The 72,089-nt window shown below is 43.2% G+C and overlaps 1 protein-coding gene and 1 long non-coding RNA gene across 8 annotated transcripts in view; both read right to left on the reverse strand.

The window, feature by feature from the left end:
* Window positions 1–3,560: 3,560 nt before the first annotated feature.
* Window positions 3,561–33,308, reverse strand: GPATCH2L (G-patch domain containing 2 like). 7 transcript variants are annotated; one of them, XM_081173904.1, is made up of 10 exons: window positions 33,160–33,308; window positions 31,246–31,913; window positions 24,867–24,931; window positions 23,013–23,189; window positions 22,243–22,322; window positions 18,189–18,256; window positions 17,431–17,470; window positions 15,091–15,176; window positions 9,577–9,674; window positions 3,561–3,929 (listed from the first exon to the last, which is right to left on the reverse strand). In XM_081173904.1, the coding sequence occupies exons 2-10, from the start codon at window positions 31,902–31,904 to the stop codon at window positions 3,859–3,861; spliced, it is 1,344 nt and encodes a 447-aa protein (XP_081030030.1). In that variant the 5' UTR covers window positions 31,905–31,913; window positions 33,160–33,308; the 3' UTR covers window positions 3,561–3,858. The 7 variants fall into 7 exon arrangements, 5 of the variants coding, with proteins under 5 accessions (XP_081030030.1, XP_081030028.1, XP_081030029.1 ...); XM_081173902.1 differs by having other exon boundaries at window positions 3,561–3,932; XM_081173903.1 differs by lacking the exon at window positions 33,160–33,308 and adding an exon at window positions 32,814–33,102 and having other exon boundaries at window positions 3,561–3,932.
* Window positions 33,309–71,757: 38,449 nt separating this feature from the next.
* LOC308576056 overlaps window positions 71,758–72,089 on the reverse strand; it is an 8,327-nt gene continuing 7,995 nt past the window's right edge. Inside the window, exon 2 of the long non-coding RNA XR_014003033.1 lies at window positions 71,758–71,959. This is a non-coding gene — a long non-coding RNA (uncharacterized lncRNA). The remainder of the gene's footprint in view (window positions 71,960–72,089) is intronic.

Consider the following 72,089-nt stretch of genomic DNA (forward strand, 5'->3'; position numbering starts at 1 on the left):
CTCTTAACCACTACACCACACTGGCTCTAGTGTCCGGAATTTTCTAAGAGTTTCATTGAATGCCTCCAAATTCTAGTGTCATGAAGGAGAAACACTTCTTTATCCAGGTTCTCCACACATGCATCAGTTTAGAAGCCTTGTGCATGAAATAAACGTCTTTAGATAAGAACAAAAATGGCACCTGATCTAGCAAGAGAGATATACACACAGTATCAGCCTATCCCATGCATTGCTCATGGCAATGCTCATCTGGATGTGTGTCCCCATGCACAATATTTATCCAGCCCCATTTAATTGGCTAGTTCATCTTTGATGCGGCTGTTGTTGTAGGGAATTAGTAGCCTATGATTATTAGATCCTGTCATACAGTATAAGTTAAAAGTAACTTGTATCTCCCAAATGAATTGTCACAATGTGAGCAACTATGTTCAGCTGATTACATTATTATTATTATTATTATTATTATTATTATTATTATTATTATTATTTGGGGGGGATGTCACAAGCTCGGTATACAGGTTAAAATAAAAAAGAAATACAGTGGTACCTCTGGATGCGAACGGGTCATTTTGAGCGTCTGCACATGTGGCAAAACCCGGAAGTAACGTGTTCCGTTCCGCGGAGTGCAACCTGAAAACGCTCAACCTGAAGCAACTTCAACCCGAGGTATGACTGTACTGAAGCACACATCAATCCTACACACTGATTTGAAGGACTAGAGCAGGAATGCTCGAAATGGACTTTGGACATGCCTGGACTAGAGAACATGCCTGAATGGACCCACAGTGTAATACAGAAAACCTTTTAACTTGTTACATGGTTGTAATTTTTCAAAGACTTATATACAGGGTCCTGTGGGTTCCACAATTGTGTGATCATATTTTAATAATAATAATAATAATAATAATAATAATAATAATAATAATAATAATAATAATAATTTGGCAGCTGTTACAGATGCCCTCTAGATTCTGTTCACACTTTTACTGCCTCTCGTTGCTTCTACTTTGTTACTTGCCACCTCCTCCACCTAGTAAAACATTTGTTTTAAAAAGAAATCCATATCCCACATTGCAGTCAGAACTTGGCACAATATGCATTACTTGCATAAATGTATTTTAGTCACAGAATTGAGCTTCTTCTCCTTAAAAGAATATGCATTCCTTTAAAGAAGAATCTGCCCTTTATTCTGTGGAAATTATTGTGTGGAATTCATAAGGCCCAGCTTACACGGTTCACATGCTAAACAATCATCCTATTTTGAGTATGTGGCCCATTAAGTATAGCAGTGACTGTACACATCAATATAAGCATTTTACATTCTTACAAATTATTTCTTTTAAAGGAAATAAAAATCTCAGAGCTCAGTAACAAAGCCACACACTAGCAAGTTTGGGCTGCGTTTGAGACACCTTGAAGCAACCAGGTACAGGTTTTTGTTACATTTTAAAAGTGTTATATGGGGAAAGCTAGTTTTAAGTGCAAACAAAATAAGGAATTGGTGACGGTGCAACTCATCATCACTTAATGCAACTCAGTTACTGAATATTTTCATCTGAACCCCATCTTAACCTGTGCTCCAACAACTACTGATTCCGTACTCTAGACACAAAAAAAGCTTTACAAGATATTTGGGACACAGGCTAATGCCTATTGTGCAACATAGGTGTGTCTGATTGGCTACAAAAAACAAAATGGTAGCTCACATTCATTTACATGGGAGTTTGCACAGGAGACAGTAACATGAGTAACACAGATGTAATGTATTGATAATGGTGGTGCTCTCCAAGGTCTCTCAAGACTTCACCGATTCATTCAAATAAATCCTTGTCTTGTGCATTCTTCACACAGGATTAAAAGGCTCCTTTACTCAGTCAATTTCAGAGTATTTAGGACTCAGAGCATTTGAAGATCAGAGCTTGTGCCTGGGATACATGGTTGGTGCAAAAGGCTCAGACACAGGCAAGGCATCACTAATGTGACTCTTCTAGTAAGGCATGCGTGAGTTGCTCTGAATTATTTGATAAACCCAGATCAAATTCACTAACACAACCAGAAATGGTCTCCAGGGCTATCATTTTTCTACAGCAAGAACATTTTCTTGTGCCTGTATCACACTTTCCGTTTTATGAGTTGTAAGGCAAAAATAAGGGAAACATGCTAACCCTTCATCTACATCGAAACACTGATTTGCTTCTCATGAGAGGTTCTGTATGCACAAAAGCAAGCCCGATTCCATTTGCTCTGGCCTTAAGAGCGTATGAAAAGCCCGGCTGGATCAGACCAAAGGCCTATCTAGGCCAGCATTTCCAGAGGCCAACCTAATGCCTACAGAAAGCCTGCAAGCATAAATCACCCTCTCCTTATACGTTCAAGCCAACAGGATCCAATCAAAAATATAATAGTTGACTCTGTGTGCGCGCACCGAGGCGCATCTTGAGAAAACAACCCCACAAGGGAGGCTCCAGACAATAATCGGAGGAGGAGGAGGATGTGCTGTGCTCTAATGTAAATAGTGCTAGAAAAATAACATGGTTATCTGGACTTCTCATTTTGATGCTGGCATCTAGGAATTGGGACCATTTTGCAGCCTCGTTCACTTATACTGGAAAAAGGATAGCAATGAAAGAGTTGTTGGGAGAAGGCACCACTCTCTACTATATAACACATCTACATCATAGTGAGTACACTGTAATCAGGAAATGTAGAATAAAACACAGTATGCACTTCTGAGGACATACTGCCAAAAGGGGAGATTCCTTTTTTATACTGCAGGAAACATCCCAGCTTGAAGACAACAGAGCAAGTGGTTGTCATCCACAAAGGCTATTTTGAAACCACACATCTAAATGGCTATTCTCATAGCAACTTATGGAGTACAGGTTACTGTCTCAAATGATTTTTATACTGTAATAGTTTCCAAAACAGAAAAAGCTACTGTTGGCAGAGTCCATTTCATTGTCATTCGCTTTAAGGTTATATATTGGAAAGCTTCCTGACATGACAGTCCCATTTTTGCATTTATGGTTCTACTGGCTCATGCAGTAGGATACACAGGAAAGAGGATCGCAAGGAAGGAACCATAGTTTAAAAGCAATACTAGGATACCCCAGTGATACAGGAGGAAAAGCTGAAACAATAATGCTATGTTAAAGTGGGGGGAAGCAAACCTCAAAATACTGACCAACACGTTGCTTTTGGAAATGTTCCCAATATAAAATTCAAGTCACCCAGTTCAGATAAAACAGTTTATCCTCTGTTAACCTCCACTCTAGCTCAGGGATCACTGCTGGCTTCTTTTTGGGTCTTATGCTTACAAACAACACAGGCTCAGCTTTCCGAAAGAACTGCAAATAGAATTTCTTCTATTAAACACAGGACTCTGCTAACAACTGAGATGTGTCTGAGAAATGAAGAGCTTTGCAACGAAGACAGGGGCCTGCAATAACCAAATACCATTTTGCATATGCCACCAAGCAGCTTCTGGGGCTAGAAATGAGAGTGTGCGACAAATACTTGCATAGCAATAGCAGGAACACTGGAAGTATGGAAACCCCCAACACTGATTATGCGTTTTTATATAGATTTACAAACATGATTTGCAGGATGAGTGGGGTAAACATATCATGCTGACAGAGGTGTGTGTCACATGCTAACACCGAAGAGATAGCTATTGCCGGAAGGAAAATTCTGACGTACTCCAAAGTCGAACATATTAAAAAGCCCAACTAGTTGACAAAGGAAGAGCTGCCTCCATCTAGTGCAGTCAAGGACCATCTCCTGTGGCATTTTCTTAGAAAGCTGCCTGGGGTAGTAGCGCTGCAGCTCGTCTCTGATGAATGGCTTCTGCCTGTTCAGTCAATTCTGGTGCCTCTGGGAGTGTGGCACAGGCGGGCCTGGGTCTGAAGTATCTATGTGGATGGATAAAGCTGCTGGAACATCACAATAAAAAAGGAAGAGAAATACAATGAGCAAGAACATCAAAGCAAGGTACAATTTGCACATCAAATGTTAGGTGCCAAGCCCCACCGTATGCTTCCACTGCCATGACTGCCTATCCTATTCGTTTACTTTCAGCCAGGTTTACAGGGCTCTAAAAGACTAGAATACTATGTAGATTCCAAGCATTGTTTCATTTGTTCATTATTTGCATTTCAAAACGCTATGTAGAAAGCTACACCCTCTGCCAATAAATGCTCTGCTCATAGCCAGCGTGTTGCTGAGGAGGGAAGGGGCGGTCAGTCACAATAAAAACACAAAAACATCATCAATGCACCCTCCTCTTTATGCAGACTGCAGGGTGCCATGGGGGTGGGCAGAAAGGGAGAACAGTGCCAATTTATAGCATGATATGGATAACTCCAGAGCTTCTGAAAACCATTGCTGGTTTCAGCACTAGAGAGCTCCCAGCAGTTAAGACTTTCTTTTGCTCTAACCCAGGAATGGGGAACCCATGGCTCTCCTGAAGTTGTTGAACTACAGCTCACATGAGCCCCAGTCAGCATAGCCATTGGTTGGGGATGATGGGAATTGTAGTCTAGCAACATCCAGATACTCACCTCTGCTCTTAGCTGTGGAAGTGACCTGACAAAATAAATAGTCCCTGTTCTGTGTTTAATATACCCAAGGTTGTGTTTATTCTGCGTCAAACGGAAATTTGAATTCTCTGCCCAAACAGCCAAAATTCTGTGATCAGGCTTGGACAAATTTGCATCTACTTCCTTGCTTTTGATTTTTTATTCTGCTTCTAAAGACCCATGTTTCATAGAATACATGATCTGCCACAAATATGCAGTCGGCAGAAAGAAATAACGCATTTTCCTTGTGGAAAAAGGGAAGCGACAACTTTAGGGATAAAGGTGGGAACCTGTCTAAGCACCATTTTAAATTCGTCAGAAATGGAGCCAGACTCTTCTGGCTAAAAGAGAAATCAGCCTTGCACAAAAGAAAATGGATGACGTTCACTTGATTGTCACTGAAGCAGCTTGAGCACACCTTGCAGTGTCTACCCACGCTGCAGGAAAGCGGTGGAAAGAAAACTAGCAATGCTTTTATTCGTCCCATTGAAGTGACTGAAATAAATTGAGCAAGAATATGTTGCCTAAAAGGCCACTAATGAAACCACCTCCTCCGTGAAGACAGCTGGACCAAGAGCAAATGCAAGGCCAGCTGTAAGAGGGTCCAAATGCAGCTCACATTCTTAAAAGCTAAGGGGACCTGTGAGGCTATGAGACATGCCTAAAACAAGGGAACATAAAACTGTTTCTCAGGTAGATTTGGGAGGTATTTTGAGGGGGCGGGGTGGTCTCCAAGTCTAGTTAAGAATCAAATTCTAATAAGCCTGCTATAATACCCTGCTATTAAGCCTGCGTAATATCCTAGACCTCAACCACTGCCCAGCAATAGAGTAGGTAGAACGTTACCATACTTTCAATTGAGGACTATTTGTGGCATCTGACCCACACACACAGCTGCCCCAGGAGCATGTGGAACTGCAAAAGCCCTTGTGCAAGTGTGACTTAGGGTCTCCATGGTGGAATGGCAACAGTGGTGTATATAATAACCCCATTTTTAGGGATGGCAGCTGCTCTAGAAGCGTGAGGTGGTCACATAGGGTTCTCATGTGTGAACCGTTTCTTAGGGATTGCCAAGGAAATGTAGTTACAGATTCACCCAGAGTAAGTGGGCATGACCTTGTACAGGTGCCATTAAATATATATTAGGTTAAAAGAAAAAACAACCCTCCAGATTGCAGCTTCCGTTGCCACCACTGGATGCATCTTAAGTGGCCTGACTATCATCATCTAAATTCAGTCAAATTCAACAAAACTTTCTGTAGGTGGGGAGGGGGAGGGGTCTACGACAAAGGAAGATTTGTTGCTGCATGTTTAAGAAAGAAGCTAAATTCATCACAATGACAGGGGAGAGTGTTGGCAGAGATTTGAGCTATTTATTCTTTTAGGAAAATCCTATAAAGAATGACATGAGGAAGCCTCTATCTGCAGTCTTGTTCATCACGGTGGTGAGGAGTCCGATAACAGATGTATGCAGTAGCGTGATTTAGTGCCGGGAGCTGGCCCCTGATGTGTATTAATACAGCGGCAAAGCGGAACGAGCCTCTCTTCATCACTCATCTCTATAAAAGAGGTGGAATCCGAGATGGCCCGATGTTAGGCAGAGCAAGCCCATTTGTTCTGCTGACTGATGGAGCCAGCTCAGGCTGTGTCCTTCACCTCTCTGGGGCACACGGGTTGCATAAAAGGAGTTCACTGAAGCAGGACCTGGTCAACAAGTGAGATGAGAGCTGTTGGGCTCAGCCAGAGATCTGTTTTGGAGGCACGGTCTAGTCCAAATGGGGCACCCTTGCTTGTACAACCCCCCTCGTTCTCAGGCCTGGGACTGAATGGTGACTCACACCAATCTTTCACTGCCAACACAAAAAGTCGTCACGTGAAGCTAGAGCTACAGTGAAAGAAAATTGAGTCCAACAAGCTAGTCAGAGAGGAAATGTCCAAGTCAGTGCTGACTGAAAGCATGCCAGGGGGAGAAGAAGCTTTGGCCAGAGATGTGCATGCCCCATGTATCACACAAAAACACAGAAAGATATCTTGCTTCCTTGGAATACTGGCTCTCATCTCTCCCCTCACGTTCTTTTCTAATAAAGAAGAGGGTCATTTCTAGCTCAGCTGACTGTAAATAGAGGTGGCCAATCTGTGAGCTTCCACACACTGTTGGGCTCAAACGCCCATCGTATGCGACCATTAACCATGCTGGCTGGAGGGAAGAGATACACACAGGCAGCCTATATGTCTCTTTCTGTCCACGCTACACTGCGACAATGTCCTCCATCTGAAAGCCCTGGGTTGCTCTGGGTGGATCTGAGCTGACCTGGGATGATCCAGAGATGCCTCAACCCAATCTAGCTAAATCCCAGGTTGCCCCAAATCGATCTAATTCAGTTCAGGATCCAGTTGCATCCAGTGCACAAACCTGGTTTCAAATTGTTTTGTCTTATAACAGTGTATTGTTCATACTTTGTACGTCCTTAGGACTGAAAAAAGGCACGATAAAACCATCAATCTAATTCAAGCCACTTGCCAGCTTGCCTGAGGCCATGTCTTTTGCCAGGCACAAGCAAACTCAGCCCTCCAGATGTTTTGGGACTACAATTCCCATCATCCCTGACCACTGGTCCTGCTAGCTAGGGATGATGGGAGTTGTAGTCCCAAAACATCTGGAGGGCCGAGTTTGCCTATGACTGTCTTTGGCCCTCAGTGTGGTCCCTTCTTAACACTACCTACCCTGATGCTGGTGCACAGGGGTTTGGCTGTGCTGAGCTTCGGAAAAGACAAAATCAGTTTGCAGCGCTTCTGCCTGCTCCAAAGCTCAGCACAACATGCAACACAAATCCAGAGTTCTCTAGCACACAGAGAATTTCAGCGAGTGCAACCACAATATATGGCTGGCTAGTAAGTCCATAGAAAATTTAAGGACCCCTATATTAAAAGAAACCTGGAAAACTAAAAAAGTTGCTAGAAAAATTGAGACAGATCGCATTAGAGCACACCAGGGGCTACCTTTTTTGCCTTCTCAGAGAGAATGATTTTCACAAAAAGGAACAACACAGAAGGAATATTTAATATTGCAATAGCTGTCTGCTCCAGATAATTTGTACGTAATTTGTTCCAAGAAATACAGCAGATAGCAACTGAGTAGTCGCTATCTAATCCTGCATTTATTTCAACTATCACTGCACTTCAGGTTTCTTAGTGCAAGACAGGATCCATAAAACCTTCCTGAGACAACTGCTATGGACAAATGTTTAGCAATACTCTTCTCATTCCACTCACTGCCTCAGTGACTGCTCCTCCTCTTTGCTATTCTTTAAGAACTGTGTGCACATTCACGTATGCAGAGAGATCCATGAGTAGACATTTTGCTTGTGTCAGGACACAAGGTGCACATGCAGCTCTGTGTTTCAACAGTTCGCCCCCTCTCTACATATACACCTGCATCATCTGCTGCCTGAGGCAGTCACCTCACTGTAGTTAATTGTAGGGCCAGCCCTATGGTAGATATGCATTGCAAGATTACTACGACCACCCACACCAACATTTTATTTTGTTACTTGAGCCTGTAGGAGTAGTACAAGGGTAGTAGATCTGCCTGCATGTGCATTTAGAGTGGAGGAAGCATGCCTGAACAGAACACACACAAAGCTGCGTAGAGACCGGAAACATCAAGGGGCAAAAGATATGGGGGGAAAACATTAAGACTGGCAATGAAGAAGGCAGCAGTGCTGGCAAACCAAGGAGCTGGTTCTATTTAATTAATCCTTATTAGCTGATTAATTGCTACCTCATTCTGTCCAAGCATTTCCTAATCAATGGGAGTTCACTTTTTTTGTTAAAATTAATGCTTTTTCTTTAGGGACCAGGTGAAGATATTTCTCTATAACCAGGCCTTTAGCTGATGAATATTCTATGGCCTTTTAAATGTGTTTAGGGAGGCGGGAGTTATTGGTTTGCTTTTGTTTTATTATGCATTTTGTGTTCTCATTTTGTATTTTTAAGTTGTGAACAGCGCTGTGATTTTGGATGAAGGGTGGTATATTATTATTATTATTATTATTATTATTATTATTATTATTATTATTATTATTATTATATTGGATTATTCTTATGTGTGGGTGGCCTTCAATCCAATAACCTACATTTTCTTGGGGTACCCGCATACTCCTCTCTCATCCAGAAATGTTGTTTCTTCTGCTTTAAGAAAATAAAGCATACTCTCAAAGCACAAAACAGTTTCTCTCAATGAGTAAGATGCTCTTTAGGCAAAGTACCAAGAGATTGGCACAAGGGAGAAGCCAGCATCCATGTCCTATTTCCTTTAAGCTTTCCAAACACTTCACTACTAGTAGTTAGACTGTGTCAACCAGACTTTGCAACTGTTGGCCTCCAGATAGGTTGGACTACAATTCCCATCAACTTTAGGCGGCACAGCCGCAGGTCACTAGGTTGGAAAAGGCTGGGGTAAACTCTCTGCTTTTTTAAAAAACAGTGATGTTAATGTGCAAAGGAAGGCCAAGTTCTGCAAACTAAATTACATGAGCTAAATTAACATGCATATACTTGGTTGCATGACCAATTCTGCCTCTGCTAGTCACAGAAGGCAGAAGAGCAAGGAAATATTATTAAGCCCTACTCCTGGACATCAGGAGCTGAGTGCCCTCAATACCTTTTGATTATTATTTTCTAAATATTTTTACTAAACTTTTTAACAGCAAGCAAACTGCAGCAAAGCTGCCTTTTGATGATTCATCAGGCATTATCCAGGCATTTCCCAACTGACTGCCACAGTCACAAGGAGTAGAAAATGAACTTTCTGCATCCAATACTAAATGTGGCATTTGTGCAATGCAAGTGATACAACCCTGCCCTGGGAAGCCTCCGTATCGCACAGGGGAACAGCTGAAAGGGCAGATCTTTCTTAAAATTCAGGTGTTTTCCTGCTCCTTCAAAACAGTAGCCCCCTAAATCATTAACCATTTATACTGAGGTTTAGCCAATTTACCTGAAGTTGGGCTGGAAAGGGAGGCTGTTGCCATTACAGGCTTCCTCTTCCTCTTTATGTCCCTTGAACATGGGGGTCCGAGATGTATATTGGTCTGCCTAAAAAGGAAGAAATAAAGTATAATGATTAAAAAATTAAGGCAACAAACACCATCTTGACAGTCCCTTTATTTATTATTTATTTTTTAAGTACCAATTGCAGGGCCACCACCAAGAAAGACTTGTTTCATGCACTCACAAACCTCACTGATTTCACTGGCAGGCACATAAAGCAGGACACCATACACAGATCTTAAGGTTGATCTGCAGAGGTGGAAACTCCCAACTGCAGGTGAAGTTTTACTCTCTTGTCTAATAAGCATTAGGTTGGAACACTAGAATCATCATATTTAGGCTGGCAATAGAGCTCCCTCCACTCCCCCAGAAAAGTGAGCCTTGTTTTCCCCTATGCATAATGCAAACAAGATGGAAACAGGCATCTCAAGGAATCCTCTACAGTGGTACCTTGTTTTGAGTCCAGGATCCGTTCCGGAGCCCCGGACGCTCCACGAAAGGGATGCTTGACAAAGTGCCGCTCTGCGCATGCGTGAAGAGCGATTTAGCACTTCTGCACATGCACGAGTGGCAAACCCAGAAGTAACCCATTCCAGTACTTCCAGGTTTGCCGTGGACATTCGCTGAAATGGACGGTCGACAGGACAGACTTTCACAGAGGTATTATTGTACATTAAACAAGCACCCTTCTTGAAATGTACATTTAATTGCAATTGATCTTCTGAGAGACAGCCATACAGAGCATTCCCTTTAGAACAGAAAAGTGTTTCAGTTGAAAAATATGATCCTTTGTTATTATAATATCAAACTTAGGAATTTCATGAGTTTCCTAAGAACCTCAATTTTCAGGCCTTCTCTGTAGATAATACAGTTGAAGACTCTTGTATTTTCCCCATTTTAGAAAGCAAAATATATGGATTGTACCAATGCAAATAAGGAAATGTGCTTATTAACTGATCGCCTTGAAAATGATTAGCTCAGCTATCCTCATGCAGAAGGAAACATTCAGTAGAAGACACTTCCTATCAAGGGTATTGCTACTGTGACAGTATTCAGCTCAGCTGTTGCAGTTGTATTTAACAGTTTCCACTGCAAATACCAGATGCATAAAAGGTGCTTTTTCTAAGCCTTGAGGTACCACCTGGGGCTATTTCTGATGCCTTCAAAGGTCAAAATTAATAGTGAGAACAGAGATCCTTCTCTTCTTTGAAACACCACCAGCCAGCTGGGCACCCAATTCTGATCTGCACATCATAGGTAGAAATCACTACAAGTTGCTCATCCCATCCAGCGAACACAACATCTTTGCATGCAAGGATTAACCCATTGCACAGCACAGAAAAGGGTCCTGGTAACAAATGATAACCAGTTCATTAAAAAAAAAAAATTCACTACACATGTACTAGAGAGACTGGCAACCAGACTGGCCTATCCAAAATGTAGCCCTAGGAAGATTATCTCCACCCTCTTCTCCAACAGTCAGCATCAGATGTGTTTATAACAAAACAACAGCATGGAACCATTGCCATCCATGTTCACATTACTCACGGGCAACTTTCAACAGAGGTCTCTGTATTTCTTTTCCATTATGCTGGCCACTAGCACCCGTCAGTGATTAATACACACACACACACACACACACACACACACACACACACACACACACCCAATATGGAGCTACCTATGATGATGCAACACCTGCATTTGGCAGCACAGCAGACACAGATAAAGAGATGGTTTGGTTGTCTACTTGGTGTCCCTCCTTAAACTACATTTGCAATCACATACCAGAAAGATGGTGACCCAGGATGAGAAAAATGTTTTCCAAGGGCTCAGAAAGGCACCTAATGCATTACCACTGTATGCAACTCTGAATGTGGGCTTCATGATGTAGGTTGATGGTATATCATGCTGCAGTGAGATTTTCATCTGTTGCCGCCACAGTATGGGCTCTGCTTTAGCATTCTTCATGGGTTATATTTCCTCTGGCGACATGGGCCACATATTAATCCTGTCTTAACTTGAACTTGGCAGATCTCATACTGAGACCAGACTCTTACTAATACCTGGTCTTAATCAGTGGAAAGAATTGGGACAGGAGGCTTGGCTCAGCTTAGGAAATCTTGAGCTATACTGAGAAATACCATCCCATCCCAAATGGTCAACCAACCAACCACTAAGGCAATGAATGCCCTAAGCCAGGAATGAGGAAGCTCAAGCCCAAGCGCCCAATGTGACCCCTCCCCAGTCATCTAACTGACCCTTGGGACTCTCCTGACATCACTGGCCATGCTCTGTGCTTTTGCCTGCCTGAGATGTCTTTTACCTCTGGCAATGCCTTCTGCTTGCCTGGATGGAGAATTGTAACTGCCAACTTTTGCATGGGCAATATATAGCTAATGTGCACGGCTGCCCCATGTACCACTGGAATGTGGCACCCAGAAACTTGCCCAGGCTTTAGGCTAAAAAAGCTTCCTGCTCTAAGCATTTCCAAGGAAAGCGAAGACAGGGAACCTTTATTCTGCCACCTAGATACACGGAATGCAGTAAGTTCAACCTGCTACCTCAATGCAATTCACACTGGTACTGAGGAACATATTCTCAATGCCAACTTCTTCATGCTTTCCACTTTTAAAAAGTGCATTGTCAAACAGAAGCTACAACAGACATGGCATGATTAGTAAATGCTTTGTGCTCTTAAAGAGCCGCAATTACAGGCATGTGGAAAGAAGGAAAGCGGTCCCTGAGATGCGCTCTCTCACATGCCTCCCAAGAAGCGGCAGGCCATTAAAATTCCATGATGAAGAATCAAAACAGCCTGGGAACAGCCAGGAGGCAATACAGCAAATTAATACACCAACTATCCCCAAGGAGGATGGCAAAAAGGGAGGGAAAGGGGGGGGGCTCTCGTCGCTTTGCAAAATAAAATTATACTACTAATGATAACAGAGTCACCAAACCCACCCCCCCTCCCACACCACTTCTAATGATGGGTGTGGAATTCCCAGTGCTGCTTCTGACACTTTGAGAGAAGTCTCACCACATCACAGACAGACAGCTGAAAAGAAAGTCTTGGTATACTACAATTTATACAGCCTTTTAACTGCATCTTCCAAGGAACCCTCCATGCAGAGCCTTCTCCTTGACACCAAAAAGCCGCTCCTCGCACACCCATGGCTCTACACTCAGCAATCTGGCTGGCGGCTCTGTTTAAATGAAGCAATGGGTTACAAGACAGTGACTATGCTACCTAGATGAATTTCACCGGAAACCACTAGGGAGGTAAAGAAAACATAGGTTAAGGCAGACAGGTGAAAAAAACAGAATTTGCCTGATAACAGTGCTTCCAATTGCATAATACATTTGTGAAAGGCTTTCCGGAGGCAGACAGTGCTTATAAGAACTGGCAGTTTGAGCAGTAGGGAAATAATTTACATGGCATAGAGCTAGTATGGGCAACTATGGCCCAAGGTGCTGCACTTTTTGAAGGATGCTTTTCTTTCTGCTACATGCCAGAATATTATATCTCTCAAGTAATACAGCCTCAATAAGCTTGGAAATTATGGGAGGAATTCACCTTGCGCTAAGCTGATCAGCTGTCATTTCAGCTTGCCTGAAGGAACAATTCCCCCACCCCTTCCCCTGAATGCTATTCCAGGGGTTCTCCAGACTGACCGCCCCTCACAAGCCAATTCTGGAAAGTGGAGTTCCTTATGCAGGTCCTCCACTGATGGGGCTAATTGATTCCCACCCATTAGCAGGGCCCACTCATAAGTTACAAGCCCCAAAACATGTTTACTTGCTCACCTAACTGCATATATACATAGATGTCCGTCATTAGATATACAAAGTAAGACCTAAAGCAGGCACAGGCAAACTAGGCCCTCCAGATATTTTTGGGACTACAACTCCCATCATCCCTGGCTAACAGGACCAGTGGTCAGGGATGATGGGAGCTGTAGTCCCAAAACATCTGGAGGGCCGAGTTTGCCTATGTCTGACCTAAAGCTTAAAAAATCACTTGGAATCAAATTAAATTCACTACCAGAAACGTGACAAGTAGCTATTTACAAGCCGAGCTCAAGGCTCATCCAAGTTTAAGCTACTGGCTTTCATCATCATAACAGAATAAGAGCTGCAGAGAATATTAAGGTTATCTAAGCAAGTTCCTGCCATAACGTAAGGTACTTCCAACCACACACCTCTACAGAGTATGTGTGCCAAATGACAAAAAAATGAACAAGGTACTGAAGCAATAGGTTTAATAAACATTACAAATGGCTCAAAAAGGACAAGACAAGCTACATATTACAGTAGAATTTGCCCACCCAAGTCTGGGTTGTTAAATAATACTGAATCTTTCCATTTTAGCAATGCAAATGAAACCTTCTTGACCCTCTAGCACAGGGATGCCCAACCAGTAGGTCGTGATCTACTGGTAGATCCCCAGCTGACCCTGGTAGATCACGGGATCCTTATCGTGTACAAAAAGTTATGTGGGGAAAGCTAAAATAAACTCTGCGCAATTCTCCCCAAAAAAGCTCAGCAATTCTGGGCAATCCACTCACACCACGCACGCTCCTCCTCCCTCCAATGACAATGGGTAGATCACTGTCAGTTTTTTATACTGGGAGTAGATCACAGTCTCTTGGGAGTTGGATATGCCTGCTCTAGCACAAGTCCACTCCACTCAACATTTCATCACCAGTCATGACCAGTTTTCCTGCATGGCAGGGGGTTGGACTCGATGGCCCTTGTGGTCTATTCCAACTCTATGATTCTATGATTCTATGACATTCTGCCAGGACTATAGAACAAGAGTGAAAACTTCAAAGATTTCTAATGAAAATTTCTTCCTAACCTCACATATCCCTCACTGAGGCACCAGATTAAATAATAAAACATCCTTCATATAAAATATGTTGTCCGCTCCCATGACAAGAATTTGAAGTGGCTATTTTGGATTTTTACATTTTCTACTTTTAGTTAGCATTTTCTTCAGACTCCCAGGCTAAATTGAATAATGGATAGAGCCATTCCTCACATTTAAAATTTATTTAACCTCCCTATTCAATTATTCCCTTGCTATTATATTGAGCTTTCTAATGCACAACACAAAGTCTGCTCCTTGTCCAGGTATCAGTCATCCAAATTCATTGGCCCAGTTCACATGTAACACTAACAACATATACATAAAATCAATTCAAATTCAATACAGAAACCAACAGAGTATTATCATTTTAATGGGTATTTTTAATGGTATTTGCTTTATGCTGCAGCGCAGTTCTGCAGTTGTTGTAGTTTGCTGCCTTGGACTCTTGAGGAAAAGCAGGATAAAAATGTTTTAACCCAAAGAAGTAGAAAAGGAAGTCACCTATGCAATTTGTTTCTGACATGCATAATCCACAAACCAACAGATGCCATACCATTCCTCACAATGAAAGCAGAAGGTGATGGTTACCTGGCTGTGCAGTGTGCTGGTGAGCACCTTCGGTGGGAAGCATCAGCAAGAACATCCAAAGAATAGAGAGGAGATAGCGGATTGAACTGGAAAGACAAGAGAGAATTGGTTAACAACATGTGAAGTAACATTAACTGAATACAGACAGTTGAACTATCCTTACCCAGTCTCTCTCACATTATCTGGAGTCTTACATTCCATATGTAGTGGCAGCCAATTTCTGACCCCAGGCCACACTGCTCACTCATCTGGAGGAGAAAACCAACTGGACTTCGAACACACCTAGTCAAGAAGGCAACACCTTTCTCCACTCTCAAGTAACAAAGAAAACCTCTACCAGTTAAGTCTGTTTTCATTTGTACAGAGCTGTGTACAAAGGAGACTGACATCCACCTTCACTGCGAGATGTTTCTTTGATCATAGTCAACTTGAGAACCACCAGCATAGATGCCACTTTAGCATCACAAGATCATCTGCAAAACTCAACTGCAGAAACAAATTGTTCTTTACAGAGATGTGAGCAACTGAAGCAATCAGCTTCACCAGTACTAATGATCACAGCATACTGCATTTATTTCTCCAGAAAAAGAACAAAACTTTTACCACAACAAGAAATATTTTCTTCTAGAAGGCAAGGGAGCAGCACTTGAGGTTCTAAAAAAAAAGAACAACCTAAACACTATTCAAACATTAACAGAACATATGATATAGTCCATGTGGTCCAGAACGAGTGAATTAAACAGTTGGATGCTAACACACATTCTTCCTGCATGTGCAAAACTAACATGTCAATGATACAGCTGACCTCAATGGCTTCCTCCCATGTGCATGAGAAGACTAACATGCAACTCCCCATCAACCTATCTGTTGTAGCGTAGTCTCAGGAAGGCCCTGCTAAACAGCAGGATCAGTTCAATCTTCAATCACAGAGAACTTAAATAAATAGTAAGGAAAAGCACCAATAAACTACAGCATTGCAAGATGTCAGTTTTTACCCTATCAGCTATCTTTATGGAAGCCTGCAAATTCCAATCTTCTAAACAGCTGTAGTGCCTCTTACCACTTGCTTCCAACCAAACTTCAAAGAAATTCAAATTGCTAGATTGACTGGGTACTGCAAAAAAGCACTATTTCCTTTAAAAATAGATGCCCTCTTACTTTAATTTTGAACAATATAAACATATAAGTTATCCAGTTACTGGAAGCTCACTATAAAACCCAAGGAACTTCAAAATAATGTGAACAGCTGGTTGGAAAAAGTTTGGGCATACTGTAATCAGATTCACTTTCAGATGGATTATGAGTTCAAAATGAAGTACCGGTATGTCACTGGAGATTTTTAAACTACACTTTTGAGTTTATTAAGAGATTTTTTTTTGCTATCAAATGAGGAACACAGACCTCATCTAATTGATTAAATTGTAACTGAACTAACAACTACTCTGTACATTCAGGAGTTAGTCCATTAACCTTTTGCACTGGTGTAAGTTAGTTGAGGCTGCAAATTTAATTGAGAGAACAGAAGTGTAAATATTCAGTGGCTCTCCCTATTAGCAGTGGGAAACAGAACATGGAAAAACCATCTTTAAATATACTTGGAATTACCAGCTTTTTCTCTGTCTTACCTGCACAGCTAAGAAAGTACCAGCATGGCTAAATAACCAAGTTAAAGCAACTATCAAATGCAGTAAGACTTCTTTTGAAGACAGGGAGAGAATGTTGTTGTTACTGATAATGAACAAACAATTAAAAGGGGCAGAGGGAGAAGACACTATGTTCTGGAAAAATCACATGAAAATTTATAATTTATTTATTCTTACATTTACATCCCACCTCTCCTTCAAGGAGCTCAAGGTGGCACATGTTTCTCCCTCTCCTCATTTTATCCTCACAATAACCCTGTGAAATAGGTTGGATCAGTCACTATTTCTCAGCCTAAAAATCACCAGCTGAGCCAATGGCCAAGAGGGGATTTGAACTATGGATTCTCAGGTCCTAGTCTGATGCTCTAACCACTACACTTTATTGGTGATTCAAGATGAACCAATAGAAAAATGCACCCCAAAAATGCTTTAAATAATCAGAAAGCTAGATGGAAAGGCAGCTAGAAAGAGGGAAAATGTAGGAGAAGGCCAAAGTTTTAGGCCCTAGGGCACTGTTTGATACAAGGAGTCATTGTGAAGTAAGGTCTTCCAGTATACAGTGTATGACCAAAGGAAGGTCTTTCGGCCTTGCACACAGGCTGCAAACGTGGAAGAAATTGGAGGCCACGACTTCATTCTTTCTAGAGACAGAAATCAAGTAAGAATACACAAGAGAAGCAAAGTACAGCCATCTTACCTGGTTGCGATCTCTCATTCCCATTGACGGCAACCAGAAACTAGAGAGATAGTAGAAGAGACGAAATTGGAGGAAGCATGAGAAAAGAATTGGAAAAAAGGAGGGGGAAACAGATGCACAGAGAAGAAAAGAAGAGGATTAAACATCCATGTAAGACAGGTGCATTAAAGACAGGTTTAAGACAAGGGGAATTAATCTAGGTATCAATGGATGAGAGAAACTCTATCCAATGGATGCCACACTTAAATTAACAGCAAAAAGAGTAGGGAAACCAGCACCCCATAAATAAAAGGGAAATTTCAGGCATGCTCATCCACCCACCCACATCTGTGATGTCCAAGAGGATATACTAATTCAGAAATGTAGATAATTCATTAGTAACAGAAGCTGGTGACTACCTTGGGTACCCTCCCTACCATAGCCCAGCAGCTCAGGTACTTCTAATACTGAAGTTTCTTTTATTAATCTATGCTGGGTTCTTGTGCATTTTGCCAATTCACATAGTGCAAGAATGAGGAAGATGATTACATTGACAGGAGCATTGCACTGGCCTTTTTTTTTTTAGCACAGTGGGAAGAGGATAGGAAATGCAACAGGAATACAGAAAGGCAAGCACATCACCCCTTCTATAAAAGATGGCTTTCTAATAAAATGGGAGGATCCTCTCTGCAAGTTAAGAAGGGACAAATTCTGTATTATGAGCCTCCCCCTCCCCCTCCCCAGACTTATAGACCTGTCTGCAGCATTCAGGTGCTTACTCTTTTTGGCAGGAATCACCAATGATGTGGCTAATCCTCTCAGTGCCCATAGCACTCATGATGGTCTCCTGAAACACAAAGTGACAGGGGGGAGGGCTGAGGCTACAATGGCAGATGACAATGGATGCCCTATTTATTTAAATCTGGGCCTGCCTCAATTGGGTTTTAAAAAGGATGCAGTGAAAGGCAGATTTTAAGAGAAGAAGGGCACACAGGTAGTGGGAGCTGAACCCTCCCCCAGCTAATCCCCTATAGTATGTTACCTGGACTGTCAGGGTTGGATACTGAAGAGAACCTGGCTGAGAGGGACTTCAGGAAGGTAAGCTGCAGCAGAAAGGCAGGTTTGGTTCCTCTCACCAATGTTTCCCATACGCTCTTAAAACTAAGTCTCCTATCTCCATTTCTATGTGTGATTGGGGCAGACTCAGGCTTAAACGAACAGGTCTGCTGCTATCACATGAAATATGAGCCTCAGGCACTCTCCCTCCAAAAATCAGGCAGCACAGACACACATGACACACCCATAAGACAGTGCATTCTTGTTCACATGGGGTCAGAATAAATGCATTACCCTCTGAGCAATCAAGAAGTGTGACTCCAGCAGCCTTGCAAGAAGTTAACATCTGAAGACAGTTTAGGGAAGTTTTTAACGACTGATGTTTTAATGTATTTTTAGTATTTTGTTGGAAGCGGCCCAGAGTGAGGAAACACAGCTAGATGGCTGGTGTATAAATAATAAAATATTATTATTATTATTATTATTAACCTTCATGTTGATAAGAGAAAAATGTAATGGAAATTCATGTTTCCTACACTGCATAGAACTAACACTGTCTCTCTGTTTCCTATGACATAGTTATCCAGAAGGGCCAAAATATTACTGAACTGTCCAATAAGCATATAGCTAGAGGTCGCAGTATGGTCAATGTCTCAAGAACATGATGGATTCAGTCTGAATATTGCTGGGAGTGATTTAAGAACTGGAAATTTTACTCCTAGATAAAATCTCAAACATTCACATGAAGATGTTAAAGTTTCATACATTCACTATCCCTATTAAAGTTATTGTGCAGAAAGTGAGGAGGATTTTATTTCCTCTTGCTTCAAGTTCCTTCTGTGTTTCTTTCATTGGCTTGCATTTTTTCTGCTCTGTTTAGGGAAGTAGGAAAGGAACGTTTAAGACCACCCGCTTTGCTCTTGGTTATTTAAAAGCTCTGACCTAAAGCCACAAGAGTCTTAATTCACTTATTTTCTGCTCCAGTTCATTAAGGTCAACAGATGCTGAAGTGCTTCAGTGGTGCTGCGTGTGGGGGTTTTTTTTAAGTGTATATATGTCACATCATGTTCTACCTGTGTTAACCAGAACTACTTAACAATCTTGAGTAAATGAGCAAGTCCCATATAAAAACCTGATTAGTTTGCTCTTGTTTGTGCATGTAAAACAACAAAAACCTAGGACTGGATTAGAATATAAGAAATGTGGTCACTCATCCAAGATCAGCCCTCCGATCTGAAACATTACCCATCCCTCACAAGTGATTAATCACATGAGGCAGCTTGCAGTCATTTCTGGTACCCCCAGCCTTATTATTTCACATGAATAAAAGCAAAGGTACCCAAGACATAGAGGGCAATGGTATGTTCTTAGTAGATAAAATAGCTTTCAGAAACTCAGCTCAGTGTCCTGTAGTTGCATATACTCACAGTTCTGTGCATGAGATTGCTTGCCACACAGAACAAATTGCCAGAAGATTAGGATCAGGATCTGATCATCAATGGGTAGCTTATGGCCAGGAACTCTGAACACTATCACATGCAAGGTTTGTGGGGAAGCAGCAGCAGGGGTGAAAGATAGGCTATTTGTTACAGTAGAGAAATTATTAACTTAAAGTGCCGTAATGTTTAAATTTACGGTTTATTACTGTGTAAATTACAAGTCGTACTTTGGGTAATTAGCAGCTCGCTGGCGGGGAGCTTTGAATGAAACTCATTATTTATTATTACAATTTAGAAGAGAATGGGGGAGGGAGAGCAGTGACCTCCACTGCAAATGACATAGATCCCTTTAAGGTGATGAAGATAAATTAAACAAGTAAATATTATTCTTATTTTGGTTCATTAGAAGTGCCTCCTAAAAGCTTAGGGCCCTAGGCTCTTACCAGTGGCCTAGTCAAAGGCACTGTATTCACCACAACTAAATCTGCAATTCAACAGTATTTAACTTAGCAAGATTAATAGAGTTGGGGTGTGAAAAATCTGTCAAAGACAGAGAACAAAAAAGGAAGGGACACCACCCTCCTGTACAGATGAACCAGCTAACATATAGGCTTTATGAACACAAACTCCCAATGCACAGAACTAGATCTGGAGTTACACTGAGTGGAATTAGTAAAATTCCAAGGAGGGAGGTGAGAAGCAACTTTTGCCCATTCTCCCTTCCCTTTGTGCATCTCTCCAAATATCTGCTATGCAGGTTTGGGAGACCCTACACTCCAGTGTTGGAAGTGGTAGAAGAGGAAAGGGGCTAAAATGAACACACCCTGCCTCACTCTGCCTCCAGAAGAGTCTACATCAGTCCTGTCCAAAAACACAAGGAATTATGTTTACAGAGGGAGATGCCTGGATCCAACCCACAGAGCTTCCAACTTCCACTCAGACAAGGATTAATTTTCCTTCAGCGAGAGCTCCAGGTGAGTAAACTATTTAAAGGGTCCAGCTTCCCACAACAAACTCTGCAAACTATATTCAACCAGCCCCTTAAAGTTTAGAAAGCAAAGGTTGCAGAACTCCAGCTTTACCATACAAATGCTTATGATGCATAACTCAAAACCAGAATCCCTGCAGTCAACAGCCTTTACCTTTCAGCATTTAAACACAACACACGTTCCACACTATATACCAGTGACTATGTATTACAAAGTATTACAAAATCTTCCACCCCAGCTAATAATACTGCATTTCAGGGAATCCTTCCTTGCACCTTACAACTGGCTCTTCCAGTATTGTTTTTAATATTTGGTTGGAAGCCACCCAGAGTGTCTGGGGAAACCCAGCCAGATGGGCGGGGTATAAATAATAAAGTAGTAGCAGTAGTAGTATACTGCACTTTTATAGCCAGCCACCCTCCTTTCCTCAGCACTGTCCTATTGTCTAGTTTCCTGAAGCTTATGGACTTCTTAAAATTAGCTTTACCATGACTATTTACAAGTAGCTAAGAAGTTTGACATACGTCAACATATGAAGCAAATTTAAGGCCCATTCAAACTTTTCTTTGTCCTGTGATTTGGTCAAGTATTTTGTATCGATCTATCATCAAGGGTCCGAGACGGTATTTTGTCCCACAACTTTCCCCAGGAAAGCCAGCTGTTTACTGCTGAATCAGACCAAATGTCAATCCAAGAAAAACCCAAAGATAAATTTGTTCCTCTTCTGAACCAGTTATAAAATAGCTCCTGAACAGGATTTCATGCTCTTTCCTGGGAGAGGTGTTGGGAGTGGTTTGCTTCTACCTCCTTTCTTTCTTTCCCTGCCTACCACTGCAGGATCATGTTTCAATTTGTCTCTCCAGCTTCAAGCAGTGCACTTCTGGTTTTCTTGGAGAGCTTGCATTTTTTATTTATTCTACTTTCTCCAGCTAAGCAATCATATAAAAACTACAGTCAAATTATATACATGTTCCCGCTTTGGTTGGACCCATCATAACCAATCAAAGCTTTATTTTCTGTCTTTAATAATAAGTATTAAAGAATATGTATTGGAAGGGTTCCAGCTCCTAATGATTATTTTATTATCTGGTTTTCTGATTCCCCAGTTTTCTGATTCTGTGACTCTCTGCTACAGGTGGGCAGAGTTGAAGGTGGAGACAACACAAAAAGTGGACTGGGGCAATAAAATCACAAGTAGGAACATACAACCCCGAACTGAACTGAAAACAGGTCAAAGATGGGAAATGTGGCTGGGCAAATTGTTGTATGGTCCACTTTCAGCTGCAGGTAGATCTCCTGCAAGTGATGCAGCAGTCACCAACAAATTACTATTCTCAAAAAAGCAATACCTTGCTCACCAGCCTCCTACGGCCCTTCCTGAGGCAGCGGGTAGGAACACTGGGAAGACGGTTCAAGCGGGCATGAAACCCTGGGTGGGGAGAGGAAAGAAGAGAATGCTGAAGACAGAACACTATCAAAACAAAGACCACAATTAACAGTTAGTTGTAATACAGAAACAAGAAACTAGACTGCATTCCAATTTCCAAATCTACCTACAATATTGAGCTTGGGCATGCTGTTATGCTCTCTGTATTTCTCTCTATTTACATAACCTATATGAAGAGTGACCACAGCCATATGGCAAGAAGGCAGCATGGGTTAAAGCACCCTCTTCTGACACTGTTGTAATGCATGCTAGGTGAGTAGTATTCTCGCACCAAGAGCACTGAAAGTTGAAGGTACTGACCAAGCTACTTAGGATAATAGGCATAATCATACATAGTCAGAACACCTTTCTGTAAGTCAGCCTGCATTTATCCACAATAAATTAGTATTTGCTTCTCAGCTACATGGTGAGTGACAAATTTCACACATCTATTAAGGAATCTGACTGACATACAGTGTCTGTCTGACTGCACAATGAACCTCCACTTACACAACCTCTCTCCCCCACTCCTCCCCTTCTAGCTCCATATCATCTCCAGAGCCCCACCCCCAGCAGATTTTAGAAGCTACAAGCAGGAAAAGGAAGGAGGAGTCTGCTCACACAAAACCGGATGTTACCCGCAAGCATTTCAACTGTGTCAACTTTCTCCACAACATTTATTGAGAATCTCACCTCTCGTAGCTGGCCGAGAGGGCAGAAGGAATGTTGGATCAGAGATTTTTTCAAGGCTGGAATCCATTCGTTCCATGTCAGACTGGCGGTCAGTTCCCCACTTGGGCAGGAGGTTGGGAACCGTGAATCCTGAGACACATTCTCCCTCATAGAACCAATCACTCTGTTCATCATCACCTAAAGGAGAAGGAAAAAGCTGATCCAACACTCCAAAAATCAACATCATTTGAACACTGTTGGTTCTCTCCAAGCTATAACAATGAAATAAGCAGCATTCACTTGTATGAATATTCCTTGCTAGAACCATTATGTTTGCTCTTGTACCTAGAATGCAGAACTTTATCCTACATGTATAACAAAATGTCTGAACATTATTGCTTGTGTTCCAAGGTGAATTTGTTCTTTTTGTTTGAGCACAAGAACACGTTTAATTGTTAACTCATTGTCTATGGTAAGAAATAATTTGTTAGCAACTGCACAGCTTTATGATACGCTCTATGTAGGGCTACCTTTAAAGGTCTCTACCCCCATCATCCTGCTCGGACACTGAGGTCTAGTGCCGAGGGCCTTCTGGTGGTTCCCTCCCTGCGAGAAGCCAAGTTACAGGGAACCAGGCAGAAGGCCTTCTCAGTAGTGGCACCTGCCCTGTGGAACACCCTCCCACCAGATGTCAAAGAGAAAAACAACTACCAGACTTTAGAAGACATCTGAAGGCAGCCCTGTTTAGGGAAGCTTTTAATGTTTAATAGACTATTGTATTTTAATATTCTGTTGGAAGCCACCCAAAGTGGCTGGGGAAACCCGGTCAGATGGGCAGAGTAGAAATAATAAATTATTATTCTTATTATACAACTATATATATGTTGTAAAAAAAAATCAACCTGAATTTGAAAGCTAGAGGAAGACCCCTCAGCCTTCAAAAAACTGGGGGGGGGATCCAAACAAGACTCACAAAAGTGGGGGGGTGTCACATTTTCTCAAATACACACAGTATTTCAATGCTGAGACAATGCAACTGCCCCATGAGAAAACCACTGCTTTGAAGGAAGGCATAGATTTGTTGCAACAGAAGAACAATTACAAGTTTACTGAACAAAACCAAACACAAGACATAAGCATTTAGAAAAGGCATACAATTTTCTCTCAAGACCAATTAAGAATACATGAAACCCAATATTCTCTGGTACTCTTATTGTCTAGCACTTACCTAATTAGGACATTAACTCTGAGTAGTGGTTTTTTCTACTTCATCCTTACACATCAAAAAAGAAGTGCTGAGAGCAGTTGGCCATTTTTTTCTAATATTCTATATTTCTCAACATGGATGCTGCTAAATATTCTCTGAAGCTTGCTAGCTCTCCAGTTTTATTATGATTTAGAAAGTAACAAAAAAGGACTGTTTTGATACTGAACAAGAGTCATGATCTAAATTAACAGAAAGTCTTGTAGCAGCTTAAAGACTAACACATTTATTATGCAATAAGCTTTAGTCTGTGATTATCATCCAAGGACCTTCTTCAAGTGCCTCCTCCTTGAGAACAGGCCTTTTTGGTGGTGGTTCTTCATTTGTAGACTGCTCTCCCCAGGGAGGCTCAGCTGGATGCCTTCATTACATATCTTTAGGCACCAGACAAAAACGTTTCTCTATAACTAGGCCTTTGGCCCTTTAAATGTGTTGGGTGGGTGTGTTATTGTTTTATTATGCACTTTGTGTTCTCATTTTGTATTTTGAAGTTGTGAACAGCCCTGTTATCTTCAGATGAAGGGCAGTATGCAAATTTAATAAATAAATAAATAAATGTATAAATACTTTAAGCATAAAATTAAAGAACAGAAACATAAGAATGTAGTTACCTTGGCGACCTTCATCATTGGTAAAAAGGCCAGTGTCACTACTGCTGCACACACTACTGGTTTCACTGAAAAGAGAACAGAGAAAATTAAGCACAAATGCAATTGATATAATCCACTTTGCAAAAACTCTTCACTGCAAGAGGGTCTCAAAGCACTTTCTAGACAGCACACAATAATGGTATTGCTTTATTCATCTTTACAGCCTGGTTGACCCACACATGGGATGCCAGGAGACACTTATTTTTTTATATATATGATATTTATTAAGTTTTCAAAGGGGAAAAAATTACATAAGTAAAAAGAATAGAAAAAAGACAAAAAGGAAAAAAAAGAAAAATACAGGGAAAAAATAAAAAACATTTAAAAAGAAAGCACATCAATCTTTCCATGTCATATATTCATATCCTTACTTCCCTGACCTCCTCACACCCCCTTTTTTGTATTCCAATTTAGTTAGTTGATTCAGCAATTTCTTTCCCTCTTTGTTTTTATCTTAATCCTTTAACTTAATATAATATAACTTTAAGTTCTCACCTGTTAATAATCCATTTTTCATACACCTTTAAAACATTACTGCTTAAACCACTTAACTTCATTCTGACATCATTCTAACATTCATTAATTTTACAATATTTCTGTAAATAGTCTTTAAATTTCTTCCAATCTTCTTCCACCGACTCTTCTCCCTGGTCTCGGATTCTGGGATGTCAGGAGACACTTAAATGAGCGGCACAGTGGTGGCCTATCAATTTAGATGAGTATCACATATGAATCTTATAAAGGGTTTTGATATATAGTAATCCTAAAAAGCAAATTAGTTTAGAGACATTGATTAATATTCCTGCAGATGCTATTTTACTAAGAAAGAAACCAGGAGAGGGTAAGAAAACAGGTGTTTCAGTTACCCAATTATGGGAGAGTAAGTGTTGTTATTATTATAAATTAAATTTGTATGCTGCTCTTCATCCGTACAGGAAGGGCGGTTCACAATATGAAAATACAATATAAAAATTGTTAATGTGTGCCAATGACATCTAGCTACTTTATACGCTATTTCTTCTTCTCCTACAGTCATAATGAAGAATATAGTGAAAACACAATGGTAATACTGTGTATTAACACCTCCACTGTCAAAAGTAGTATGTTTCTGAATACCAGTTTTCTGGGAATCACAGGTAGACAGGATGCTACTGCATTCAGGTCCTGCTTGTGTGCTTCCCACAGGCATCTGTTTGGCCACTGCAACAAGATGCTGGACTATTGGCCTGTTCCAGTGACATAACATACAATATTTTAGCCTCTCTTTCAAATGGCATCATGTCTTATAAGAAAGAATTATATGAAGCACATAAGCAGCTGCCAGTTACACCAGGCTTTCAATTTGGTCACTGCAATTCTATTAAGAGATAGTGCTCCCCTGAACACCAAAGTTCAACTTGAAAATGAGTAATACAGATATCTGTAAAATGCCTGGCTTCCAAGAACACTAAATTTGTATGGGGGGATTTAATACTGGGATTAGAACAATTCAATTATTGTGGTGCATTGGGAAAGACAAGCACAAAATTCACTTGGAACGCGTTACATTTCATGATTTAAACTACAAGAAACAGCAGAGCATAACAGCAAATAAAAACCAGAAGAATCAAGAAAATAGGAGTAGTCAACATGGTGCCTTTCAGATGGTTTGGACTACAGTTCCCGTCAGCCCCAGGCCCCCAGCCAACATGGTCTATTGTCAGGTTTCATGGGACTTGTAGTTCAAAACATCATGTTGGCTATCCCTGCAATAAAACCAGTTATTGTAGGCCTGGGCAAATAAAAAAGGGTCTTCACATGGTGCCAGCAAAGACATCAGACTTGACACTAGGAAAGCCCTTTCTCTGGCTGCTGCCCATCTAGCTTCAAAGTATGCATGAGTGTTGTGGGGAGACTCAGAGGGTGACATCCAATAAAAATAATAGCCTCTGGGCAGTCTCATGCAGCAGAAAATGGTCCTTCAGGTAGCTAGATCTTAAACCATTTAAGGGTTTAAAGGTAATCATCAGCATTTTCTATTTTGCCCAGAAACCAGTAAGTTGCTTCAGGACTGGTGAAATACACTCCGTTTACTAGCTTTCAAGAAGTGTTTAAAGGCAGTTCTACATACTTCCTTCAATAGTCATGGAATGAAGAATGTTGGTTCTGCAGTTATTTGGCACTGTTCAATCATGACACAATGAGCAAATAAGAAGATGTATTCGAAGAAAAATAACTGTAGGGAATGAAATTATATTCTCCTCCAGACATGCCAGCAATCTGTTACAGAATAATTAAGAGTACAAAGAAAATGAGAACAACTGATTGGGTGTTTGCAAGGCAAAGTGAATGATGATATGAGACATGTTTTATGAGCAGTGGAAACATTACAGAATTTCTCAGCCTTACAGTCATTTTGTCACTCTAACTGATGAAACTTGAATTTTAACCAGCAGATGAGTATTAGATTAGTTAACTAGAACAAAGGGACACCATTGACAAAATCTGATGGATAAGAAGATGCAGTTGGAAAAGGGACTTACATTTCTTATAGGATAGCGGTGTATGTACAGTGATTAACTTTCTTTGCCTATTAATTTCATTAAAATGCAAAATAATTTGATTATTTCTGAAGCTCTATAGCTATTCATTGTATGTCAAGCAAACAATTCCCAGTACCAAACAGACACTTAGACAATACCCTGTCAACTATTCTGCTTTCTTTCACTTTCATAAAGTATTATTTCACAAAATGAATCTAAAAGATATAATCAGGAGCCTCTCGGGATATTATCCAATGAAGTAGTCCCATTTGCGCAACAGAATTTCCCCTACATCTTCCTCTCCCCATCCACCCCCTAACCTGCTTCAGAGAGTTGGGAGAAATTCCCAGAATAGATTTGGGAGGACATGGTAGGGGAGGAAAAGAGCAGTTACAGAAGAAGTTTTGCACAAACAGGACAACTTTGTTGAATACAACTCAGTTTCTTGTCAACAACTCAAGATAATACAGTAGGCTAAGTGCTGCTAAGTGTGAGAACCTTTGGGAGGACAGATGGGATATAAATTTAACGAACAGATAACTAATGAACCCAGGGTAGAACAATCCCTGCTCACAAACTTCTAGTCATTCATCTGGTCATCTGCAGTGAATTAAAATCAGCCACCAGACACAGCAGTCTGGCAAGTCAGCCATGCTACAAAGTAATAACATATGCCCAAACTGGCTTTTTAAAAAAAGGTAACAAGTAACATTTACAGTGGTACCTTGGTTCACAAATTTAATCCGTTCCAGAAGTCTGTTCTTAAACCAAAACATTCTTAAGCCAAGGTGTGCTTTCCCATAGTAGCGGGGGACTCAATTTACAAATGGAACACACTCAACAGGAAGCGAAACATGTTCTGCTTCCAAGGCAAAGTTCGCAAACCAAAACATCTACTTCTGGGTTTGCAGTGTTCTTAATCCAAGTTGTTCATAAACTAAGCTGTTCTTAAACCAAGGTACCACTGTACACTTATTTGCAAGGCTGCATGCAGCCATGAACTTCACTGGGTTACTTGCACAAGTTACTGTGTATATAATCCGCCTTTCAGGATTGTTGTGAAGTTAAACTTTCATTCTGGCCTATTTTAATGAAGCATGGAATACAAATACAATAACTCTTATGTACTTCTTATGTTCCTTCTAACTTCTGAAAACCAGCTTTTTACTACTATAAAACTTCAAGAAGCAATCACACTATAGTCTGAGCTACAAGAAATACCACTCCAAATTTGCACACAGGAAATACCAACATATTACACACAGGAATGGGGAACGTAATGCCTGACATCAGCTCAATACCAGTCTTTTATTAAAGAGGCTTTCAGTGCAGCCACAGAAGACAACATCACAGAACCAGTGTTTGCAATTCGCTACTTGCCAGGTGCGTTTTGTGACAGGAGTGGGTCCAACTGCAACTATGTGGAGATCTCTGGATGCCAGATTGGCAACTGACTTCTCCATCTGGCTGACTCCCAACTTTCTTAAGCAGGTAAGCAGAAAAGCTTTATTAAGTGCATTTATATCCCACCTTTTTCTCCAAGGAGTACATGGTTCACCCCATCCTCAGAATCCTTACAGTGATCCCGCGAGGAAGGTTAAGAGGCTATAACTGGCCCAAGGTCGCCCAGTGAGCTTCATGACTGAGTGGGGATTTGAACCCTGATCTCCAAGGTCCTATTCTGACACTCTTAACCACTATAGTCTGAGCTATAAGAAATACCACTCCAAATTTGCATCATCATTTGTAATATCTCCAGGAAATGCAAATGTATTACACACAGGAATGGGGAACATAATGCCTGACATCAGCTTAATACCAGTCTTTTGTTAAAGAGGCTTCCTAGAGCACTTCTACTATGGAGCAGCTATATAAAATTTAAGTAGGTAAATAAATACAGTGTAGGGAAAGCAAAATGTCACTTAAGAGAAGGATCTGAAATATTTTCCTTGAAACTTTTATTTGTTTTATTCTGCATTGTTTTATTCGATGTTTTAATATGCTGAAAAGCGCTTCAAGATTTTTTTCTTTCAAATATAAAGTGGTATAGAAATGAATAACAACAATAGTAAATTACACATAAACCCCACACAAAAAATGGCACCTAGACATTCTGTGGCTGTGACCACAACCTAGGTTTAAGGTGCCATTTGGTAATTAGCTCATATATATGGATATCTAACACTTGACAGCGTTGGGGAATCTTCCAACCAAGGCCTTCTTGTTTGGGCATGTTGTCAGGAGTTCATATTGTATTTCTTTTATATATTTTATATATAACGCTCTGTTTTAGAAGCACCATCACCTACTCCAAATTCCCAAGGTACAGTGGTGGAACTAAACTAATAAATCACTAGATGGTTGTTACAGGTCTACAGAATTATATATCTTACTGTAGCTTCAGCGCAAAGGTTCATGCAAGGAAACCAGAGTTTCTTCAACCTGCACACAGATGGCAAAGCACACTATCCTTTAGTATAGGCCTTGCAGTCCAGTAAGCACTGATTAATGACCTCCAGTTACAATGGAGGCTACTTACTTTAACCACAAAATAATGAATGCTATTGATCCGACAAGCTACTGCTATAGAGTGTTATTGATCATCCAATCTTTTGTTAAAATGGCCCTCATTTAGCAATTGCACTGTTGCAAACACCTGGAGCAAAGCATGCCTATAATTAAATAGCCTGGAAGAGTTAAATTGAGAGGTGATGGACAGATCTCAGCTCTCCCCCATTTAGTCCTGCTCCTGAGCTATTGTTTGTGTCAGGAAGGATATTGATTTTCTATAAAAATAAGAAAACAAGAGGCACAGAGGGGGTGCAGAAGGTCAGGCCGGGCTGAAGGAGGTGGGGGAGGCTGACACTCTGTCTCTGTCACTTGCCTTCTAGGAGTAGGGATCCCCCCCCCCAGGCAACCTCTAATACATTAGCTCAACCGGGCTCTCAAGAGCTACTTCAGGCTATCACCAAACAAACTGCCCGTCAAAGGAGAAAATAAGTGAACAACAAAGAGGGAAACAAGTGGGTGGTCTGATAAGTCTAGTATTTAACAAGCCATGGAATGCAGCAACTAAGGTGGTGATTCAGCATGGTGTTTTAGTTAGAATCAAGCACTACTAAGAAAAATCTATTTAGCGTTACCAAAAGGAAGTTAAGATATACTCAGCAAGTCTAAAAGACCTGAATCAATTTTGTTAGCCCTACTAACAGAAGTACAAATTTACTGTTCCTATGAACATTGGTTGGCTACAGTTTTACTATTGTCCCTCCAAAACATGCCTGTGTCAGCCTTACAAATGGCAACAAAGGCATTTGACAACACAAAGCTTTGAACTGCAATCGTAAACACCCTTCTAGAAAGTAGGTTCCATTGAACACAGTGGAACTTACTTCTGAGTATATAAGCACAGGATTGTGATATAAATTAATGCAAGAACTCAGCTAATGTCCTGCCTGGAAAGAACACAATTGCTACTAAAAAAAAAAAATCTAAACATTAAAGGCTCCATTTCTACAGTGGTTCTATTTCTTGTGAGGTTGTGGACAGGTTTTAAAGCAGAGGTGTGATGGTCATTTGTCTTGGTTGCTTTAGTTGACATTCCTACACTGCCGGGGGTTGGACTAGATGACCCTTGGAGTCCCTTTCTATTATTCACAACTCTACTGCAATCATCAGCATGTACCGTTAATTTGTATGCCCTTTCTTTGGAGGATTTTGCTCCAAGTAGTTCACAGCTTGTCAAATGAAACACAGTATGTTATAGCAATATGCACTACACAGCTACATGATACAAAAGAAAGGCCTAGACATCTCACCATTCTGACATGTTTTCATCAGAGCCTTGTTTCTGTTCATCTGCTTCACATTCCATCCTCTCATTTCTTCCCCCTTTGTTGAGGAAGGCTCTCGTCTCTGCCGACTCACAAAGTCCTCGGCTTGATGATGTCCAAGGAGCATTCTCCTTCCAACGTGACAAGCGCTGCTTCTTAGCAGATTTGAACCTGCAACCCTTCTCATAACTCCATTCAGATACTCTGAGTTTTTGCTGGAGGCTAGCAGCCACCTCTGAAGTCACACGCTTAACTTTTCGACGGCGCCTTAGCGGCCGGCAAGGTGCATTCTCAGTGAATGAGTCTGACTCATGCCACGAGTGCTGCTTACTTCTCAGAGTTGCACTGAGCGTTGGATGGCGTTTGGCTACTGCCATGTCATCTGAGTCACTGAAGTTAGCAGTCAGCACTTCACGGCAGTCCTCAACAACTTCATCCAGGCTGGATTCAGATGCTCCACTGTAGCAACAAGCATGCTCTGCTTGGTGTGTTAGGTCTGAACGCCGTTTGCGTCCTCGCCTTTTGCGAAGCTGCCGTCGCTGCTGTCTTGGGCTAAGAGTCATTTCTTCCCACAGCTCATCCAGCTTGTTCTGTTCAGAAGTCTGCTCAAGGGCTGAGGCCAAATCATGCACCAATTCATCCATGGGCAATGTCTGCCAAAATAAAAGTAAACAATTAGAACTAGCCATCATGTTAGAACATAAAATTCATATCATGTACTTTCAGCCGAGTAACCAATGCACATCTACCAAAAACTGTTTTTGATTCTATACCACAATTGTGGCTTGCCTTTTTAAAAATTATTCACCTTTCCAGCTAAAGGTACTGAAGTGTACTTTGCCTCATACACACCCCAAGACTACTTTTCTACTTAAGGAAACATGGGGAAAGAAAACTGACCCCAAAAACTCCTCACAGGAAAGAAAAGCTTTGTTCAATCTCTCCAAGACAAGTAGGAACTACGGCCCAAGGAGCCTTACGAAACCATTTCAGCTATATAACCAGACTGTACGAGTAACCTGGATGAAGTACTGTACACAACAAGAGTTATCACATCTCAGTCTAATATATCCTATGGGTTTGCTGCAAGAATAAGTGAAGTGAAACAATGTTCACCACCCCTAAGCTGCTTTGAGGAAGTGTGTGGTGGGATTGTGATCCCATCTGGCACCCTGTAGTCTTTAGAACCGTTTTTATCACTACACGTACGTGACCATCCATAAAGCATGCCACATATAGTATCAAAAAAGAGATGGCTAGCAAACTTGTTACAAGGGACAAGTTAATAAATAATTTTCGGTTTGCAACGCTGCTCCTAACTTGCTCTTACATCCATTTCACCCGGCCTGCCACTTTGCATTAGCGTTTGGTGAGAGAATGGAAACAGGAGAGGCTATTCCTTTTTCCTAACCCTCATTCTTATCCCAGCTGCTGCCTGAACCCTAACGGGCAGGCAGCCCCAGGTTCGCTCCCTAGCAAGGACACCTGCCTGAAACCCAGGAGGATGGCCGCTGACAGCCAATGCAGGCAACACCAGCTACTTCCCTGCTTACCTTCTCCTTCAGAAACTGCCTCCCCCTTCAGCAGGATGGCACCGAATACCAGCGAATGGCGAGCAACAATAGGAAAGGGGCCTATTGTCCTCGTGTCTCTGCCTACGTCGACGGGACGGCGAGATGGGCGGACTCGACGGGAGCCCAACAGTCTTCCCTGCGCGGCGGCCGCCTCCGTAAACAACCACCGCACCCCGCCCGCCTGCTCGGGCTGCCTCCCCTGAAGCACCAAGGGCCTCTTCGCTCTAACCAGCCCGGCTGGCCTCCCCCCCCCCCCCCGCGCCCGTTTCCGCAGCTCGGCCTCGCTTTCCGGAGACTTCGCCCCCGGCCCCTTCCGACGGCTTACCCGGCTCCCGCGACGGCCTCTCAGGCCTCATCCACCCCTCACCACAGCCGCCTCTTCCGTAGGCCTCTCCAACTCGGCGCCGAGTCCGTTCCACACGCCACTTCCGGTTCTCGGAGCGGAGATCTGCGGGCGAACGGGGTGGGGGTCTTAACGTCACTTCCTCCCCTAGCAGAAGCGGTGACGTCACACCCTGACCGGCTTCGTCTCTCTCGCTCGCTCTCGGACGCCCCAGTGCCTCGGCTGAGGCGGGAGGAGGAGGGGACGGCGCTGAGCGGGTTGCCTCCTCTTCCCCACTTGCCTGTCATGTCCAGACATCCTTGGGGTGGCTTCCGCGCGGAGCTGGAAGGCGGCAGCCCAGCCCAGCAGCATCCCCCTGTGAGGGAGGTGGGGCTCTGTCCTTCTCGACAAGGGCTTATCCACGCCCAGCAACTACGAGTTAGGTCCCAAGGACAAAACACGCCACCCGCGTGTCCAGATCAGTGGCGAGGTGGAAAGCGTTTTTGGTCCTCCCCGAGGCTTTATTTTCCCGTCTGATGAAATGGACGAAAGCTTGTGCCATAATAAGTTTTAAGATGCCACGAGGTTCTCGTTTTCACTCCTTCAGACTACGGTAGTAAAGAGAGAGGGGGGCAAACGTCGCATTTTACGCGCGTGCCTCTTTCGCAGTTCAGAAGGTACGCGTGTATTTTGTGCTTAGATGTCCTATGCAAAGTGAGCATCAGCCCAAGCGGTCCCTTTTTTCTTTGTTCCATTTATATTGTGTTTTTCCTCCTCATGGATACTCAGATCGGGGTACAGAGCAGGTTCCTATGCAGGCACTGACTACACCTGCTTGACTGCAAAAAAATTTAATTGTTCGGTACATCTGCTACCAGAAGTCAGAACATCAGGACTGTGGTTCTTTCACTTTAGATGTTGTGTCCAGAGCAGACTATTGCATTCAGTCAGGCTCTTGTCTTTTCCACCTATGTAGAATAAGTTGGTACTGTTCTTTATTTGGGGCTTTGAATATTTAACGAATCCCCATTCAGTTATGGAGCTCCTTGAGTGACCTTAGGCAAGTTACTCTCAGTCTCACATACACCACAGAGCTGTTTTGAGAATAATGGGGGGTGGGGGTTTACATCACCTTGGACTCAGTAGAGAAAAGGCATTAATAAAGAAGTTACCCCACGCATTCAGCACAAACTTGAAGTTTAGAATGGTGAGTTTAGTCTACACAATTATGAGAAGATTGGAATTGATGTAGAGCAGAGTATAATAACATGGGGGCAGTGAAAACAATCACGTCTTGGAACAGGTGGGGGATACCACACTTCCTCCCACACTGTAGAACTGCACTCTTAGCCAGCATGACTGTACGAAAAGGTGGTGGGAAGTCAGCCTTGTGTTTAATGAGTCACCTACTAAGCATTGGCAATAAGGAATTCCATGTAGGCAAGTGAGTGCACTAGCATGGGGTGGGGACAGCCCGCTTGCCAAAGAGGAAGGGAAAGACATTCCTTATTGGCCTGCATGGAAATGCAACAGGCTGCTCAAGGATTTTGGACTGCAACTCCCATCATCCCTGATCATTACCCATTTGGACTGGAGTTGTAGTCTGAAAGATCAAAAAGGCGCTAGACAGAGGATGGCTGCATTAGAATGCTCCGAGTTGTGAGGCAGTTCATCACTTTATTTGGTGGTATTCACATGGAATTGGTGAACTGGATACACTTTTATTTATTTTTAATGATTTTTGGTAACAAATTTAACAAAGAAAATGTGACGGGGAAAACCAATCAGCTCCCATTAGCAATACAGTAACCATTAACAATTAATTTATATAAAAATGATATAAGCCTTCCAAAATGTCCAGATATGTATCCACACAAAGTTGGAATTTGTATAAAATATGTTCAAATGTAGCAAGGGCAATGAGGTACTCAAGCCATACAGCGGTGGCAACCACAAGGGCTCACAAAATCCTCTTTTGTTGTCCTGCTGTTAATCCCCATACTACAGGAATATAATCTTAAAACACATGAACCGTGAACCTCTGAAAATATCAAGGATACAAAATGGATATGGACAACAACTTTAGTCAAAAAATATATATTTTATGTCCACATAAAAACTATAGACTTTTTATTATGGAATTGTCTTAGAAGGTGAGAATTACCCTATTATTTGGGTTGTCAAATCTGTTTCTCATGGAGTGATTTCCATATAAGTGACTAATCTCATGCCCGATCCCTCCACAGAACCATAGAAATCCTCCGACCACATTGTTATAAGAATGGCTAAATATGGCATTTGCTTCCTGACAATTCAATGAAGGCAGTACACTTTTCAGAGAGCTATCTGACTTTTAGAAGACACTTGAAGGCAGCCCTGTTTAGGGAAGTTTTTAATGTTTGATGTTTTATTCTGTTTTTAATCTGTTTGGAGCCACCCAGAGTAGCTGGGGAAACTCAGCCAGACGGGCGGGGTACAAATAATAAATGATGATGATTATTAGTTTGTGAGGAACAAACTAAATACTCGATGCCCCAATCCTACCTGCTCTTTGGTCCAGGAGTAATAATATCAGGACTGTGATTCTGGGACCTGAACCCTCGCAGTTGCGCAAGGGTAGCTACTAACATTCTTCTACTAATGGCAATAACCTGTGCTTGCCACCACATACGCAGCTATGGCACCTCTAACTTATGCAATACCTTATTGACCCTCCTGGACTACAGGAACTACCCCTTATGTGGCTATTGGTTCTGCCCTCATTTGCAGGGCACATCTGCAATGCTCCAGGCCACTGCTTATGTTGCTATAGCTAAAACCAATCTACTGAATTTCACCCCCACGCTGCATATTTCCACATGGACCCATTTAGCAACATCATGTTGGGGAACCATATTGTGTGTAGAAATCAAGTCAAGTGACCTACAGTACATCTATGCCTCTAACCTTCAGTTCACCTGCCTGATTTACTAGTGTATACAGTGTCTTGCCACAGTTTATGAAGTTCGTATTTATGAAAATACCAGTGAGTAGTTCTCTGACCTCTAGCCTTTATATAACTGAAAGTAACATTTCTCCATATTGAAGTTCTGACATTCTTGTATTGATTCACTTAAGATTTGTGCTTTGGCAGATCCTTTGTTTGGACTCTCTTTTCCTTCCTATCTTGACCTGTGCATAGAAATCATAACTTCAGTGGTCATTGTGCCCCCATATGCTCACGCCCAGTCTGTCATATTAAGATTACACACCTTAAATCATGGGTAAGTGAAGAAGTTATATCCACAAATTCAGATAATGTGTGGAAGAGAGGAAATCTGGCTGAGAGGACTCGTTTTTGAAGAACAGAAATGCTAACACAGGGGTAATCAACCTTTTTATACCTACCACCCACTAATGCATCTTTTTTGATGGTAAACATTTCCTTACCACCCACCAGTGCTCAATGGAAGGAGAATTCAGCTTATGTCGTAGAACCCCCTACCGCCCACCTAGAATCCTGAAACGCCCGCTAATGGGCAGTAGGGACCAGGATGACAACCCCTGCTCTAACATGTTCAGAGCTTCACTTGTCCAGCCTGCTTGCATATGCAGATAAAATTAATTCTAGATAATGCATTTGAGACATAGGTTACACAGGTTTCCTTGGTGACACAGAAATCTATCCCAGATAGCAGCATTAAGATATACCGAAGTATTTCCCAATTTATACTTCTCCTGGCTACCATCTTTTAAAACAGGTGAAGACTCTGTCCTGGACTGTGTTGTGAGAAAGGCTAAGAGTTCTTCACTTCTAAAAATGGCTTTAGGTTCCAGTACCAAAGACTTATTTCAGAAGCAGGTTCTTATTTCAGAAGCAGGCCTAGTACCACCAAAGCAAACCCATTATTAGAATTAAGTATTCAAGCAAACATTTTGTATTTCAGGCTGTAAAGCAAGCTAGCCATTTAATTTTACTTGGATGAATTTATTGTGGTTCCCTGGGTGACTACTGACCTTTAGGACAGGTAAATTCTGTTACATTTACTTGGATGCCCTTCCCCAGAGAATAATAATTACTGTTTGGGAAAATGTGTCGACATCTGGCGACTTCTCACTTTTTGAATTGGCTTTTTTTTTTTTAACTCCAGAAGTGCATCTTACAGTATTAGGTTCTTTAGAGACACTGCCAGAAAGAAGGAACCTCAGATGTGACCATCCCTTTGCACTTCCTCCTAAATGGAAGTGCAAAGACTTCATTTAGCTTCTGATTTTCCTATGTTCCCTCAATAACACTTCTACACTTTTGTCAGTTAGCCTTATTGCCTCCCTAGCTGATTTCCGGCTTCTGATATATTTCATATACATTTACCCAATCTCTTTGAAAACGGCACACTTAATTATTACATTTATTCTTTCACTGCATTCCCAGTCCTTTGCATCCATATAATTTCCCAATACTATATTACAAATGTACAAAACAGTATATTTGCAATAGGTTTTTTTCCTAGTAAATATTATACGTTTTATGTACTTATTTTAAGACAGGCGCCATCTGCTTGCATCTTTCTTACCATTCAGCCCTCCCGAGCGACGTGAGTATATTTGGACAGGCCTCGTTGGCCAACACTAGTCTTTCTCTCAGCTAAGCTTTCCTGTGAAGGCCTAACTTTTTATTAGCAAGTAGGGAAAATGAGCTGGTTTGCTCTGGCTAAGTGAATGTTCTGCAACCCCTGGTGCTTCCCAGCTAACCTTTCAGGGGTTAAAGAGAAAGATAGAAAGAACAAGAGACAAAGGGAGGAATAAAGTTTAAAAAAAAAAATGTGCCATGAAGCTTCTTGCAGCAAAATGCAGAGAAAGTCATTTCCAACTTCTTTCATCTCCGAGATGAAGCCACTAAATAAAAGGGCAGTGCAGAACACAAGGGCTTTTAATCTGTCTCATCTCCTTCATAATAACTGCAAATTTTCCCTGGGCTCCTGGGAGTGAGCCTCTTTCCTCTGTCTTTGCCTTATCTCCCCCCTCCATATTTCACAGCCGGCTCAGCTCCCCTCACTCGGCTGCCCCCGGCCTAGTCTCTGCGAGGCCTGTGGGAGCTGCCAGCTCCTAGGGCCTCATTGTTCCCGGCTTGGGAGGAAGCTCAGAGAGGGAATTGAAGGCAAGTCAAAGGGAAACGGCATCATTGCTGCTTCATTAATGGGAGCCTTTCAGCGGCAAACATATCAGAGAGAGGTCTTTTCAGAGGCAGTAATTAGCAATTTGGAGCTTTCCCCCCTCAGGAGATGCAGCTGTGATCTAACGAGCGGGAGCAGCACTCGCCTCCTTTTACACTTCATATTTATTGTTTTTCATTTTCTCCATCTTCCTCCCATTGTCCAGACTCCTCCTCGTTACCAGATAAGGCCCTTTTATTAATCGCTCCCTTTTAATTCTTCATTAATGATAATAACTTTCTCTGGCGCATGGAGAGGAGTTAATCTTTCCTGGGTATTGAGAAGGACAGAGCTGAAAGAGAGAGAGAAGGAAGGACTGAAGACTGGACAAAGCAACAATTGCACCTCTGGCTTCTTCCTCGCCGCCTTGAAGAAGTTTCCGAAGTCTTTGGATACAGGATTGTCAGAAACGCTTCAGCTAACTGCCTAGCTAAGTTATGGATTTGATGGCCCATGCCAGGTTCTCACCTAAGGGAGAAAGCAACACTTGAGGAGAAGGAGACACTTATGGAGAACCCATAAGAATGGCCCTCAGTTCAGCTGGCAATTCTGGTTGACTCCCAGGATTGATAGATATGGTGTCCTGCAGAACAAACAGTGATAAGTAGTTGTTTGTTCACAGTTCATCCCTCAGTCACTAAAAAGCCTTCTAAGAGAACCACAGATGATGCAGGACTCTCTTCTGGAGTTCTTGTTCCCTGAAGCACAGTGCATCTTATTTTAGAATGCTCTTGGGATCAAGTTGGTCCTGGTTCCAAACTTGGGAAGAACCAAGATTGCTCTTGTCAAATGGCTTCAGATTGCATTCTACCATGTATACGCTTGCTATGCCACCATTCACTAGAGGAACCTCTCTTGTCATTTAAGACACTGCTTCCATTGGAAGCCCTGTGTGGAAGCTACTCTGAGCTTCTCAAATACACCCTGCCACCTCCTTCCCCTGCCTTTTAGGATCAGGAAGCAGTGAGGCAGTAAGGTTTATCGCCCATTTCAAGTGCTGCCCCTCTGATGTTCCTCTATCCAGTGGGCAGTAAGTCAAAAAGGAAAGGGGCATGTTCATTGGCCATGATCGCTGCCAAGCCCCGTGCAGGCAATAGAGAGCTTGATGGCAAAGAGGAGGCAGTAGCTGAGCAAGCGTTAGGATGGAGCTGCCGTGGGAGGGGAAAGAGAGCGGTTTGACAATCTCTTCCGAATTATAAACATATCCTCTTTAAATACATTTCTAAGGATAACATTTGTATTACGGCGTCCTGTGGTTGCTGATAGGGCCTTGCTTATCGCCTTGGTCTCTCCTCTTTTCTCTGGGCTCTGCTGGGAAAGGTTCCTATCTGGATCTGAGCTGACAATCCTCCACTAGGCAATTGTTTCAGTCCCGGGGAAAAATTAATTTCTGCCTATCGTTAATTGAGAGAATTGTGTGGAAAGCTGGGAGGGGGCTGGAGAGGGAGGGAGATCGTGTTATTAACAGTGTCCCTTTCATAACCAAATACCCTGATTTCCATCAGCGAGATGAGAGACTCATTACAGCAGGAAGGTGATTAGAGAACTTGGAAGAGCTAGCAGGCTGAGCAGCAAAAGAGTGAGGAATTTGGGAGGGGCTTCCAGCAACAGCCATTCCATCTCATGCTAGATACTCTCTTCCTCTGCCCCTAGTACCAGGTGACCCCTTTGCAGTTTCTGGCCGAGGATTCAGCAACGGAACATAGGAAGCTGCCTAATAACAAGTCAAACAATCTAGCTCAGTATTGTCTACATAGACAGGCAGAAGCTCTCCAGAGTTTCAGGCAAGAGTCTTCGCCAACCTTGCCTGGAGATGCCTGGGATTGAAGCAGAGACCTTCTGCATTCAAAGCATATGTTTTACATGAGAACTTGGGAAGAGTTTTGGATCAGACCAAAGGTCCATCTAGTTGGCATCCTGTTCTCATAGTGGTGAAGAACATAGTGATGAGCTTTCCTAGGGGAAGCTCAGAAATGGAACATGAGTGTGAGAGCAGCCCCTGCCCTGGAGGTAGAACATAGTCATTGTGACTAGTAGCCACTGGTAGCATTAACCTCCATGAATTTGTCTAATCCTCTTTTGAAGACATCTAAGATGGTGGCCACCACATCACCTTGTGGGAGCAAATTCCACAGTTTAACTATAAGCTGTGTGAGGAAGTACTTTCTTTTGTTGACACTGGTTAAGAAAGTGAAATATTTAGGGGTTAACATGACTGCTAAGAATGTGAATTTATTTAAGGATAATTATGAGAAATGTTGGATTGAAGTGAAAAAGGATCTAGAAATATGGTCAAATTTGAAGTTATCGTTGTTAGGCCGAATTGCTGTGATAAAAATGAATGTATTGCCAAGAATGCTGTTTTTGTTTCAAACATTGCAAATTTTGGATAAAATTGACTGTTTCAAGAAGTGGCAGAGAGATATCTCTAGATTTGTCTGGCAGGGCAAGAAACCTCGAATAAAATTTAAGATATTAACAGATGCTAAAGAAAGAGGTGGATTTGCCCTGCCAGACCTTAAACTTTATTATGAATCAGCTGCATTTTGTTGGCTGAGAGAATGGATGCTTCTTGAAAACACGGATGTGTTGGATTTGGAAGGTTTCAACAACGTATTTGGTTGGCATGCATACCTGTGGTATGATAAGGTTAAAGCACACAAAGCGTTTAAAAACCATATTGTCAGAAAAGCACTGTATAATGTTTGGATAAGATATAAGGACTTGTTAGAAAATAAAACCCCAAAATGGTTGTCACCAATGGAAGCAAAGGCTCAGAAAAAACTCAATATGGAGGCCAAATGGCTGAAGTATTGGGAAATCTTGGAACAAGAGGGAGACAGATTAAAATTGCAGAGCTTTGAAAAATTAAAAAACAGAGTACGAGATTGGCTCCATTATTATCAAATAATGGAGGCATATAATTTGGACAAAAAATTAGGCTTCCAGGTGGAAAAATCAAAATTGGAAACAGAATTGTTAGACCCTAAAGTTAAGAATTTGTCTAGAATGTATAACTTGCTGTTGAAATGGAATACTCAAGATGAAACGGTGAAATCTGCTATGATTAAATGGGCACAAGATGTTGGACATAATATTATGATGGCTGACTGGGAACAGTTATGGACCACTGGCATGAAGTTTACGGCATGTAATGCCTTAAAAGAGAATTTAATGAAAATGATTTACAGGTGGTACATAACACCAGTCAAGCTTGCAAAAATTTACCATTTGCCCAATAATAAATGTTGGAAATGTAATGAAACTGAAGGTACATTCTTTCACCTTTGGTGGACATGCCCAAAGATTAAGGCATTCTGGGAGATGATCTATAATGAAATGAAAAAGGTATTTAAATATACCTTTCTGAAGAAACCAGAGGCCTTTCTCCTGGGCATGGTCGGCCAATTGGTGCCTAAGAAGGATAGAACTTTTTTCATGTATGCCACAACAGCAGCAAGAATACTTATCGCAAAGCACTGGAAGACACAAGATCTACCCACCAGGGAAGAATGGCAGATGAAGCTGATGGATTACATGGAACTGGCGGAAATGACTGGCAGAATCCGAGACCAGGGAGAAGAGTTCGTGGAAGAAGATTGGAAAAAATTTAAAGTATATTTACAAAAACATTGTAAAATCAATGAATGTTAGAAGGATTCTGGAACGAAGTTATATGGCTTTAGCAGAAATGTTATAAAGAATTAAGTAAGAATAGATTGTTAATGGACCAAATTGAGAAAGATGGAAAGGACTTGCTGAAATAGCTAATTGAACTAGAATACAAAAAAGGGAGGTGTGAGGAGGTCGATGAAACAAGTATATGAAAGGTAAAGACATGGAAAGGCTGAATGTGTTTTTAAATGTTTTTGTTCTCTTTTTTGTTGTTTTATTGTATTGTTTTTTTGTTATTTCTTTTTGTTTTTTTGATGTATTGTAAGGTATTGTTTTGTTTTGTTTAATTTTCTATTGTTCTTTTTCTCTTTCTGTAACTTGCAAACTCCTAATAAATATCTTTTTTTAAAAAAAAAGAGGAAGTACTTTCTTTTGTCCTTAATCTTCTTTCATTTAGCATCATTGGATGGTCTCAGGTTCTAGTGTTATGACAGAGAGAAGCTTCTTTCTATTCACGTTCTTTAAACCATACATAATCTTATAGCGCTCTAGCCTATCCCCCTTACTTTCATTTCTTCCAGATTAAAAAGCTCCAAATGTTGTAACCTTTCTTCATGGGGCATTTGTGCCAACTCATTGATTATTTTTGTTGCCGTTTTCTGAACCTCTTCTGGGTCTACAATAACTTTATTTTCAATCTCTTTCCTAATATCCCTCAGCACTGAATTCACCTTTTTCACAACTGCCATACACTGGATTAACATCTTCACTAAGCTATCCACTCGTTCCTAGTCAGTCACCAGTTCAGACCCCATTAACTTACAAAATTAGGAATTCCCCCACCCCCATGTGCATCACTTGCTTGCATTGAATTGCATCTGCCGTTGTACTGCCCATTCACCCAGCACAGAGAAATATATTTTGGAGCCCCTTGCAATTCCTTTTTGTTTTAACCACCTGGAACAATTTGATCATCAGCAAACTTTACTATCCCAATGCTCACTCCTCTCTAGATCATTTATGGAGAAGTTTAAAAGCACATGTCCCATTTCTGCTTCTTGGGGACTTTTCTACATCCCTCCACTGTGAGTACTATTTATTCCCATTCTTTGCTTCCTGCTCCATAACCAGATACTGATGAGGGACCCTATCAAAAGCTTTTTGAAAGCACACAATGTCTACTGGATCACCCATATCTATATGCATATTTGCTTGTGATCCAATCTCTTTTAGGGGTTCCTAAGGATGAAAAACCATGTCTCCATCCCCCTGCTCCCAGGGCTGCACATTTTTAGCTTTGGCCTCACAGCTAGTGGCTATAATAGTCAGCTTTGGCAGGGTCAGTTATGTCATCAGAGGAAGAGCAAGGTGGGGCCTGAATCCAGTTCTTTCGCATTGAGATGGTTAGGTGGTTGGGTCTGCCTGGGCTCTATCTGTGATTCATGATACTCAAAGCACTTTTGAACCACTCTTTCATTGTTGGTGTGCATCTGTGAAAGACAGAAATGCATTAAGTGCACCTCTGTCAGGTTTTGAAAGTGACTGAAGTCCAGGTAGGAAGGTTGGTTAATTTGCAAAAGAGTCACCGAGATATCACAAACAGGTCATTTCCTAAAGGTTTTTTTTTACTTATCTTTTTTTTTCTGGGAATGGATTGGGGGAGAATATAAACTGGCATTTTTATGCAGAAACGCTTCATGAGCCGCACCAATCCCACAGTAAGCACGTTTCTTGAAGTACCTGTGTATCTTAGTACTTCAGCTAAGCTGGGTTGTGAATTTGGCTGCATATCAGTGCAACAAAAGACCCAACTCATAGTTGGCAAAACCCAACTACAGCTAGTCTAACATGGTTAAATTATAATTATTTAATATATATTAAAATACTTAAATACAATAAATCAGATATTAACATAGCATAACAGTTTGCCAGTCACCTGTGTTTTAGTACTTACTGACCAGATCTCTAAAAGGTGGGATCACATTTACTTCTTATTGAATACATGAGTACAGTATTGCTTCACATTTTCCTTATGTTTTTGTAAGTAAAATACATTACTATTTTTTACTTCTTTTTATTTATTGATTTTTTATTTATAGTAAAAAAATTGTATTAATATTTTATTGAAAAGGTTTATGTTATAAAGAAAGAACGTGAGACAAAGAAAAATGTGTAGAAAGAAACAATATACAAATACAATATACGGAAAAAACCTCACCCATACATTCTTAAATAAATTTGATATTATTTTCCTAATACATATGTAAATCTCAATAGCCTACTACATTTTGTATAAACTCATTCCAAATATTGTCATACTAATCCAAACAAAGCCTACGTCTGTAAGCAGTCCGTTCATAAATTATATATGTTATATTGTCGATCCATTTATTAAAAGGGATCATATCTAATGGTAGCCAAGAGACTGATATTGATGAACTGGAAGAATAACGCTATTTATAGTAAGTTAAAGAATAACACTCAGGAATAACTCAAGGTGGGTGCCAGCTTTTTTGCTATGGCCTTGCGGAAGAGGCTGAAGATATTGTAGGAAAAAGAGAAAATGAGAGAAAGAGGTGTGCCAGTTTTAAGAGGAGGGTTTTTTTGTTTTGATTTTTAATGAGTCTATCCTGAGTGTGCTGAGTCTGGTCCACAGAGAAGCAGGCCACTGAGTATCTGTGTGTTGTGTGAGGGGGGCCTCACATCCACAATAATGACTGGAAGTGTTGCAATGTGTTCAGCACAAAATGAACCCAGTCAAGGGGTGGAGGTGTAGGAGGGGATGGATCATGTCCTAATTAAAAGAAGAATAGTAGGGAGAAGAATGAGAAAGACAGGTCCGATTTAAAAACAGCCTGACATATAGATGCATAAAGAAAATTGCTTGGAAATAGAGAGAGTGGCTAATAAAAAAAAGGAATGAAGAAGCATCACTGGAGAACCAAGCAAGGGAAGAAGCATCATTTTTAAGGGTGGACATATACCGTAATCCTAGAAATTCACATTAGCTACAGCAGCAAAAACAGCAGTTTTGATGCCAAGGTTCATGTGATAGCCTGACCCTAGCTCTGCTCCGTATGAGAACAACCCTTCCTATCTAACTGTACTGTTTCCTAGGTCTCTAGCAACTCTCCCCTCCTCTGTCTTATACTCCTCCCACCCCAGCTTGACTCACTGACCAAGGCTAATGGAGAAAAGGACTACAGGAATACAAGTATGTGTGTGGGAAGTGGAGATTCAGCTTCCCTCGCCCATCTGCCCCTTTGGATATCAAACCCTGCCCAGGTTCTGAGATCCTCAAGGGAGACCCTTCTCTTGGTCCTGCCACCCTCTTAGTGTCAGGAGCTGGAGTCAGGAATACGTTAGCAATTAAACACCCAGTGTCAGTGAAGTTACCGGTAACTCTTCATTCAAAGAAACCAAAACAGCACAGGCCTAGTGATCTCAGCAACTCATCCTAGGAGGTGTTGCCTCAATGGGGCAGTTGCGAGGACTGAAGGTCCCCATATTCCCACTGCTCTCTAAGGCTTCTCTCCCAATTCCTTTCCCAGTAAACTGAGGCTCCTTTGTCTTGTCTCTATTTGCTCTACTCTCTTCATTCATCTCTGTGTTATGGGAGACCAGGGAGGAGGGGAGCTGGTCACAGCAAGTGGGGAAGACTCACTGCAGCCTGCTTCATCTCTGCCTCTTGACACACACCCACACCCTTTGCTTCTGCCACTGAGCCTGGACTGCTCTCTGCCACAGCCTCTTCCTGCTCACTAAACCCTGCTACTTCTTCAGCTCCTGACCCCTCCTCTTCCCAGTCTGCTCTCTCTTCTCCCTCTAACCACTCATGGTTGTCCCACCACCAGTCCTCTGGCTCTGAACCTTCTTCCCCTGGGAGTTCCCCAGCTGGTGCCCACCACTTTTCCATCCAGCCAGTCTATGACACGCAGGCATGCTTGGTAGGGGGTTCGGGAGAGGACCTTCTTGGTGGCTGCTCCCAGACTTTGGAACTCCCTCCCTAGAGAAGTTAGAGTGGCTCCCTCCTTCTTGTCCTTCTGTCAGTAGGTGAATGTTTATTGGAACTGACTGTATGTAATGAGATGGATGGTAGCATACTGATTTTGCTGTGATTTTATGGTTTAATAGATCATAGATACTGTATTTACTCGATTCTAATGCTTACCCTTTTTGGCCAAATTACGTTGCAAAAATTATTGTGTGCATTAGATTCAATGGCACATTTACATTTGCCAGCAAATACTTTTTTTGGTTTTAAGGTTCTGAAATTTGAGGTGCACACTAGATTTGATGGTGTATTAGACTCAAGTAAATACAGCAGATAGTTTTAATTCTGTTCTTATTTGTTTTATTTTACTTGATCCCCCCTATATTTTTTAGTTGTTCTTAGTTTATCTGGAAGCCACCTCTGTGGCAGTATATGACCTGGTGTAAAATCCCCCCAAAAGCCCAGCAACTTCAATCCTAAAAAAAGCTCAACTATTTTGGGGGTAAACTTCAATCCTTAAAAAAACTCAACAACCTTGGTCGGCCCTCACACATGTTCACTTCATCAAATCTGGCCCTCTTTGAAAAAAGTTTGGGCACCCCTGCACTATGCCATGGTTTGGCTCAGCATGAGGTGCCAAACAGGCCAGTTTTAGTTTAGTTCAGTTTATTTCTATCCAACTCCTGATAAATCTGAACACAGCTAAATCATGAGCTATGGCTTAGCTCAATGAGAGGGTGTAGCATAGCAAACAGGGAAGAGTGAAGTGTCCAGAGTCACTGGGAGCCCACATACTCACCAAGCTATGTTAATTTAGTTTGACCCTCTTGCAGAGATCAGGGAAATGGCTGGAGATCAGGGTTGGGTGAATCTGTCAATTTTTGTTTCTCTTCATTTCTCATTTTCCAGTCTTGACATTTCCACATCCGAAAAGAAGACCTTGTGAAAATTCTCCAGCATTTTCATATGAATTTCTCCCAATATACACTTTTTGGTGTGCAATTTTACACAATAAGGACATATTTGCAAAACATATTTCTGTTGTTGTTGTTGTTGTTGTTTTTGTTGTTGTTGTTGTTGTTGTTGTTGTTACATGTTCTGCCCATCTGACTGAGTTGCCCCAGCCACTCTAGGTGGCTCCCAACAAAATATTAAAAACAAGGCAGAATGGGAAAACAGAGAGAGAGAGAGAGAGAGAGAGACCGTGAGGGAGAATCTTCAAAACATGAAATACAAAGGAAAGAAAGTGTGGAATGGAGTAGACACAAATTAGACAGAGATGGAGATACAGGGAGGGATAGGAAGCATGGGAGATGGGAGGGGGCAAAGTCCGAGGCACTTTGTTAGCAGGTTCAGAACAATCTCCATTCTCTAGAGCACTTTCTGTTTAAAAAAAATAAAAAAGGAATGATGGAGAAGGGGAGAGAGTCAGACAAGTTTAATGATGTGTGTTCAAAGCTCAGATTGGAAAAATGACAGAGAAAAGCAGCCTGTTTCGGCTCTAATAAATTGTTCTTTGCTGTAAGAGGCGCCTGTCGCGGCATTAATACAGGCCCCTAATACACGGGTCAGGGTTAAGTAATTTTCTCCGGCAACTTAAGCGAATAATGAAGCTGGCAGCGGCTGGTGGTGCAGTGGGAGAGATGGCCCAGACCGCCGGCACTTTGTCTTCATTTATTATGCCAGCTCTCATGATTTGGGTACCGGCTGCGGCGACGGGAAGCCTCCACCGAGGAGATATCGCTTCATTTCGGCAAGGTAATGAAAGCCGAGATGGGGGGAGGATAAACCAATTTGCTGGCTGACATGGGAAGGAGTGATTTGCGAACCTGGGAGAGGGAGGGGTGGTGTCCAAGGAAGAGGAAGCACAAGGCTGAGCCCAGGGAGGGTGCTCCAGGCTATTCCTGAGGCTGTGGCACTGGAGATATGCAAGGGACGTGGGCCTGAGAAGGGGCAGAGTAGCAGCAGCAGGAGTCTATCTGGGCATGAGTTGAACCAAACCGTAGGATATGGTCTGTAGGCACATGATGCAGAAACCTTGCTGAACCTAAACAGATCTCCATTTGGTCTGAGAACTACCCAAGAACTCTGAGGTACTGCCATGGAACTCTGAGGTTCTATGGGACATCAATGGAAAGGACAGGAGAAAGTGACCGTTTTCCATGTCAGAGCTTGGCCTGGAACAGATGGAATGATAAATAATAGTGTCTCTGAGCATTTGCCAAGTGCATCCCTTTCCCTCATTACCTCATAACCCACAGCTCAGAGATCAGGGCAGAGGATTTTCATCTTAAAGGGGTATCTTAAATAGGTATTTACTTCCCTCCAAAAGATGAAACATTGCTTTTCTGGAATTAGATGGAAATGGAATTAAAATGATAACTTTACACAGCTTTTAGTACAGCACTGTGTTATCCAGCAATGCCCTTCCTCAATCCTAATATCCTCCTATATTTACTCAAAAATGAGTATCGTTTAAGTTCCCTGCAACATTAATTAAATGTTTCCTTCTTGCAGGATTTATGTTTTTTATTGCTCGTTTCTCAGCATATCTTGATGATTAGTCATGAATTGGCCTTTAATTAATCAGCTTCTTTCCTGCACGATTGTGAGTTTCCTTTAATTATTTTCCCCTTTTAAGTTTTCTTATAAAACTGTGCTATTTTGCCATTTTAAAAATGAAAAGAAAAACATAATGGAGAGAAATCAGTATACTTAAGGAACAAATACTGACTTATTAAGAAGCAACTCACCACTAATCTCCCTGCTACGCTAATCAGGAAGCAATAAAATGGGTTGTACAAGCGAACAGGAATCTTTAATTAAAGTCACAGAGCGCTGGGAAGCCTCCTTAGTGTTTTGCCAGTTCACACCAGAAAAACTGGCATTGCAGTTATATTTTATTGTGAAAAGAATGCCACAGGTGTATAAGGACAACACAGAAAACATTGAAATGCGACCATCTGGGGAAAATGTCATCTGGATGCTTCATGAAAAGTGAATGAACAAAGGATGGCAATTCGAGAGAAAATGTCTGGTACAGAGCCAAGTCTTAAGAAACAGGGAATTCTATAGTTTGGGGGTCACAATGGCAAATTGGACTTCTGCTTGCAATATATTATAGTGGAAGTTGTTGGGGATATGTGTCTTGTTTTCGTTTGTGGGTCAGTCAGTATGTCTTCTGGGTTACTCTGCAGGGCTCTTGGATCTTATTTGCAAAGTGTGGTTAAAAGCTAGGATTTTGCAGCATCAGTACTCCCAGTTTCTTGCGCCACAGTTCGTCAAGTAGCGTGAAGTCCAAAACACTAGACGCAGTCCCCTCAGCTCCCCTACCAACTGCCCACTTTGGTTAAAGATTTCCAATAAGTATCCGGTATTGGAGGCTTAACACTGCGGTCTCTGGAGAAGCAGGCCAATTTCACACTAATCTTCCCCATGAAGGGAAAGAGCATCGGAAGCGAGAATTACATCAAAGAGAAGTTAATGCCGAGAAGCGGACGACATAAAAAGGAGCTGCTTTCAGTTTCAAATGAATGAGCACAGCTGGATTAAGAGATCAGGCTGTTCAAAGCTTGTAACACCAGCTTTGGTACCCAGGATTTAGCCAGCAGGGAGCATCCTGATCTGGGGTGCTTTTAAAAAGGGAGAGGATTTGTAACTGTGGGAATTTGGGGAGGTAGTGCTTGCTTTTCAACCTGGCATTGATTTCTCTCTTCTAATAAATATCAACAGCTCCAGGCAGCAGGGTAGTTACATGATGGCAGAGCAGAGGACTTACTCAAGCTGCTTAGAATCACAAGTCATTTCAATTAACTGCCTTCAGTGTCACCATCTGAACCCTAGCCTGGAATGGTCCAGGTCTCATCTTTATAGACTGGAAGTGGGAAGAGCTTCAGGACCTCTCCAGTACAGCATATTGTGCCATTCCTGACTCACACAAAGTTGTGGACAGATGATTCACTCACAGGAGGTTTATGCTGGTTTGACAGAACCATCATTGTTTGCAATACATGTGCTCATTCATTTGTTGTTGTCCTATTGTGGTTTCTGGCCGTAGAGGCTGGTAACCACCAGGAGGACCCACAGGGCAGAATGCAGGGAGGCCAACAGTAGGCAGAGTCAGAACCAATGACAGGGACAGTCAACTAATTCCAGTTTAGGTTCTGTCCTTCTTCCTACTGAGTTCTACAAAAGGAAAACAGAGACTGAGGTGGGAGCAGACAGTCAGGACTGGTTGCAAATCATATGGCTTTTGGGCTTGAAGGAATCAAGAATGAAGTTGGTAGGGCAGTTCCCTATTTTTTTTCTAATGGACCAGTCTCCACTGGTTTCTGGTCAAACAAGGTTTGGAAGTTTATGTAGTGCTTGAAAAAAACACCCTGTGAAACCTATTCGACAAGATAGTATAGTGAGACAGAAAAATGGATGCGTGCAGAATGGCTCATCTTTCATATTCCCTTCAACTGTTTAAAACAGAGAAGGCCCAAAATAGTTTGATGCATGAGGCAGAGCATCCAAATAGCATCCTTCCTGGTGGCAAAAACCATCATGTATTAGCTAACAGGGAACATAGGTGCTGCTGTGATGCTTAGGTAGTTAAAGCAGGGCTATTGAGAAACAAGGAGAAGGTATCAGTTTCAAGACACCCAAAGCTGACAGGAATCTGGCACTGGGAAGGACTGATAGAGGGAAAATCTAAAGGGGCAAGGTAGATATAGATAGATAGATAGATAGATAGATAGATAGATAGATAGATAGATGATAGAGAGAGAGAGAGAGAGAGAGAGAGAGAGAGAGAGATGATAGATAGATAGATAGATAGATAGATAGATAGATAGATAGATAGATAGATAGATAGATGATAGATAGATAGATAGATAGATAGATAGATAGATAGATAGATAGATGATAGATAGATAGATAGAGATAGATGATAGATAGATAGATGATAGATAGATGATAGATAGATAGATAGATAGATATAGATAGATAGATAGAGATAGATGATAGATAGATAGATGATAGATGATAGATGATAGATAGATAGATAGATAGATAGATAGATAGATAGATAGATAGATGATAGATAGATAGATAGATAGATAGATAGATAGATAGATAGATTAGATAGATAGATAGATAGATAGATAGATAGATAGATAGATAGATGACAGACAGATCCAGCTCAACTACCGAGAAGGCACAGTGACCGCACAATACTGAGTATCTGTTGTGGATAATTTTTTTTAAAAAAATGGCAAAAGGTGGAAAGGTATCTCCTGAAGAAGTTGTGGCTGCCTGGCACATAGAATTGGAGTTCTTTGCACTGTGACGTTGAGTTGCAGATACCATTTGCAGATTGAATAATTGACAATTGGCATAAATACAGTGGTACATCGGGTTAGATGTGCTTCAGGTTACATACACTTCAGGTTACAGACTCCGCTAACCCAGAAATAGTACCTCGGGTTAAGAACTTTGCTTCACGATGAGAACAGAAATTGTGCTCCGGTGGCACGGCGGCAGCAGGAGGCCCCATTAGCTAAAGTGGTGCTTCAGGTTAAGAACAGTTTCAGGTTAAGAACGGACCTCCGGAACGAATTAAGTACGTAACTAGAGGTACCACTGTATTTCCCACAATCTGCCACCTGAGGCAGGCTGCCTCAGCCTACTGAATGAAAGGGTTGGCCAATCCTGTCTGAAATACATAGCCAATACTCTTAGGGAGAAGTGGCAAAGCTGTGTCCCACCAGATGTGGTTGGATTCCAGCTCCCATCAGCCCCAGCTAGGATGCCCAGTGGTCAGGGATTAAGGCAGCTGTCATCCAGCCACATCCAGAGGCCTACAGTTTTGCCATCCCTGGTTTTTGGGATGCAAAGTGTGACCATGACAGGAGGAGGGCAACTACAGAAACAGGTGTGCTTCAAGAAGGAGGGTATGTCACTGCTGTCCCATGTTAAGCAGTGTTGAAGTGAATGCCATCACTCCCCCCTCCAGGAAGCTGACAGGTGTAAATCCCAGGATGAATGAAGGCGCTGAGCCCTATAAAGCTGGTGTCTCTCCACGCATCTCCGCTCTGATTGACTTGTCGTCTTGCTGAGACTGACTATCAGTTCCTCGCTGCCTCCAATTCCAGGTGTGATTTAGTTTAGAGATGAGAGGTGACAGTTAACATTGGTACTCGTCAGTGTAGATCAGGCACAGTCACGCTGTCTTCTCTTCACTGGGGCTCTCACACCTCCCCCTTTTCACACTCTTCCCTCCCCTCCCCACAGCAGCTTCCACTCCTGTCAATTGCTCTCATTCTCCCTGCCTGTTTTTGTCCAATCCCTTTCTTCCATTGCCATGTCTCATTTCCCCTGCACCCCTGATCTCCATTTCCAGGGCTACATTTCACTCATCTCCCGGGCTGCTTTTCCTTCCTCTTACCCCTTCATCCAACTTTCTGCTACTCTCTTCTGGAGCAATTTATGAGTTCTGGAGTAATTTATCAGAAGTTCATCTTGTACCAAGTTTCACACATACATATACACGTGTATGTGTTTGTTTGTTTGTTTGTTTGTTTGTGTGTGTGTACTGTGTGTGTGTGTGTGTGTGTGTGTGTGTGTGTGTGTGTGTGTGTGTATGGACTTCTTTGAGTGATTTGAAATAATGTTGTAGCCTAGCTGTGGTTCAAGTATTTATGAGAGAAGTCTAAAATGCACATATAATCAGAATAATGAATCAGTTGTGTTTTGCTTTAGCAGTGGATTTCAAGAATACCAAAATTCATTTCTGCAAGTGTATTCCAGCCTAGTTTCGTGAATTATTTCACTTGTTACTGAGCTGTTTCCACTAGTATTTTTTATTCATTATGGCCCATGAGTTAGTGTAGTTAAATTCACAGATCAGAGATTCAGAGATTCAGCTTTGAACCCAGATTTTTAATTTAAAAAACCTCAATCTGCTCTTTAGTAAATTCTTTATTTTCTATATTTTCCCTACTCCTTTTTATCTTATCACTCAGCTTACAGATCTCTCAGTTGTATTGGGGGCTGGGAATGCATGAGTCACAGCTTTATAAATTACAATAATATGGTGAAAGGTCCCAGGTCCAATCCCTGTGGTCTCCAGGAAAGACTCCTACCTGAAGCCCGTCAGTATCAATAATACTGAGCTAGATCGACCAATAGTCTAACTTAGCGTTGCCATATTTCAAAAAGTAAAAACCAGGACACCCCAAAAGTTGTTGAGCTTTTGTGAATAATTTTCAATTGACTTGCCTACTATCCAGGACAAAGCATCGCTTTGGACATCACATTGCAATTCCACCTTTGAAATCCTGGTAATGGCAGCCCTAAAAGCAATTTAGGGCCAGCACCAGTTCATTGAATTGTGCTTGAGAGAGTGACCAATGCAGCTCTTTTAGAATTGGTATAATAGGATTTCACCTGACTCTACCAATTAAAATTCTGCCCATGACGTTCTGCACACCTTACAGCTTCCAGGGCAGCCCTATGTAACCAGTTTGGCACCTTTGGTACCTTCCCCCACATAAGACTGCCAGGTCTTACATAGCTGCTGCCAAACTTCTTGAAAGAAACCCTACTTCCAAAACTAACACTTATTATGTAAGGATGTATTGCAATAGGTATGTGCAATCTTTTTTGGTGATATGCACATTAATCCCTTTTATTGTTAAGTTGAGAAATGATTTATAGAGTTGCACAGAACTAATCAGCTATATGTAAGAGAAGCCATGGATATGCTGATATTACTCAACCAATGTGATCAACGCTATTTTATCATTCACTGCAGCAACCTGGTGCCATCCCAATGTTTTGGACTACAGTTCCCATCAGCCCTAGCTGGAGGGCACCAGGTGGGTGAAGGTTAGATAAGGGAATAAACAAATGCTGAACATAACCATTTACTTCTCCACTATAGCAATGATTTGGCAAACTGTCTAAAGCCAGAAAGGACATCTTTATGTAGATTAAAGTTTTCTACTGCTGTGGAGGTGCCTTGAATATGAGGCTGAAAATCCCCTTTAGACTCTGGGAGTGATGGGAGATTATGACACCCCTCCCCTTCCAAAGGCCTTGTTTAGAAGAAAACATGTCTATCCCCATGGGCATAACATCTCTCCCAGAGCATCTTCAGCATCATCTTTAAGGCAAATGGCAGTAACTGTATTTTCTAGAATGCTCCAAGAACCTAGAAAAAAACTGTTTGAGGAAGAAAAAAATGTTTAAAGGGGGGGCAATTATTGGACCACCCTGCAGAACATTTAGTGGGGTGGGGGTTGTTTTTGCTTTTTGCTTTTTAAACCCAGCACATTTATGCAGAATTGGGACAGAATGGACTAAGAGGGGAACGAACATGCAAGGGAAACAGAACAGAAACGGATTGATCCACCTCTGATCTGTTTATATGGGACTACAGTACTTGACAATCAGTATACAAAGAGGTCTACAGCATCACACCAAAGGCCCATCTAATACAGCATAAGTCCAATATATTTCCACTTTTGTATGGTTATCCAATACAGTTTTATCAAAATCCACTGCTATCTTCACATTAACAACTTAAAATGCAGTGAGTTCATTTCCCCCTTACTGCATTTCAAGTTTGCCTTTGGATGCAAGATGACTTGAACAGATTGGATAACTGGGCCCAAACGAACAAAACTAACACGCAGGAAGAACAAGTGGCACCAGTATAACATGGGGGGCACTTGGCTTGCCAGTAGTATATGTGAAAAGGATCTAGGGGTCTTAGTAAAACAAAAGCTTAACATGAGACAACAGTGTGATGCAGCAGCAAAAAAGGCTAATGCTATTCTGGGCTGCATCAACAGAAGCATAGGGTCCAAGGCTCTATTCTGCCTTGGTCAAACCACACCTGGAATAATGTGCCCAGTTCTGGGCACCACAATTTAAGAAGGATATTGATAAGCTGGAATGGGTGCCAAGAAGGGCAACCAAGATGATAAAGGGTCTGGAAACCAAGACTTATGAGGAACAGTTGAAGGAGCTAGGTACGTTTAGCCTATAAAAGAGGAGACTGAGAGGAAATATGATTGCCATCTACAAATATCTTAAAGGCTGTCACACAGAAGATGCAGCAAGCTTGTTTTCACCTGCTCTGGAAGGTAAGACATGTACCAATGGGTTCAAGTTACAAAAAAGGAGATTCCAACACAACACCAGAAAGAACTTTCTGACAGTAAGAGTTATTCAACAGTAAGAGCTATTTCAATTGTAAGCTGTCTTGAGTCCCTGTTAGGGGGAAAAGCAGGATATTAACAACAACAACAACAACAGCAACATCATTTATATATTGCACAGAGCTTAGATATTAAGCCGTTTATTTAGTGCTTTTAAATACCGTATTTTTTGCTCTATAAGACTCACTTTTTCCCTCCTAAAAAGTAAGGGGAAATGTGTGTGCGTCTTATGGAGCGAATGCAGGCTGCACAGCTATCCCAGAAGCCAGAACAGCAAGAGGGATTGCTGCTTTCACTGCGTAGCGATCCTTCTTGCTGTTCTGGCTTCTGAGATTCAAAATATTTTTTTTTCTTGTTTTCCTCCTCCATAAAACTAGGTGCGTCTTGTGGTCTGGTGCGTCTTATAGAGCGAAAAATACAGTAAATACATAAAAGGCAGATAATAAATATTTTACCGTCTACAGAGAAGTATAGTCTAAATTATAACACTTCAATATTAAGCATAAAAAACACCATATGAGTGCTTCAATCTGGGCCCCAAATTCTGGCAACTTGTTGAAACATGAAATAAATAAGCTCATATTGGATAAAACCCCTTTTTCATTTGACCTGCAGATGTTTAAAAGATAACTCCGACAGATAACAAAACCTTCAAATAACCAGACAACTATGATAACTGCAATTACCACACAAAAGGCAGTACTCCTATGACTCCACCGTAGACCAGTTATAGCAATGGGTCTTGCAGGGCAAGCCAAACTGGGGTGTCTTGAGCCATCTCATATAGCTCTTGAGGGATCCTTTTACAGCCTTCCAGATGTTGTGGACTACATCCTCCCTTCACCGTCAGCTAGCATGGCCAGTCGCCAGGGATGCTGGAAGTTGTAGTCCATAACATTAATGTCATAATGGTCTCTTGAGGATGTTACTCCTCAGCCTTGTTTCCAGAAAACTGTTTAAAAGGCTTACAAACCCTGTAGATTTGCATGGAATGTTTGGGAATATCCCTTTCGATCCCTGTGCTTGCTTGGGGTGGGTTAAGGCGAGGAAAAACCCCAGACATTTCCTTCTGCTGTTTCCTCTGTCCATCCATTCCTTAGAACCTCCTTCCCCACCCCCAGCCAATGTGTGTTGATCCGTTAAGGCCCCCAGCAGTATGTCATAGGACTGATAATTACATTCCACACTCCCATCATGCCGTCTGCTGCTGACCTCTCACCCCTCTACTCTTTTAATCACTACTTGGCATCACTCACTCTGACAGAGCAGCAGCACAGCCCATGTGACCTGTCAGGCAGGGGACATGACTTATAGGGCCCGGCCAGTGGACAAAGGGAAGGGAGATAGGCAGCATAAATCTCTGGGGCAAATAAAAGAGTGAAAGGGTGCCGTGCCAGAGCCTGCGCTAGCAGATTCTCGGCTTCTTGTTATTCACCCTAGAGTTATGGTGATGAGGAAGTGGCCTAGAGTGACATGCGCCGGTCCCCATCAACCTTGCACATCCTACAAAGACCTAGAAGAGCCTTAATGTCATGCCTGGTTGACAAGAGCCCCAGGGAAGAGGGTTAGCGCCAGTCGAATAACTAAAGCAGTTTTCAGCAAAAAGACCAGTGACCATAAGATGTTTCTATCAACAGGTCCAAACAGAGAGGGCTGAGCTGGACAAGAAGGTCAGGACTTTAGCTGCTAGTTTTCAGCTTCGTTTCAGCACATGAGGCTGGTTCCCTCCAAATGTTTTGGTCTACAACTACTATCAACCCTAGCGTGCCATAAGGGATGATAAGCGCTGATGGGAGCTAAATTATTTATTAAATTTAGGTACCACCCTTCATCTGAAGATCTCAGAGCGGGTCATAAGATAAAAATACAGGATATAAGCACAGAATGAATAGTTAAAGCAAAAATGAAACAATAACCCAGCCTCCCACAAACACATTTCAAAGACTGTAGAATATTAATCAGCCAAAGGCCTGGTTGAAGAGGGATGTTTTTGCCTGGGGCCTAAAGGTGTCATCTTCTTCCTTCGTTGGTGATCACTTGGAGCCGAGTAAGATTGTCTGGGGTGTATAATGAAGGTGCCAGATGAATCTCCCGGGAGAGAGCATTCCACAAACACAGAGCCCCTGCGGAAAAGGCCCATTCTTGTGTAGCCACCCTCCGGACCTCTTGTGGATGAGGTACACAAGGAAGAGCTTCAGATGATGATCACAGAGTTCAGGTCAGTTTATATGGGAAGAGGTGATCCTTGAGGTATTGCAGTCCTGAGCCGCTTAAGGCTTTATAGGTCAAAACCAGCACTTTGAATTGGACCTGGAAACTACGGTAACTGGCAGCCAATGCAGTCGGGCCAAGATTGGTGTGATATGTTCAAACTGCTTTTCCCTTTTGAGCAACCTGGCCGCCAAATTCTGCACCAAGTCAGTGGCGTAGCGTGGGGGGTGCCAGGGGTGCCGGCCGCACCGGGCGCAACATTTGGGGGGCGCGTTTGGCCGGCCCTCCTCGAGGAAGCAGGAACCCCACTGTCCTCGGACCTCCTCCGAAGGCTGGCGGTGGGGCGGAGAGCCTTCGGATGGCTGTCCTGAAGACTTGTGGTGGGAGCAGTGGCGTAGCGTGGGGGGTGCAGGGGGGCCTGCTGCACCTGGCGTAACATCTGGGGGCGCGCGGAAGAGACTCAAGTGCTAAAATCCACGGGTTAGGGGGCGCAAATTACTTGCCTTGCCCCGGGTTAGGGGGCGCAAATTACTTGCCTTGCCCCGGGTGCTGAGAACCCACGCTACGCCACTGCACCAAGTGAAGTTTCCAAACTGTCTTCAAAGGCAGCTTTACATATAACTATTATCCAAAACATCTGAGAAAAGGCTGGAGAAAATAACCCATCCGCTCTCTCACTTAATGCTGTGTACAGACTTATGAAATTGAGGTCTCTCTGAGCCCATTAAGGCAACTAAACTGCTCTGGAATAAGTTCTCCTGCCTCTTGCACACCTGAGCCATCATCCAAAGTGACAGGAAGGATTTTGTTACAGTTCAAGTGTAGATGTGTGGTAAAATGACAGTACTGTACTTGGCTCTCAGTTGCACTTTTTAGTCATAAATTGTCTACTCTCAAAGTACTAAATTATTCAGAATTTCAAAATTTAGTAGACTGGCGAAGCTTTGTGAACTAGTTTCAAAGTCAGACTGAAGCAATTTGCCAGTTCTTGCACGGCTGCCAAATTTGTACTGGGTACAAATTTGAATCAAACCACAAACCTGTACCCATGGTGCCAAAATAGAAATCATACCTATTTCCTAATGATATTTTAATCTACTGCTTTTGCTAGGTGCTCAGAGTGCTTCACAATTATTGCCTTTCCAACAAACCTGTAAGATAAACAGGATTATTACAGATGTATTAAAAATGGAGCATGGGCTGGACACTTGACATCCACGTTGGCTTTGCCTGATGCTTCCCATTGAGTTCATATCTGAGCTGAGATTTGAACTGGAAACCAGATCATCACTCAGGCTCCTAATCATTGGACTTTACTATTTTCATAAAGCTTTATACATACTGCTGATATTTAGGCAGGATTAGATATTCGGGAAACTATAATGGCTGGACACCATGAAGATACGGGCCAAACTACAAGGGGAAACTTTTCATGTAATAAGAAGCCTTAAGCAGATCCACAGAATGGGGAAGACAGGCAGCAAATTCTACAGCAGCCATGCAAAACACAGATCCCCCTGAGCTTCACAACTGGAATGACAAGTGTGCATCCCAGTGAACTGAATACAGTACTGGCTAAGTCATCAGTCATGTCCCTCTACCATGCTACATAGTTATAGAATCGTAGAATTGTAGAGTTGGAAGGGATCCCCAAGGCAGTGGCGTAGCATGGATGGGCCACAGGGGCGATTGCCCCAGGTGCAGAATGGTTAAGGGCACAAAATTTTGATAACCAGTGCTGCCTCAATACAGCAGCATGCCTCCGTTGCTGGGCTCCATTGAAAATGGCTTCTCCATACGAACCAGGAAATGACCTCTCCAGACAATGGAACAACTCTTCTTTTCTTACCTCTGCAGCTGCAATCTCTTGGGTGATATGGACGCCGTTAGGCAGTTGAATGTACATGCGTACTCCACCTGTTTCCCTCACACCCACCCCTCTGCGTGGCCCTGGGCTCTGGCAACCCACGCTACACCACTGCTCCTAACAACTCTGTCCCTTTAACAAGCTGCATCTCTCAGGCACACCTATTTTGCTTCACAGCTAGAAGAGTCTCTGGGAGCCCGGAAGGGCCTCTTGCAACTCCCACCCCCCAGACTAGCAGGGCCCCAGTCTTTCAGAGTAGTGTATGTAGCTCCATGCCCTCCTCCCCACACCTGCCGTTTAACAATGATGGAAGCTGCTGTCAGCACACCGCGACAGTAATAAACACTCTTCTTAATAACACAGGGTGTCCCTCTTATTAAAATGAATAGACTTCAGCGGCAGAGCCAGGCCACCTACCTCACAGCCTGTTGGGGCCTGCAGCCCTCAAGCAGAGCAGTTTATCTGCTGTAAAATTACTAGTATAACACAGCAGCTTGTCCACTGCACCATTCTTTCCCATGGCTCTGCACTTTCTTGGCAGAAGAAACAGGTTGCCTTATAAATGGCAGGCAGGCAGGCAGGCATGTCCATGCACCAAGGTGAAGGGGCAAACAGCAGGTGGGAAATAAGCTGTGAGCACACAAAACATGAATCGTTTAGGAAACGTGCTGTTGCTCAGAGCTGCTCTGCATACCTTTAGAAAAGCAATAGCGATCAGAGCCATGTGCAACGCTATAAAAGAAAGGTTACAAAGGCACCACCAGTACCCAACTCTTCCTAAAGGAGAAACGGTGGAGCAGCAAATGTTGCGCTCGCCCATCAAGTCGGGGTGCATGGTGCCCAAGGCCAGCTAAGTTATTTTGGCAGCTGAGCAGAAAATCCCAAAAGCATCTCTCCACCTCCCTCGCTGGCAGTAAAAATACAGTAATAACTAACCATTTTGTGCCCTTTCATGGCACCTAAAATCAGTCGCCTGCCTAATGAAAAAACAAAGTGGGATAGTTTTGTTTCACATTTCTGCTTGTCCCGCACTTTCTAGGCACAGGTCCAAGCAGTTTTGCCTTAGCCCTGCTGCTTTCCCCGGGAAAACCTGCTCTTTAGCGCTAAATCAGAACAAACAGCAACCTGCGAAAATCCCAATTGCCGTTTGTACTGATTCAGCTCTAAACCACTGGTTTTCCAGGGAGAAAGCAGCAGAGCAAATGGAGGTGTGGATAAGCCCCAAGATGGGCTCTATGGCAGCGGAGGAGTATATGCCCGTGCTGCCCGGGGTGGGTGCAGGAGCGTGCCCCCAAGGGGGGCGGGGCGTAGAGGATGCCCTCCCAGGCACCACACTTCAGGGTAGAAGAGGGGTGGAGAAACTTCCTCCCACTCCCGCTCTCCTTCTGCTCTCTGCCACTGGGTCAGGCTTGATTCTGCAGTAGAGCTGCTACGGCCAGGCCATGGCCAAGGATAGCGGGCAGCAGCTTTGCTGCTCCCTCTCCCCCTGCTCCCCACTATCAGGTCAGGCCTGACCTGGCAGCGGAGGCAGAGCTACTGCAGCTGGGTGTGCCTCGCCACAGCCAAGGTGGGATGTTCTCCGCTGCCAGGTCAGACCTACTCACCTGCTCTCCTCTGCCGGGTCAGGTGTGACCCAGGGGCAGAACTGCACCAGGCATAGGCACTGCAGCCAAAGGTCCAGCTCCTTCTGGTGCAGAGCCAGGCTCCGATGAAGGAACCTGCTATGGGGGTGCCTGTTTGCGCCCCCTCTCAAAATTGTGCCTGGGGCCACAGTACCCACCATGCTACGCCTCTGCTCTATGGCAGCTGTTGAAAAAGTGGTGTGGTTTTAGGTGTGGCTGAGGAGGATTGGAATGGCATCCTAATGAAATGATGGGACCCTCGTACCTACGGGACCGCCTCTCCTGGTATGCCCCACGGAGGACCTTAAGGTCCATAAATAGCAACACCCTAGAGGTCCCGGGCTCTAAGGAAGTTAGACTAGCCTCAACCAGAGCCAGGGCCTTTTCAACACTGGCTCTGGCCTGGTGGAACACTCTGCCTCATGAGACCAGGGCCCTGCGGGATCTGATTTCTTTCTGCAGGGCGTGTAAGACAGAGTTGTTCCGCCTGGCCTTTGGCTTAGAATCAATTTGATTCCCTCCCCCTCTTTCTGTTTTCCTTCTCCTCTTCTGAAGAGGCTGCATCTTAATGTTTTAATGCTGTATTTTAATCTTGTTTTTTAAGTTCTGTTTTAATCAACTTGTTTTTATGATTGGTTGTTAGCTGCCCTGAGCCCGGTCTTGGCTGGGGAGGGCAGGGTATAAATAAAAAATTATTATTATTATTATTATTATTATTATTATTATTATTATTATTATCTACACACCTTTTGTTACATGAATTAGCTGACAGTGATTAAATCTGCCCCGGCCTGGGCAAATTTGCTCCCATTTAAAAGAAACACAAAACATGGTAACTTAACCAGAAATGAACGAATGATAAACTTGCAAGCCTCACAAAGATAACACTCATAACTTAGTATTCATGTAATAGCCTCTACATATTTGCAGCATAATTCTTGATTAGAGTACATGACAGAAGATAGACCAGGATCTACTATTGGATCTCTAGGTGTTGAAGGGAGAGGGAAGGGTTGCTTTCTATACCTTGTACCTTGTACCTAAGAAGGATCTTCTATATTCTCTGTACCTTGGATCTAAGTCAATTTCTGAGCTAGAAATAACCAGACCTGCAGAAGGGGCCCCTCGCTTTCCTACTTTAGGAATGCAAGATAAGAAAGACACATATGAAGGAGACTGTAAGCTAGAAATAGCCAGACCTGCAGAAACGGCCCCTCGCTTTCCTATTTTAGGAATGCAAGATAAGAAAGACACATACGAAGGAGACGGGAGGAGGGGATGCAGGACGCTTAGAAAGACACGTATAGGGAAAATAGGGAGGGCTGCTTAGAGGGCTAGCAATATAGACATGCCATGCCATATAAAAAAATAAGTTGAAAACTTTCCAGTTGATTGGGGAAGTTTCTGGAGGGCGTTTGGGGGAGGAGGGAGAGAGCTTTCTCAAGGTATAAGAAAGTCTGCAGAGGCGTATTTCTGGGCAGCCAGTCTTCCAGAAGTTATTCTGCTGGCTGTCTCTCGTGCACAGAGAATAAACTGCTTTCCTCCAAAGAAGGATCTTTCCTGGTGCTTTCTTTTGCTCTCTCTCTGGATCTGAGGACGCGGGCCAACGATTCCCTGGCATGGACTAGGCTCAGCCTACATCTTGGTTCCCTGACCGGGAATCTGCCCCACCTCAGAGGGCTGGGGAGAGCCAGGCTCGACCTTGGTGGACAGCTCGGATCGGCGATTGCAGGCTCCACGTGCACCCTGCCAATTTGTGGGGGGAACCAGCCACACCGCTCCGGAGCAAGGACCCAGGTCGAGGGAGGAAAGAGGACTGGCCAGGGAAGGGAATCCGCAGCAGAAAAACGGTAAGCCCAAGGGAAAGGGCGTGGGCGTGGGCCCAAGGGAAAAGAGGGAGGCCTGATCAGCCTCACCTGGTCATGCAGTAGAGTGCAGCCAGGAAGGGAAAAAAAGGGCGTGGCAGTGGTGTGCCACCAGTAAGGTTTGGTAAAAAGGGGAACAGAAGGGAAAATTATTTTGGTGTGTTTTGTGTATTGCATGCTGAAATTATTTTGGTGTGTTTTGTGTATTGCATGCTGGAATTATTTTGGTGTGTTTTGTGTATTGCATGCTGAAATTATTTTGGTGTGTTTAGTGTGTTACATGTTGAAATTATATTGATGTGTTTTGTATGTTGTATGTTGTATGTCAGATACTCTAGTGACTGAATTGTCAAGTGTGGGCCAGGGCTTAGTGTCCCCTTTGGCCGAGCGATTGTAGGGCTGTAGTGTGTGGAGAGTGAAAGAATTTACAACCTGTTAGCAGCAGAGAATCTGAAAATGGGGTCTGGGGCAAGCCAATGTAGTCCTCTGGAATGTTTTTTAAACAACTGGAAAGCAGCCACAAAGCATGATGCTTGGGGAATCAAATTGAGGCAACAGAGGATGAGAACATTATGTGAGGTTGACTGGCCCTCGCAACAAACTAACTGGCCCTCGGAGGGGAGCTTTGATTTGCAACTAATCAACCCACTGTATCAAAACATCTTGAACGTCCACCCAGACCAGATCCCCTACATTTCTACTTGGAAAACCAATGTAGAAAAGAACCCATCGTGGTTGAAAGCCTGCCGAGGCGACGCCCCACAAAGTACAGTTTGTGTAGTTCGACCGACAGGGAAAAAGCCCCCAGTGATACCAGACCCAGAAGAAGAGGGGGGGGGGAGTCATTAAACCACCTCCACCCTATGCTCCACCAACTGCCCCTCCCCTGGACCCAGGCCCCCAGGCACCGGGAGGAGCTAGCCCCCAGCTTGAACCCCCCAAGGCTAATGAATCAGAAGAGGAAGAAGAGGATGATGAGGAATTTGTAAAGGGATTGGTTGAGTTAGCAAAGAAGGGAAGAGAGTGGACTCAGTATCAGTCTTTGAGATTGCAACAGTATGTACAACCCTATGCAGAAGAAGTGGATGTAAGCCCCCACGTGTTGGCTGCAGCAGGATGCTCCTCAACACAAAGGAAGAAATGGCAGAGGGAATGGATAGAAGCAGCAACCAGGGCAGCCTTCCATAAGTCCCATGAGGCACAGAAAAAGGGTGGGGTCAGAGTAATGCCCCTCCGAAGGGTTTATGACCCACCAGGACCTCCAGGGGCTAATGGAGCAGAAGCAGAACGGACCTACACGGTCCAGCATATACTCTTTTCAAGTGCAGATGTCTGTAACTGGAGAAATCAAAACCCATCCTTTGAGGAAAACCCAGCGAAGATCATAAAGCTGTTTGAAGGGATTTTTAAAACTTATAATCCCACCTTTGATGATGTGCAGTATTTGATGGATGCGCTGCTAACCACAGAAGAAACTAGGCGAATCCATGCTGAAGCCCGAGCACACCTGAGAGCGCAGGGAGTGCAGGATCCAGCTATGGCAGCAGGATATCCAGAAAATACCCCGAATTGGAATTATCAGACTGTTGATGGCCAGAACATCCTCACTACCTACCGCCAGAATGTGTTAAATGGAAGAGCAGCTAGGAAACCCACCAACTTTGTGAAGGTTCGAGAGGTAGTGCAGGGGAATGAAGAGGCCCCAGGAGCATATTTAGAACGCCTGAAGGAAGCCTACTGCCAGTATACTCCTGTGGACCCAGATGAGGCTGCCAACGCCCCTATCATAAAAGCTGCCTTTGTGGCCCAAGCGGCGCCCGATGTCCGCCGAAAGATTCAAAAACACGAGGGGTTCATGGGCCACACCCTTGAGTGGATGTTAGAACTGGCTCAAACCACTTATAATCAGAGGGAGGAAGAGGCACAAAAGAAAAAGGAGAAGTATCAAGCAAAGAAGTTGATGGCGCTACAGGCTACCGCACCCACCCCTCAGGAAAGAGGAAGTGCCCGGGGAGGAGGGCAAGGCCGTCTGGGGAGGAACCAGTGCGCCATCTGCCGGCAGGAAGGGCACTGGAAAAGAGAATGCCCACAGGCTCACTCAGGTGGAGGAGGACGAGGAGAGCGAATCCCAGGCCCAATCCCCGTGGGACCTGGACAAGAACTGAGACCTTGGACATCTGCAAATACAGGCAGGGGTAGAGGACGTGGACAGGGACCTCCCTGGCACCCTCCAGCCCAAAGACAGCCCGCCGCGATGAGCCTGAGAGAGGAGGAGGAAGAATACTAGGACAGACCGGGCCCAGCTGATTTAGGTTCCCGTGAGCCCATGGTCAAAATACAAACAGGGAACCGAACCATCCCCTTCATGGTTGACACAGGAGCCGCCCACTCTGTTTTGCCAGTACCAGTGTCCAAGCCCACCAAGCAAACAATTAACATAATAGGAGCTACAGGCAAATCGCAAAGAGCCCCCTTCTTGCAATCTGTTGCCTGTCGCTTGGGCGGCCAAGTGGTCCAACACAAGTTTTTGTATATACCAGAGTGTCCCATCCCATTATTGGGCCGAGACCTGCTATCAAAATTGCAAGCCCAGATTTCCTTCCAACCGACAGGAGAAGTGACAATGACTACAGGGCAAGGAGGAGAGTTCTCCTTAGAGGTACCCTTGAGGGAACACTGGTGCTTAATGATGGTAGAAGAAGAGGAGGGGATTATTCCAGAAGACCTCCTGCAAGAAGTTAACCCTGGTGTATGGGCAGAAAGCAACCCGCCCGGAATGGCAAAGAACATCCCACCTATAATAGTCAAGCCCAAGCCATTCGCCAACCCTGTGGCTGTGAACCAATATCCTATCCCCCGAAGACATGAAGGGTACCTATTTCCTCTCCCAAGCAAAAATGAGAAAGTGCCAGATGCTATTGTTGCACCCGCGTTTGAAGTTCCAGGTTACCACCGCCCTCAACCCAGCTACCCTGTTGCCGGTAGGAGAAGGTGAGGAGCAGATGCACGATTGCATTGAAGTGATGGATGAAGTATATTCCAGCAGACCTGACCTAAAGGATGAGGCAAACCCCCACTGGCCTTCATGGTTTATAGATGGAAGCAGCTTTGTTGAGACTGGACAGCGGAAGGCAGGCTATGCAGTGGTAGCCCTGGAAGACCAGGTGATCGAAGCAAAGTCACTCCCACCTGGAACATCGGCCCAGCTGGCAGAGCTAACTGCGCTTACCAGAGCCCTGAGCCTGGCAAAGGGACAGAAGATAAACATTTATACAGATTCTAAGTATGCATTCCTGACTTTACATGCCCATGGAGCCTTATGGAAAGAAAGAGGTTTGCTTACCTCCAGAGGAAGCCAGGTGGCCCACCCACAAGCCTTATTGAACCTTCTGGATGCTGTATGGGAGCCCGAGGCAGTGGCAGTTATCCATTGTTATGGACACAAGACTGGACCAGGGGAAGTGGCCAGAGGAAACCGATTGGCAGACAGAGTAGCCAAGGAAGCAGCCCAAGAACTAGCCCCCGCCTCGGTTATTGGAGCACTGGTCCCAGAAGAGATTTTAAGCACTACTGACAAGCCAGCTTATACGAAGCAGGAAAGGGACACTGCAGACGCTCAGGGGTTGACGTTGTCCAACGAAGGATGGTACCTTACCCCTGATGACAGGATATGGATTCCAGAGTCCCTTTCTCGGCAGGTTACTCAGAGATACCATGATTCAACCCACATAGGACCAGATGCTACAACCAAGCAGCTGGAAAAATGCTTCTATATAGCCCACCTTTACCAACTGGCAGCCCAGATCTCCAGGAAATGCCTGCTGTGTCAAAAGAATAATCCCAGAGCCGGACCACTGGCTCCCCCAGGGATTCAGCACAGTGGAACTGCACCTATGGAAGATCTTGTCGTGGACTTTACTGAATTACCCCGTTGTGGACTGCACCGCTACCTGCTGGTAGCAGTGTGCACCTACACCGGATGGGTTGAAGCATGGCCCACAAAGACTGAAAAGGCACTTGAAGCAACCAGGTGCCTGCTTAGGGAAATCATCCCCCGCTATGGACTGCCAAGGTCCATAGGATCTGACAATGGACCAGCATTTGTTCATGCAGTCCTACAGGGACTGGCAAAAGCGCTCCAGATCAACTGGAAGCTGCATACTGCTTATAGACCCCAGAGTTCTGGAAAAGTAGAGAGAATGAACAGAACTCTAAAGAATCAGCTGTCCAAGCTGACACAGGAGACCGGGTCTAATTGGGTGACCATGTTGCCCTTGGCATTACTCAGGGTCCGCAGTCTCCCGTCAAAACGGACCCATTTGTCACCTTTTGAAGTTATGTTTGGGAGACCAGTTCCATATGTTAGAATGTTAACTCCATATGTTAGCCAAGATGTGCAATTGAATAATTATGTACAGTCACTCTCCCGAGTTCTTTCTTATCTCAACAGGTGGACCCAGGCTCGCACCCCATGTGTGTTAACTGAACCGTTCCATCAGTTCGAGCCAGGTGACGAAGTGTGGGTGAAAGACTGGCAGCGAGCCCCCCTACAGCCCTGCTGGAGGGGACCCTACACTGTGCTACTCTCTACCCCTACTGCTGTGAAGGTTGCCGGCATCACCCCGTGGGTCCACCATACTCGAGTGAAGAAAGCCATTTCAGACTGGACAGTAACACCAGATCCAGAGAATTCCCTTCGGCTGACCATCTCCAGACGCCCGGTAGACAACCGCCCTGCTGATATCACTCTGGAGGCTGATATCTCCACGCACGGCTGAAGAATTAGATGGGAGGGGCGCCCGCGGGCAGCGTCCCCAACGTAGAAACTTGCTCTCCAGCAAATTCAGAGGCACCAATCGGACTTTTGGTATCGGGTCCGGAACCCCTTGATATAGTCACCCCAAGTGTCAGGCCATTGCAGGGGTGGACATATTCCTGTGGGTGCATGCTGATATATGAAGAGGGAGGAGCCCCTTTTGGGTATAATATCTTGAAGAGACAACACGAGAGCCCAGTCCACCCACAAGGGATTGTAGGGAAATTGCTCCGTATAGTAGGTGCCTCAGCAGAGAAGTGGAAAGTTACCCCTGAGGCCCAGGAAATAGTTGAATACGAGTATCAGTGGGCCCTTCAGCTGTAAAAGAAAACTAGAAATGAACCCCGAGTATTGGTGGGAGGAACCATGGAGATATTGGGTTTGGTGGGTAGGAGTGATATGTACCGCCCTTGTCATATGGATGCTCTCGTATTTCTGTTGGCACGAGCGCCATAGGTTTTTTGGAAGGAAGCGATCCCCCTCCATCCCCTTGGTGATCCTTCTCCTATTTATGATGGGAGAATCTATTCCCAAGGCCGAATGCTTCCAGGTCTTAAATCGTAATAGCATTTTCCCCACACAGGAAATGAGAAAACAGGGGGCTCAGAGTCTCTATAACAAGTGGCTTCAATTGGCAGAAATAGTAGCCCATGAAGCAAATAAAACTGCTTGTTTAGTTTGTACCCTTGGACCCATAGATGGAGGAGGAGGAATGCCCATGCTCCCCATACCCCTCAATCGTTCTCAGATCCAATATACATATAGTCCATCCCGCCCAACTCCTTATTGGAACCATTCAGCTCCTTTACGAGTTTATAGGGTCTCTGGATGGTTCTGTATTAATCAAACCCGAAATGCCGTCCACAACTATACGAGGTTTATAGGACGGTCATCATGTAACTGTACATGTAGTAGTCCTTTGGACATCTCTGAATGTGGCGGGGCTTGTACCAACCTTGCACTCATGGTGGGAGGTTCTCGAGCCAGCTGGACCTCTTCTCAGCGCGGCAGTAATATTTATTGGATTTGTGGAACAAAAGCTTATCACCTCTATCCACAGAACGGATATGGTGTCTGCTTTCCAGCATTTCTTGTACCTCCAATGTGGATACCCTCTTCCCCATCCCATCGTACCCGCCGCTTTGCTGATATCTCCAACATCGCGGGGGGTAGTAAACAAACCTGGGGAAAGGACGAATGGCCACCTGAGCGGATAATCGCCCACTATGATCCTGCCTCCTGGAACCCCGATGAGCTAGTAGCAGGCGCCAGAGAGCCCATTTACAATCTCAATCGAATCATCAGGCTCCAGGCAGTGGTAGAAATTGTGGCCAATGCCACAGCCACCGCCCTCCGCCTTGTTGCCACCCAGCTAGATGAAACCCGAACGGCTATTCTCTAATTGCGTTTGGGAATGGACTTCATTTTAGCTAAGCAAGGAGGTTTTTGTGCTGCCCTGAACCTGACAGGTGGAGCATGTTGCTTCAACATTTCAGACCATGGCGAGGCTATCCGTGATCTGGCAGCAAGCATTGAAAAGGTAGCACATGTCCCTGTACAAACCTGGGAGGGCTGGGATATGTCTTGGTTGGACGGCATCTTCCCAGGTGGATGGATGGGGAGGATATTTACTATGGTGATAGGTCCAATAATGCTTCTATTGCTTTTCTGCTTCTGTATGCCCTGCTTGATGCAATGTATGCAAAATATGATGGAGAAGATGATGTCTCGCATGATGGGACCTCGCGTGATTGCTTTCATGAGAGATTATAGACCCCTACCCCAGAACGAACCTAAGTATTAGGTTGTTCATAAGAAGAGGAGGGAGGGAAGGGAGAGGGAAGGGTTGCTTTCTATACCTTGTACCTTGTACCTAAGAAGGATCTTCTATATTCTCTGTACCTTGGATCTAAGTCAATTTCTGAGCTAGAAATAACCAGACCTGCAGAAGGGGCCCCTCGCTTTCCTACTTTAGGAATGCAAGATAAGAAAGACACATATGAAGGAGACTGTAAGCTAGAAATAGCCAGACCTGCAGAAACGGCCCCTCGCTTTCCTATTTTAGGAATGCAAGATAAGAAAGACACATACGAAGGAGACGGGAGGAGGGGATGCAGGACGCTTAGAAAGACACGTATAGGGAAAATAGGGAGGGCTGCTTAGAGGGCTAGCAATATAGACATGCCATGCCATATAAAAAAATAAGTTGAAAACTTTCCAGTTGATTGGGGAAGTTTCTGGAGGGCGTTTGGGGGAGGAGGGAGAGAGCTTTCTCAAGGTATAAGAAAGTCTGCAGAGGCGTATTTCTGGGCAGCCAGTCTTCCAGAAGTTATTCTGCTGGCTGTCTCTCGTGCACAGAGAATAAACTGCTTTCCTCCAAAGAAGGATCTTTCCTGGTGCTTTCTTTTGCTCTCTCTCTGGATCTGAGGACGCGGGCCAACGATTCCCTGGCATGGACTAGGCTCAGCCTACAGTGTTTTGCTGTAGGTTCTGGAAGGTTCTCTCACTTGGAACTGTTTAAATACAGCAGTGCCTATGGGCTTGTCTACATTTGAACATTATTCAGCTGTTAATCTTCATTTTCCCCATTTGAATTAGACCAGAGGGATCTGCATCTGACTTTATATAGGAGGAGCAACTTCATCCCCCTCCCCCCTGACATTCATACCAGTAGGCATTGCTTTTAATTTGTTGATTCTACGGTGCCAATTAATTACTGATAGGGCATGTGCACAGGTAGCTGCACATGCACCTTGTTTTTGTTCTGGTTGTGTGTTTTTTTAGTTGCCATTAAATTGTGCAAACGTGCACAGTCAGGCAACTGTAAATGTGTTTGTGTTCAGTTTTCTGATTTTGTGTAGATCTGAGGGACCAAAAGAATTATATATATTTAAAAGGCTATGATCCTGACTCATGCTTACGATCATGATGGAAAATGAAGAAAACCAATTGAAAATCACACTTTTCAGTTTGCTGCCCAACGTATCCAGTGTAGAATTATTATTATTTTCTGATTTCGTGTCTGTGCACACACTTCCTGTTGCTTTGTATGGGGCACTTTCTGTGTGTGAGAGAGTGTGAGCAGGGTGCTTTCTGTGTGATGGTATATTCAGTATATGTTCTCTGTGTTTTTGTGTGAGGCGCTAAGTATACTTTTTCTCTCCTTCCCATGCTCCACTTTTCCCTCCTTTATATTCCTGCCCCTGGAATTTTTTAATATGGTTTTCTTGTGCAGTTTTCTGATTGTGAAAATCTGAGGGGTCAAAAGGAGGGAAATAGTTTGGGAAAGAATTGAAAGCACTGAGGAAGTAGTGGTCGTGGAAAGGGGAGAGGCAGCAATTGACAGCTGATCCATCTACCCCAAAACACCGAAACAAATTTTCTACGAATCTGAGCAGAGTGATTTGGAGCCTGATTTTCCCCAAGTAGTTGGATTATCACTGTCTTGGGTTGTTGCAGTTTAGGGGATGATGCAGATTACGGAAAATAGAACGCAAACAGCTGCAAACATATACAAGTCCAATGTCTTTTGCAATCTGCCTACTTAATCAAAAAGGATAATTTCTCCTTTTATTATCACAGGTCTTGCACAACTATGTTAAATCAAATTGATCTCAAACAATAATTTAAAAAACTTGACAAACTGATGAGAAGAATAATAAAAACCAGAAGCACATTGGATGAAAAGTTTACTCCTGTGCTTAAATGGGTGATTTCAGTATTGGATGGAAGACAACTAATTCTAGGACCAAACAAGTTCATGAAACAATTAATTAAGTGGGGAGGAGCAGGGTGGTCACTGTTTTTAATTGTTAATTCTTATTTTTAGGAAAAGGAATTGAGTTGCAAAATGGCTCTGTAACCAGAAATGCAAATGAATCAGTCAGGTCCATTGGAAGTACGGTACTGATCAATTGCAAAGGGACTAGATTCCACCATAGCATTAAAATAAATAAATAAAAGCAATACCTACAGTTTATCAAAACCCCAAAGCCTTGATCAACTTAATGCTGCAATCACTATAAACTATTTTCACCAAGAACCATATCATCTGACTGCTTATGGTGGCAGTTTGATAGATTTGAGGTGCATCCATTTTGTGCATTGCCCGTCAACCAAACATAGCTGTATGTTGCCCTTTAAGAAACCACAATGGCTCTAGTGGAATTGATTGGTATAACAGGGAGCCGATACATCTGAGCCTGAAGTGTCTTTTTCTTTTCTTTTGCAGTCCTCATTCAATAAATCAAGCTGTGTGAAGTTCCTTCCTGTCTGGAGATAGAGCAGAGAGACTCTTACGATGAGCTTACAATGCCATTGATGTCTTGCAAAAATAAGACACACATTTGCAGGCAGTAATTAGCCCTTCTGTGGCACCAGAACGAGCAGCCTCTGAGCATACCCAGAGTGCCCTGCAAAAAGAGATATGCAGTTGTCAGAGAAATTATAAAGTTGTCTGCATGTTGCAGGAGAAGAAAGCTTCTGGATGAACATTGAGTGCAATGTACGTAACTAACTGAGACTTCACAGTTCACTTGCAGA

Source organism: Podarcis bocagei, assembly GCF_964188305.1.
Source record: "Podarcis bocagei genome assembly, chromosome: 1".
Lineage (NCBI taxonomy): Eukaryota > Metazoa > Chordata > Lepidosauria > Squamata > Lacertidae > Podarcis > Podarcis bocagei.

What these genes read in the sequence shown, in the direction of transcription:
- GPATCH2L (XM_081173906.1), bottom strand. Translation starts at nt 31,904, where the DNA reads ATGGATGAATTGGTGCATGATTTGGCCTCAGCCCTTGAGCAGACTTCT. An exon ending in GATGAAAACATGTCAGAATG is followed by an intron (nt 24,932 to 31,245) that starts GTGAGATGTCTA and finishes TTCTCTTTTCAG; the next exon opens with TGAAACCAGTAGTGTGTGCA. An exon ending in CCAGCACACTGCACAGCCAG is followed by an intron (nt 9,675 to 15,090) that starts GTAACCATCACC and finishes CTTCCTTTTTAG; the next exon opens with GCAGACCAATATACATCTCG.